Source organism: Rhyacophila brunnea, unplaced genomic scaffold, assembly GCF_057557595.1.
Source record: "Rhyacophila brunnea isolate RB1 unplaced genomic scaffold, BYU_Rbru_1.0 scaffold_4, whole genome shotgun sequence".
NCBI lineage: Eukaryota > Metazoa > Arthropoda > Insecta > Trichoptera > Rhyacophilidae > Rhyacophila > Rhyacophila brunnea.
Genome location: NW_028233068.1, coordinates 23,107,419 through 23,168,366, shown reverse-complemented (window position 1 = coordinate 23,168,366; position 60,948 = coordinate 23,107,419). Strand labels below are relative to the sequence as shown.

The 60,948-nt window shown below is 29.4% G+C and overlaps 2 protein-coding genes across 2 annotated transcripts; one reads left to right on the top strand and one right to left on the bottom strand.

The window, feature by feature from the left end:
* Positions 1-1,619: 1,619 nt before the first annotated feature.
* Positions 1,620-7,208, top strand: LOC147067100 (retinol dehydrogenase 14-like). The gene is made up of 4 exons (XM_085953925.1): positions 1,620-1,883; positions 2,553-2,738; positions 3,715-3,824; positions 5,932-7,208. Exons 1-4 carry the CDS (start codon positions 1,835-1,837, stop codon positions 6,124-6,126), a joined length of 540 nt encoding a protein of 179 aa, XP_085810051.1. The 5' UTR covers positions 1,620-1,834; the 3' UTR covers positions 6,127-7,208.
* On the bottom strand, positions 7,180-19,335 carry LOC147067099 (allantoicase-like). Its single transcript, XM_085953923.1, has 8 exons — positions 19,114-19,335; positions 18,181-18,379; positions 16,929-17,009; positions 16,389-16,549; positions 11,536-11,707; positions 10,901-11,047; positions 9,220-9,407; positions 7,180-8,278 (listed from the first exon to the last, which is right to left on the bottom strand). The coding sequence occupies exons 1-8, from the start codon at positions 19,198-19,200 to the stop codon at positions 8,147-8,149; spliced, it is 1,167 nt and encodes a 388-aa protein (XP_085810049.1). The 5' UTR covers positions 19,201-19,335; the 3' UTR covers positions 7,180-8,146.
* Between the last annotated feature and the right edge of the window lie 41,613 nt (positions 19,336-60,948).

The window sequence follows — 60,948 nt, the reverse complement described above, 5'->3', positions numbered from 1 at the left end:
TTATACTCGTATTTCTGTTCTAAATAAATAGTTTTGGTTTTTTTTTTATGATAAGGCATAACAATATTTGAGAATATTATTTCAACCGATCTGATTTTAATCTTATCAAGCAGGCGTTAGTTGCTTATCAGAAAAATATCAAACACAATTATTACCTATTTGAACTTGGATTTTACTTAATTATAAGTATTTTATATATTTTTTTTAAAAAGATAAGATAATTATATATCATGTTACCAGATGCGGCAAGTGTATGTAGATACAGTTGGAAACTACTGTTCTAGTTCCTGTATCATGTAATGTGCAACGATTATTTTAGTTTATTTTAATCCAATTTATGAAAAATGTCGAAGTGGGCAATAAAAAAGTTTAAAAACCACTGTGTTGGCCAATAATGCATGTTGGAGATATAAATAGAATAGAAATAAATAATTAAATTTTGATAGATTCATTTTTAAAAACTTAGTGCACTACCTTATATTCTATTAAACAGGAAAACGAATTGTTAAGTTAAATGTCATCCACCATGATGAACACAATACTGCTTGGATACACTGGCCCGGCTATTTTGCTAATTATAGCACTGTTGTTGGTTGCTTTCAAGATATACGCTATACTCACAATGGGGATATACAAAGGCACTGAAAGATTAGAAGGGAAGACATTTGTTGTAACTGGAGCTAACTCAGGTAACTTGAAATGCTATATTTGAGGGTATTTTATATAAAATCCTCATTAGAATATCTATATGACCTGTGGTCTTTTCTAAATTACTTGTATTCTGTCACCTTGGATGACCTTCTACAGGTATGTATAGGTAAATCGATTTACATTGGCACTATGGGTACGGCAAATGCGGCTTACAGTTGCAGTGGTATTGTTTGCTAGCATTGATACAGGCATTGTCGCAAGCAATTCAATACACGCGCGAATCGCCTATGGTGCCACTGTAGAATGATTTACCTATAACTGACGCTGAAATTTACTAAAACAACAGGAAAATTCTGTCAAGAGATACTTGGAGACTCCACGTGGTGCATGTAGTCCAGCCAGAGAGTAAATTTGTAAGAAGAATAAAAATATTTGTAGATTATGTTATAATTTGTTAATTTTATAGGAATTGGTCTGGAGTCAGCAAAAGATTTTGCGAAAAGAGGGGCTAGAGTTGTAATGGTTTGTAGAGATATGAAAAAAGCCGAGTTAGTCAAAAAGGATATTGTATATGAGACTGGAAGTACGAATATATCTGTAAGTATTCATTGTTTTCTTTTTATATGGATGTGGACTAAAATGTGGGTACCTAGTAACATGATTTGTATTATAATAACCTTGGATATAGTTGCAAATGGAAAATTTCATTCTTTATGATTGTTGTTGTTATTTCTGTACAACAATTTTCGTTAAATAATTCAGCAATTATGAGTGTTTTAGTAAAAAAATACAAATAAAACATATTTCATAACCCACTCAAATATTATGTAAATTGTAATTTCAAAGGTCGGTCAGAATTTTTAAAGAAAGATAACACAATCATTGGACTTCGTATATTGTAGCAAACGTTTCAATTGCCAAAGTCTCAAAGTCGACTCATGATTTCGCCGCCTGTGTACACGGCGAATATTGCGCATGATAAAGAGTATTACTTCGAAGGATTGTATTAAACTATATTATTTTGGAATTCTAGTTGGTGCATGTGGACTTTTCCGACTTATCCAGTGTGAGAAAGTGCGCCAAAGAGATTTTGGACAGAGAACCCAAGATTGATGTTTTACTGAACAACGCAGGTGCGGCTGGGGTTGGCTTGACGACGACAGCCGATGGATTGGAAATAATAATGCAAACAAATCATTTTGGGCCTTTCCTCTTAACAAATCTCCTTCTTGGTTAGTTGACTTTTCTTTCAGTGTATTTTGTATTGGTAAATTTTGCAAAACTGCTTGTAACATTAATCATACTACCACACATACCAATAAAAAAAAGAAACAAATTAGAATTTAATAACTTATTATGTGATATAAAATTCTTACTAAACTAATTAATTATTCTTTTTTGTTGACTATGACCGATACTAATAGGATCATTATGGGCCTTCACGGACTGGAGGTTTGCATTAATAGATTTTTTGTTTTTACGAGAAATGGATGTTAGCCACTTGCTCAACCTATTAGGTCTATACTCTTAGTTACTCCAAACATACATTGTAAAACAATATGTGCATTTGCCAGAACTAGGATTTTAACATGGGATCCACGACATTATAACCCGACGCGTAATCCGCTTGGCCATATAGTGTGCGTCAGTTATTAGATACATCTCATTTAAAATATGTTTAGTATGTTTGGATAATTTAATACAGAGCTGGGCTTAATTAGAATAGAAGAGTACCATTTATAAGGTTATTATTTTAATACATAAAGTGACTAATATGTATTAGTTTTTCTTTTAAGCTCGTTTGGAAAAAGAAGTGATTCGCTTTAATTGGCTTTAATAATTCATCTATTTCTGATGTTAGCTTGATAATTGAATCATTATTTTTTTTGGTTTTTTCACAGATCAAATCAAAAAGTCAGCACCAAGCCGGATCGTAAATGTGTCATCGATAGCGCACATGTATTCTAATTTAGATTTGAAAAATCTCACCATGAAGGACGTTACATCGGAAATTAGACTTTACTCCAACACGAAGCTGTGCAACATTTTGTTCACAAACGAATTGGCTTCGAGATTAAAAGGGACAGGTAAATATCAACAAATAATTTATGATCATACAAACTATAACGTAGTGGTACTACACTAAAATGTTTCTGGTTAGTCGGATTCAAGCCCCGATGGATATTCTCACCAGTAATTTATTTAATACATTATTATATTAGTATTTTGTAATACATTTATATTATTAGGATTTCAATACATGAGATATATATTTTTTGTACTGAATTTATTATAATAGGAATTTATATTTTCATTTACGATATAAATATGTGCCACGAAATAGGTTCTTCAGCTAGGTATCAGACGCACGTGTGCTACCTCTTGGATATCACTGGGATACCGAACATAATCTTTTGAATATGTATATACATAGGCATACATGCATTTGTATATAAAATATAATGTTAAAAAATAAAAAAAAACTGTATTCGCAAATGATTTGTGTATGTTCTATTATTTTCATACAATTTATTTAGAAAACACATTTTAAATACATATAAAAATAATATGATTTGATATTGAACATTGAAAAGCTGATTTTTTTTCAATCTGTGTACCTACACATACCAGTTTTCAATTGACTAAACGCAAAGTATGTAAGGTTATGTTTAAGACCCACCTAAGATAATCCGACTAATGTCACTATGAAAAATGCAACCTTTTCAGTTTCAGTAACAATACTAATTGTCGTTTGGAATTCCTGCGTTGAATTAGACCACCTACCTAAATAATAAGTTTTTTTTATCTATGTTACCTATCTTATTGTTTATGATAATAAATATTTGTAATAGTTTCACATTATGGAAACCGTATTATACCACTAAAGCTAATAATGTTTAAAATAGCTACCTAAAAATTTATTTATTTATTTATAAAAAAAAAAGAGTATTACGGCATTACAGCTTTTGGCCAATGCGCCATATAAAGTTTGTAATAAAGTTTGTTTCATAAGTTATCCTGTATCAGTAAAATGATCAATTAATCATTTGATTTTTTTTACAGGTGTCACTGTAAACAGCCTTCATCCAGGTGCTGTTGTAACTGATGTGATGAGAGGAACACCCTTTCTATTTAAATATGCCTGGGATACAATCTCTGCTTTATTCTTCAAGGTAATTTACCTTGGTTTGCTTATGGTGATATGAGAATAATTAGCTCCTGGACAAACCCCCGGATGTAAACCACTCGCCTAAATAGACCCCCGAATATTAAGAAATCACAGATAATTAACTCATTCCATTCGAAATATTGGTGGATTAAATTAAATATGGATTACTACGTAATTTACTAAATATTATTACACATTACATTCACATTTTTGTAACGCTGATGAATGCAAACAGTAGTATTTACATCAGTGTGGTCACTGTCAAAAACAGATTAATTGTGTATTATACGAAAAAAAGAACTTATATTACAAAAGAAAATGCGCCTTTCATATAATCTATACGAAACCGAGGTGTGCGCGCGATGCCCTTGAAGTACAAAGTTATGGAGGTGAAGAGTGGGAGCCACGATTACTTGCTGGCTGGCATCATGACTTTTGTGTATACTATCGTCTCAGGTAGACGAATCATAAAAGCCACTGCGCCTCTCATATTATGTTTACTCAGACCCACCGTCTATCTGGACTAGAATTAGATATGTCTAATCTGTTTTATCACACAAACCTTCTCTTTACTCCCCTCACTGGTATTTCACCTTATAGGGTTTCTACAAGAACTTTCTACGATATCTGTATCTCGAGCATTATAAACGGTTTAACCATTTTATTAGTAGCATTTATCTGAATTACTAGTAGAAAAACTTATCACTGCTTAAAAACAAAATGCTGAAGAATCCATGCACCAGACGGAACCTTCGGCGGTTTCCATATAAAAATCATATAAATATGTTCTAGTTTGCCATAAGTGATATTTTCTACAAAAAATACAATGCGTTTCTTCGTCTCTTTTCAGAGTTTGTGTGGAATTGAGTAGTTTTAGGGTTCTTTTTCAGACTCCATTTCTATAGAGGATTCGAAAAGCTTAAATCCAATTTTATACACTTCATCATTATTCATGTTCATTTATTTGGCGTGAGATATTTAGGAAACAACTGAAATGTAGGTGTAGTTTTCTAGTATCTTGATGCAATGCAAGTAGGCGTAGGTCGTAGAGCTTTAGTAGGCCGTAGTGATGCCGTAGAGATTAGACATTTTTAAATCTCTGTCTGCAGCAGAATTGTCAAAAATAGTATTTTCCCATAATATTGCTGTTATATATTTTCACTACGAGATGTCGCATGTAAATAAATAATAATATGATTACTAATATAATTATCTAAGAAACACACCTATACGGGCCGTCAATATATTCTTTCATTTGTGCCCTACATAATATATTTTAATTTTACCAACACCAGCACTAGGTTGTTAAAGAGAGGGATATTTATGTTTTTTTTTTTAAACCTTTTTGTGTATGATTTTTGTATTAATATAAAGCAGTTAAGGCGATGTCTTTACCTACCAGAGGCACCTAGCGGAAAAATATGAAGCTTGCAATTTTGCAACATTTTTTTGATAATTTACAATTTCAACTGTATTAATTGATAAATAAATATCTGAAACATTAACCTTTTTTTACAATTGTAAGTTTATCTTTGACTTAAAATAAAAAATATTTTTCTTTTTAAAGTTTTCAGATACATATTTATTAATTAACACAGTTGACATTATAAATTATCAAAAAAATGTCTCAAATTGCAAAGGATTCATATAAAATTTTAGTAATTATTAAAATATTTGATGGAAATTCCAGCATTATTTAGTGCAAGCATTGTATGTGGAAAAAAAGACAAAATGGTCGTAGGTATGGACAGTTATTTGGGATTGTATGTGATTACTGGCTAAACTTGACTTAATACCTATTAATGTATGATGGTATTACCTAAGTGTGACAATGACAAACAAATTTCAGAGCATAACTCAAGTTAGCATGAATGAATATGGAACGTGAAATGACTTTCAGAGTATTTAATAATAAGTTTTAGTAACCATTTTTAGCTTTATTTTCATATTATAGGATCAGGAAAGGTTTTTTTCAACAATATTGGTAAACCTATATTTTACTAGTTTCCTCGAGTCTTTTTATTTTAGGAAAGAATTGGTGTGAATTTTTAATTGTATATATAATATGTATATATATATATATATATAATGTTGTATTAATCTGTTAATAGACTGCATGGGAAGGAGCACAGACGAGTATCTATTTGTGCGTTTCACCAGACGTACAAATGGTATCTGGAGAATACTTTGCGGACTGCAAGAAGAGCTCCACGTCTGCGAAAGCCAAGGATGTCGGACTACAAAAGAAATTTTGGGATCTTAGCGAAGATGCTGTAAAATTACAATCACACGAAAAACATTGCTGAGTGTCATTTGAAGAAGAAAAAAGTTTGTTTGTAATGTGTATACAAATAAATTCATTAATTTATTTCACATCCAAGAAAGATATTATTAGAAAATAAGTATTTATAATAATATTAAATTGGTTTTACTAATTATGTAGTTTCACGTGCATATAGAATTGTTTTTTTTTTTTTTAATTAAAGCGATTTGAATTAATTGACTCTGTAGCTTAATTTTATTAGCTAATCCCGAATGATATATTCGAATCTAGCTTGGTCCAAGATTTTGTCTATGATTTTTCTAATAAGTTGATTCGACTGTTTCTTTTCTCCTTTGCGCATATACGCATTATGGTTTATTTTGGTATATTCAGCTTATTTCTTAAAATCGTCAAATGTCCCTTTTCCCCTTCCATATAGTGTGTTATTAGATTATTCCCGTTGGCATCCGCGTCAGTGTCGAGTTACGCCAAAAACCCATTAGTTCGAAAATTGCATTTATATTGCTTTGTACGACATTCAACGATAATTATTGAAAATCTGGGAAATCGTGTACATGAGTGCTATAGAAAAGATGCTGTTATGGTTTCATATATTTTAATGGATAATGAATTGAATGGGTAATTCAATCAATTTAAAAACAATGAAATTATGTCAATTATTATTCATAAACTTGAGATAGCCCAGTGGTAGCGCGTCAGCTTATAAAGTCGCAGATCTCTAAATAAATCCCGGAACTGTAAAATTAACATGTTATTTTTTCAATGTACGTTTTAACCCAGAACATGAACCTAATAGGTTGAGCAAGTGGCTAATATTATTTTCTTATCCCGGATCCACATATATAGTGCAAATTAATAAAATATTATTGCATAGTCCGCAGCTGAAATTTCTCAATGACTGAACTTGACTTTGGATATGACTAGATTATGTGGTACCTGGGTTAAAATTCTAATCTTCTTCTTCTCAAGTGGGTAATCTCTGTGATAGTTGTGGATTGTGGATATCGGTCTCTGATGATTCATAATCAGAGACTGATGCAATAATAATCATTAATGAATGAAATACATAGCAGAATATTTTATAACGTTTTTATTTTATTTTTATTAATGATAAAATTATCAGATTGCTACAATTTTTCTGAGATATATTTAATTTAACTCTATATTTTAAACATTAAATACACGTGAATATTGTAGTTTTTACTTATTCTTAAAAATAAAATTATTTCGATTTACTTAATACATAATGTTATTTTAAAATAGTATAATTATTCTTCAGAGAGCAATAAAATAAAAAAAAAACTTAAATATGTATAAAACGACAATAATATCTAATTGGAAATATAATATCTCTAACTGAAGAAAATAAATATATTAATAATTGTCATTAATCTAAAAATATATTAAAGTTTTACATATAAATCCATTAAGTGGACCAACCTATCAAGAATCTTGACAACTTATAATACTTATTTTTATGTCAATTCTATTACGAAAAGTATTTTTTATACATTGGCAAAACATACTATTGGTAATGAAGTTATAAGGATAGTGGTTATAACATTCATTCGACTATAGGCAATGGTAATGAATTAATTAATGAGTTAAAAACTTATATCACTATTGAGTAAATACTAAGTACAGTTATAATACCTGGCAAATTAGAATATTTATATTTTTCAACTTCACACAGTACACTCAATATTATTGACAAATTTACTTTATTTACTAAAATAAATAAAAATAACTATGCTTAATAGCAATGTTAAGGTGAAAATATTCATAATGTAATACAGATGTGGGTACCATTTTTGGTAGGAAAACATATAAACGAGTTAATTAATGTATTTGTGTTTCAATTGTCAAAACAACTATAAAATTTAATGATATTAATATTCAATATTTAAATCCAGATACTGTAATTATTGATGGTTAAACTGGTATATTGTAACGTAACTAATAGAGTTGACAACGAACGTATCTGTCCAGCAGTAATGAGTGTACATGCGGTTAAATACAATAATATAATTTATGAATCATATTTATTCTGTTGAAACTAGATGTGAAAAGAGTCTAACTCTTGAGATTCCACCATCGGGAGCCATTGTAATGCGGACGTGAGTCATATCATTGAATTCTTCGCAGTCATACCAATGCTCCATATGCGCAGAAAGCTAAAAAGGATAACATTAGAATAAATATTCATATAAACATTTCCAATTATATCTTATATTTTGTTAAAATACATCACATGTTTGTGAACTTAGTGTCTAATTGATATCAGAATTGATAGTATGTATAAGATAAATTAAAAAGTATGTACATAAGTGACATCACATTATTGTGACTATTAAAACTAATGAATAAACATCACTCAACGAACTCTGTAATAAACGCAAAATGTTGAAAAAGGAGGAAAAAGATAGTACCTACATACGGGGATAACCCGTTTGCCAGAGAAAACAATTAATTCATGGCCGGGAATAATCATTGTGGAAAATCGCCTAGTAACTGAAAGAACTATATTTTTCGGCTCATTATTTTTTTTGTTATTTTTTACAATGGCGATGAGCCAAAAGAAAATACAAAATAAGACGCATTAGTTTCAATGGATGTGCCAAAACAATATAATGACTTTCGAATTTGCAAACGGCTTTAATAGATAAACATGGCGCTGACGTAGTTTTTTTTAAATGTATTATTTTATTGACGTAATTGTTATCAGTGCGGAAGAAATACATTTTATTATTATATTGTGAAATGCGATTAAATTTTAACAACTTTCTCAACAATTCAAGTCTTCTACATATATTATATTCCTGTGAGTGACTATATTTTTTATTAAGATGTCTTTTACTTGCATACGAAATATTATCGATGTTCCGAAACTAAAAGAAAATTAAATCAGAAACATGCAAATACGTATTTTTTATGAATTCGTATATTAAACGAAAATAATTACCGAGACGAATAATTCAATAATAACAGTAAATAATGGATATTTTGTTGCGACCGTTGCCGCAGAGATGAAAAGAGAAACATAAGAAAATAATATACGAAGCTAACTTTACATATTAAAAAAATATATATAAAAAAGAGGAAATGTACTAATTACCTTAGCAACTGGCAAAAGTGTTGTCCATTCGAGAGACTGGTCGATGGCTTGGTTCCAATCACCACAGTCCATACAGACTCCTTCAATTTTTATGCTGTCAGGAAAGTTTCCTTTGAAATGACAGGTGTCCACGCATATCCTGGATATTGATCCTTTATCACCGAGTTTGAAAATAACCCATTCGCTGCCTGCAATATAAAGGGACATATTACATAAAACAGTGGTAATTGATTTAATATTTTAATCGTAGACCTTGTTCAATTGAAGCTTCTAACTCCAAAGTACGGTTTTCATATTAAATAAATACTCCAAACTTCAAATACTTACGTATAAATAAAATTTAGCGGATAAAATTTTAGTTTTGGGATTATTTATTGTTTTATTATGTAGGTACCAATTTACTTAAGTAATGAGTAGTTTAAAACCGCCTGCCAAGCCATGTGAGACGGGTTTGAATTTTGTGGCTCGATCAAATTCGCATTTTTTTTACATTTTATTTTCAGTACATCATTAACAAGCAGATTTTTTAAGTATGGTTTACTAAATATATCTCGGAAAAATCATATTAGAGTGGTTATGATAATATAATAATAATAATATTCAGATGATTCTAGTTACAATTAGTGGTAGTAATACACAATACCAATTTGCAGACTATGAGATTGTTTATATTATTTATATATATATATATATATATACTCGTACATTGTTTCGAGTAAATACTCGACTTATATGTATTATCACAAAAGAAGTCACCCATAATTTAATTTACTAAGAAAGGGGTGATAAATTAATAATATTATTATCTACTTATATATATTGAATAATATATATTTTTGGCGCCAGTTGCTATTAAGTAGATAGTTACATTTTATAATAGCTTTCATATTATAATATATAAACGATTATTTTGTAGACTTCAAATGTATGTTATTTTTATTATATTAAGATTTAGAAGTAAGATTGTTACGAATAAATCGGAATGATGTTAGCAAATAGTTACATCTGATTGGAGAAATTAAAGGGAAACTAAAAATGTTTGAAGTAGGTTAGGCAATAAATAAAATTATAGATAATTAATATAATTTCTTTTATTTTGTTAACTGTCAATTCATGGTGGAACTGCATTGTATTGTTGTTTTTATTCAATAAAACGCAATTTTTTATAGTACTTATTCCACTTTTAATTAATATATTAGGACCGGTTTTGTCCGCCTCAGTTGAAAATGTGCCACTGAGGCGGACGAAACCGGTCCTAATATATTAATTAAAAGTGGAATAAGTACTATAAAAAACATGCGTTTTATTGAATAAAAACAACAAGATAATTAATATATTTGAAAAGATAACTAAATATTAGCACACCTTTTCACGTTATAAAAAGGATTTTTTTATAACATTTGTTTATAGGGTCATTATAATTGTCAAATTATTTTTTTTGTAATTCTGTAAATCTAATTGCATATACGAGTTTATACGTGTAGTTGTTTTAGCTAGATAATCGTACCAATGGTTGTAGCTAGATTATACTTCGGAATATTTGGTAAACAGCTAAAAAAGATCGTATCTACGTATCAAAAAACTATTAGACAATTATTATCTAGATAGATTTAAAAATAACTAATATCTCGATTAAAACAATAAAATGAAATATGTTATTTTTGCCAGGAATTAACCATACCTGGAACTTTAAGTGTGCCGTCATCGTTTTCATGAATAATTTCTGGTCTGTCCAATCTTCTGGCTGTCTCCCATCCATCAGCCATATTGACACCACGTCCCGGCTTTATTAAATTTCTGGGGTGGCCATAGTGTGCGTTAGAATAACCTATAACAAGAAATAACATTCGATGTTTGAAAATGAAAAAAACAAAATGGCGTGACAAGAATTCAAATGCAATTACAATTATTAAAATTAAGTATGTTGCAATTACATGACACATTGTGATGCTAAGATAATACAACATATTCTTCTACTATTGGATGTTTACGTGTATACTATATTATTTATTTATACCCCACAGAGTGGAGTTTATATTAACATTTTTTTTACGAAAGATGATTAGAACCCATTTGCATAACCCATTCGCATAACCCGTTAACTCCTTGTTTTGAAACACGTATCTATACATTGAAAGAAAAAAAAACATCATGACATTTTTGCAAAAATTTGAAATCAGGACCCTCACTAATAGTTTATTTTATCAATCATTATATTGTAGGCGTCTACTAATATTTTATAGGCGAAGAGATTCATTGTCATATTAGTATTAAATTATGTTGAAAAGCGATTATTTATTATCGTTAGAATCATACCTTGACAAACACCCCCGTTTCTCATGGCAAGTAGATCAACCATGCTTGAATTTCCATGGACGGTGGTAAAACGATATGTAGGACTGGCAACTCCGAAAACCCTCAGTCGAGCGATTCCACCATCAGGATACATGTTGACTCTCAAGTGTGTGAAACCTTCGTCGAAAATAACCTGAAACAATATATTGTAATATTATATTACCTCTGTGAATATAAATTTATAAGATATTTGGACAGAAATTCATAGGTTAGGATCACACTTGTGTGAAATAATTACATTTTATTATATGGCCGTATTTAGGAGTCTGTAATATTATATATTTTCTCTTCTCTCAATAACAAAGGGAAAATTTATTGATTACTTTTTAGGGGATGGATTAAATTAATATCACCAAATAAAATCTACATACTACTGCTCCACGGCATTAATTCGGCATATTAAGAGGTGCAATTTTGTGATATAAGGCTTTTGAAGTTTTTTAGCCCTAGAAATGTCTAGGAAGCAGTCATCCGAGACTGAAATAGCCACGCGGTGAAGCGTGATTTGACTGAGTTTACGAATTTAATTGTTAAATAATATGCCAATCGGTTAGAAGAGCAAAGAGAATGGAGAAAAAAAAGAAAAAATATAAAATAAACTAAAGCGAAACGGTCAAGGTAAGTCAAGGACTAAGAGACGAGATTCACTGCCGTATGACGCCACAAAAAAGCTATAAAATTGTTCTTTGTAGCGAAAAACAAATAAATTTTGAATTTTCTCGATTCAGGGTCGTTAATATTGATACTGAATTACTGAATTTTCCATAACAAAATATCATTGAGGAAAAAAGTCAAGTAATATGATATAATATATAGTAGCAATTCATGTTTATATTTTATTATATTTTTAACAACTATTTAAATAAAATTGATATTACAAATATACATAGCCATTTTGTTTAGTTAAATAATTTTGGGACCATTTAAGAAATAGCACAAAACAACCGACTATGGTGAAAAAGACACACCTACATTTAATAGCGCATATAAAAAATATCTATATTGCAGAAAAGTATAAAATTTTATACTGATAAAACGGTGACTTGTACAATTTTCGAAACAAAATATTATAGTGTTAGTTATCAATAAATAGTTTATATTGTTACTTCATCAAATATTATTTTTACTATCAGCGGTTCAGCGAGGGGTCACGGATTTTTATCAAATTATTCGTGGGAGTCTGTGAGCGCCTACAAGGGGGCAACATCAACTATTAAGGCCATATAATTTTTATTGAACAATGTTTTATGCAATACTTTCGTAATTTACAAATTTTATTCTGAACTTAAGTCTATCCTGTATTGATGTACTTAATTTTTTTGATTATTAAAGATTGATTGCAAAATACAGCCATATTTAACAAAAAATATTACGGTTTACGAAGGGTAATTAATTTTGCAATAATTGTTGTTTATATTTATAGCGCCCTGGTTATTTCCGTGGCATAATATGTCCAAATTGGCTATCCCATCATTAATTATTGTTATGGGAAAATTACTAGCATTTGAAGATCAAGGGTCTCTTAAAAGAAACGCAAAAAACTTCTGTGGGTCTATTCTATATACAATGAGACTATGGACGGCAGTTTATTATATTGATGTATTATAATTGTTACAATAAGTTAGCCATCGTAATTATTAAAACTTTCTATTTCGCTCTAAAAATTAACACAGCCAATTGAGGGGCTGTTAACACATAACACTTTTTTACAGTTTAGACGGTTAATTGATGGTAATCATAACCGCTCCAATACATTTAATAATAAACTACCATCAATAGCAGCCGATAGTCACTTTGTCTATAGAATAGACCCACTGATGCAACTCTCTTGCGCCGATATCTGTTGTGACTATTGTGACTGTTGAGCGCTATATTGAAACAATATGGTGTGAACATAATAATATGTAGGGTTTAAAAATTCTATGCTTAAAATATAACTGAAATACTTATACAACTGAGCTTATTATTTAAATTATAATACTTATTGCGTACTTAATACATTTTTTGTGGTGAACGTACTGCTGCGTGTGCAGTTAAGAGTTTTCACACGTCATACTGAAAAGTACGTCGTCTCACAATATGTTAAGTACTACTTACCTAGTCAAATAGATAAAAGAATTAAGTACATGGATGGAAATATCGACAAAAATAAAATTATGAAATTTTAGTGATATTGTTGGTATGGTGACCAAAATATTATTATTGTGAGAGCTACGTAATTTTACGTACGTTTTGCGTACATAAATGTTTTTTTTAATATCTTTCCTTTTATTATTAGGATGGTAACAAAAACATGTCAAAATTGTTTATTATGTAAACATCGTTTGATTACTCGAGTCATAAAATAAGTTTCCACGATTTATCAGTTTTTTAAGAGTGATTATAATGTTAAAAGTTATATTTAAATAATCATATAAAATTAATTATTTATCACCATGTGAACATAGTATCCAATGGAAAATTATGTGGAATATTATCTAGATTTAAAATATATTGACCCAGTGAAAAATATTATTCATAAATTAAATAAAGTTACAAAATTGTTTTTTGAAAAAATAATAATATTAGGTACAGTGTCATTTACATTAGGAATACAGCTGAGTTTTTACATATGTAATTACAACAATGTATTATTAGCAGAGTGCATTATTGTTTTCCTATGTAAATTATTCGGAGATAATAATTATTAATAAAGTATTCTTCTACACAAAAAATAATCTATATATGTAAATTTAGCTGAATTTGACTAGGTACATTTTAATAATTGTATACAAATGAATTTATTTATTGACATTGTCACACTTGCTGTAGTCAGAGTAGTAAGGGTTTTTAGAAAAAGATCTTTTAAAATATTATAAGCCATTAGCTATTACCAAACACTATTAGATAATATATTATTAATAAATAAAGAAAAAAGAAAAAAGAAAATAAGATAATTTATATCGATCTAGAAAAATTGCGAAACTTGAAAAGCAGGAATTTCAGTGTATTGTGTACCTACCCGTCTGTATAAATGGAAAGTGCACCAACATTATATGACATAATATACTAACGAAAAATATAAAACGGAGGCTCTCAATCTATTTCAAAGCATACTTATTTTTTATTGAAAAAAGGAACTGTCAATTGAAAGCATTCACATATATACAAAGCGAATCAAGTGGCCAACACAATTTAATCATCAGGTAGGTATAGAGCCTATATATTCTAAAAAAAATAACAAGAATAACAATATCGTTCAATGATTATTGCTATTGAGAGCGATTTATTGATGAAAATGAGTTTGCATAATAAGCGTCTTTTTAATTATTATTTAAAAATTGGTAGCGATATTAAACGTTATTATTGTGTTCTGATTTATTTGAATTTAAGTTAGTAAGTATCCTCAATTAATTAATTTTCTAGTTATTATTGTGAAGTATTCTTTATTATTACTTTCGATGATTTTTATAAATTTTGTAAAAACTTTGTTGAGTTAAGGGCCCACATGCTCAGCGTAGGTCAAAATGGAGCTTTTATGGTATTTTCAGAGCATCACCCTGGACATTCTTAAAACGTTGTAACTAATCTATGTATATAACTTTGAAGCCTTTTTTACGCCTACGGTTTTTAATAAAATATTTTTTTCGGTTAGGTACATGTTTAAACACGCGCGTTAACATGATCTTACTCCCTACTTCAGTTATTGTTTGTAAATTTATGGCTACGGCCGTATGTTGTAGCTTAGCCACTGGAAAATGCCAATAGAAATGGCGTATTTCAAAAAAATACTACCTTATTCTTAGGTCAATAATTATTATAAAGCAATCATTATTCGTAGAATATTTATCAAATTTAAATGGTCAAAGACATAGTTTATAATCAATATTTTTAGAATTATCTTCAAATGTGTTAATTATGCCCATTTTTTGAATAATAAAATGCCTAATTTTTGTCAAATTTAGGATCACAAAGATTATAAAATATAAATTTTTGTCGTAAATATGTTACTATAAAAGGTTAAAATTAATTTTACTTATGGTTTTGTTAATGCGTTTAAAAATTAATAAATGTAAAAAATCTTAACACCACTGCACATGGACGTATTGAAATATGACTATATTCTAAAACATTCGATCGAGAGGTTTAAAAGAATACTATTTTACGTAATAAAAATACTTTATGCAGTCATCAAATGTTTAAAATAAACATAAAGGATAATAAGGCTTCAAAATTATATAAATAGATTATCTACAACGTTTAAGGAATGTCCAGGGTTATGCTCTGAAAATATCATAAAAGCTCCATTTTGACCTACGCTGAGCATGTAGGCCATTAGTGAAGGTAATATAAAATGTCTCGTCGACTAAGAGGAGTCGAGATGATAATTTTTTCATGTATGTTATTACCTTATTTTAAATAGGATTCTTCTATAATTTTTAGACTATACCTAAAAGAAATCATGTAATCTTTTTGTACCACACGATTTGATAGCAATTTTAGTATGGTTGAAATGGTAATTATAGAAAAAATAATATTATTCTGCACCCTGATAATGACGGCCTTTAGTTTTTTACGGTTATTTGTGATATTTTTCGCTAAATAATGGTAGATGTTTTAATATAAAAAAAACATGCGGTGCTGGTAAATAATTATCATAGCACAAGTGTGAGCATGCTAGACATTAACTTGAAAAACAAAATAACTAGCAGCTAATTAAGTCATACGCATTTGTGATCTTAACCACCTTTACTTTCATAATAAAATGACTGCATCTCAAATGAAGAAGCTATCAAAATATAATATATATATTTCATGAAAAGAATTTTTATTACCTTCTGATAATTATGACGTGTTGGCTCGTAACCTGCCCTCAAAGAAGTAATTGGAATAATTTCCTGCCAAAGTTCAGATGCCAATTTATTGGCCTGTTGAAGCTCTGATGTGGTGCATGCTGAACCCATTTTACTTCTGCGCTTGGGGATAATACTCTCTTCTATAATAACAAATAAATACACAAATAGATTAGGTACTATACAAGACAACGGTCGGCAGATATGCAACCAACTTGACACAATTAAGTGATCACTGTTTGGTAGTTCATCGAAACGTGTATTAGACGTGCACGACGATCAATCAGCAAACTGGTTACGCATACCTTTAGAACGTCGTTGATGATTTATCCTGTGCGTCCTTTATAACCGCGCCATGTCCCGGTCGACCAGTGTATGTGGACGTTTTTTTACAATGCTTCATCTCTAATTATTATTATATCCGTGCTTACTGTTCCATGAGAGTTTGTAGCTGGTTTACATATCTAGTTGTTTTAGGTAGAAAACTAGCAATCGTGATGAAAAAAGGTATCTTAAATTTACCTTCATCAGTTAAACATGCTGCCTGGATGGAGTAATGAGGAGTATAGTTTCCTGTAAAGAATGCTGTGTCAATATCGACTCCTGAAAGCATAACATAAAACCAGTAAGTACAATGGTAGTATATAACTAATATGAATGTATCTACGTGTATATTACCATGATTATTAATTTTGCACACATGTTTTGACACATTTTTGTATAAATGTAAATAAATACAATGAGAAAATAAAATGCTGGATTCTTTAAATCGTTCAACAAAAATCACGTTTGCGAATGTTATATTTAGGGTTTAGTCTCTGCCAAATAACTTATTACATGAAAATGTCGCGTAATACATTGAAATAGTATTAGAATGTGCCAAATGCTATTCATTCATACTCAAGATGTAAAGAATAAAAGATTATTTTTATTGTAGAAAATTCTGTTAGGTTGAATTTGGAAAGTTTTGGTAAAAGATTTGCTAAAGAGAGTTTATCTAATGGTTGAGGCAGGGGCGCTGCATCCCAAGTGCAAAGTATGCAGCACGTACGGGTGGATAATTAAGAAAGCGGCTACGGTTGCCATTTCAATTGACGATATCCATTTGTAAATATGCGTTTTTAAGAATGAATTAATAAGCACTAAAGTTATTAGTGTTCTGTGTCATTGTTTTCCAGTTCTATAGAAAGAAATTAAAAAAGAAATTTTACTAAAATAAATTATGATTAGGCTGTAATCTCATGTCCTGTAGCAATAATTATAGTAATTTTATGCTTATATCTGTAAAGTGGTATATGCATGGTACATACTCATATAATTTTATTATTATTATTATATGCCTTTTAATTGTTAGAATATATATTTGGTTGAATACGTATTGGCGGCTGTGATACTGACTGTGGTTTAGCTTCGTTGATTATCTTAGTTTTTCACGAATATATTATACCCAATTGCTATGGACGGGTTTGCTATTTTTTTATTATATATATGATACATTTTCATCTCATGCTACTTCATTGTTATTCCCAAAAAAATGACTTATTTTTCTAGTAAAATAAATCATACTATTTGAATAATTTAGCAATACAATACAAGAGTTAGTATTCGGTGGAAAATTATGTTAATTTATATTTTATTAAAGATATGTTAATTGTATTAATAATTAATTAAAAAAATATTCTTCATTTAATCAACACAATTAAGAGTAATTGCATATTGTACTAATATTCATTGTAATTACGTGCAGAAATTCATTTATATTGGAAAATCTCACCATGAATGATGCTTTTTGCAGCAAGTTTAATAATGCACCAGTCGTGACCAGCTTTCCTCTTTCTTCTGGTTTCCCAACCGTCCATCCATTTTCCACAATCGGTATATTTCTCTGGGATGAAGATCGGATCTGTGTCCAGGAGCATGTTTTCCGCAACGGCAAAATAATCATCAGTTGCGAAGAGAATTTTTCCACCAGCCTGAGATGAATTAAACATAATTAAAAATATACTAAGTAGATACCCAGGTAGTTTTATAAATACTTTTTTTTATTTAACACTAAAAAAGTAAGTATTTGTTATTGTTACTAAATAAATACTACTGAAAAACATAAAACTAAGTTTATCTAAGTATGTTTTTGAGACTTTTCAAAGTTATTTATTGTATTAAAAAAGATTTTATTCTTAGACAATGAAAATTTTTACAAAGAAAACAATTGTCTAGACTCTAGATTGTTTACATTGGTATTTTGTGAGAAAATTGATCATAGTAAATAATATGGTGAAAGCTTATTTTAATTAAAATGAAAACAATAATCACTTATCTATTGGATCTAGATTTAAAAGGTAGGTAGTCAATTGGAGATGAAAAGTTAAAAATACTATTACCAAGAACATAAATTTAATATGGTAAGACTTATATCATAAATTTACTTAGCGTATTTTTAATTATGATTGAAAATATATTGAAAGTGTGTTAAACACGTATTATAGTAATGAATTTAAAAAAAATACACATGCGCATAAAGTGCACCATGACAATAAACTATCTCAGGTTTCATAAAAATAATTATTTGATGAAACTATTATTTAAGAACCTGAAATCTACAATTTGTAGGTTAATAACATTATTGAATGGCGGTAAGTATGTTTTTTAATTATTGAAATCCAGGCACGACAGAATAAAAATAAAAACTAAATAAAAAAAAACTTACATTTTTGCTGCATAAATCGTTCAGTTCAGTAAATTTTGGCAAAGGAATAATCACTTCTTGTTTACTAGGCATATTGTTGAAAAACATTTTCACTTTTGTTTTGTTACTATTTTAGAAAAAAATAATAACACTCGCCAGACGATTCTTCAAATATAATGTAGGGTGCTTAATAAAAAGACCAACTGGCACTCGCAAATGTCTTGACACAACTGATTAGAATTTACAACCCGATTCATATTTATACACTCAAAGAAATTTAAAAAAATAACACAGTTTTATATACCTACTGGGATTATTATGGAGTATTAGCACATAATCAAGATGTTCTAACTGCAATTTCTTCAGATAAAATAGATAACATCCAAGCTTTAATAGTTTGCATTCTCTTTTTAAAAACATAGGTAAATATTGTTTTTTCATAATTTCTATCTATATATTATATTTACAGGCAGAAAAAAAAACCTTCCTCGTTTGTTCTTAAAATATTTTTGGTAAAAAATGTAATCTTTTATTATTGAAATGAAAAAGCTTCAGTTTGGTTGAATACTTGCCTTATAATTTATAAATTAAAATTGAATACTTTTAGATAGATACCTATTTAGGTAATTTGAAAATATACCGAAATCCACTTATTAGATGTCACTGTAGAAAAGATAAAAATAATACAATGCTCATATAAATTTCACGTATATTCTCTGCAGGTAAATATTAACCGATTAGTAGCATAAAATATTATAATATTATTTTTACAGTGTTTTATTATTGGTTAGATCTAAAAAAGTACGAGACGTCTGTTGCGGGTTTTAATCCCGCGTCAGATAAATTCACACATTGTTTTTTTAATGCGTATCTACCTTATAATATAGATTCTGGGTATGTTTCTAGTATGATGAGAAAATCACTGATTACGATTTCTAATAAGAAAATTGATTGTGAGCCGGTTAAAATCTTCAATGGAATAAAAAAGGTGGCTTGACACAGGGTAGGTATTTGTTACACCTGCAACATGTTTGTGTTTTACTGTTTTCTTTAATATAATATTCATTCAGGTCAATAACCATAATATTATTCATTTAAAATCTTATACATGCTTAAATTGAATGCAATGTGGGTACATAAAAAGAATACCCGTGTGAGAGGTAGATACCATTATTTTTATGCTATTTCTTTGTTTATATCATAATATATCATATTATTACTACGCGTTTGCTGAATAATTATGCAGTATTTTAATAATCGGTAGGTTAGTGAAAATTTTAAATGCGATTAGGTATGACAATAAAAATAGGTACTTAAAATATTATGTTAATGTTCAACTTTCTGTAATCAATATACTTACTTATATTCATTCAAATGTACTAGCTCTGTGTCAACCTATCTACGAATGTTGTGGAGAAGAATAAATATATTTTTTAAATGAAACGATTAACATGCCTTAATAGATTAAATGTACAGCTATTATAAAAAGCAAGAGAAAGTGAAGACATGTTAAAAGGGGTAAGATGAAAGAAAACATACATAAATCTGCGAGGGAGAGGGAGTTACGGAGATGACATATTGAAAAGAATAGGGTGAGAGAAAACACATGTTGATATGTGTGAGAGGGATAAAGAAAGAATAAGAGTATTAAGAGGAAAGATATCTGTCTGTAACGAATAAGATGTCTCTCTGACGCACGAAAATTTGACAAGAATGTTGAAAGGTGGTACTGCCACTAAGTAATTTTTTTTGGTAACCTATATTTAACTGATATTTTATTGCTCTCTAGAATGTGAAAAAGTGATTTTAGGATATTCCAGAGTATTGGTGATTTTTTTATTAAGTGTAAAAGATATATTTTTTTTTAGAAATACATTTTAGAAATACATAGAAAATGTAAGGTTATTTAAAAATAATAGATCGATTAATATAGAACAATTTAAAATGTAAATTATCATATACACAGATTTCAAAGTAGTGTACTCTAGTAGCATTATTATTCCCACCTACATGCAAATATCGTTTGTAAGTTCTTTAGATATTATGAATTTATATTTATCAGATTCTTTATAGACGGTGGTTGGGCCAATTATAGTCATTTTCATCCCTATATTTTCCTCCTACCTCAAATCCTCAGTTATTGTCACAATTCCAGGTGACCAGCAATTACAGGTCATCAGTCGACCGTGATTGTAGAACATTCAGTTACCTTAAGTTACCCCAAAAAACGGGTGCGTCTAGGCTTGTTACAGACTGATTCAAAAGTTAAGTGCAGACCTCGAGCGTATACCGTGTAATCTTTGTGGAAACCATAATTCTATTCGAGCAAACTCCGTTAATCAAACCACCAATGTCCGTGTTACCAACACAGGGTATCTTCTGATTTATCATATCATTAATCAAAAGTGTACCGTACGAGTGCCAAATAGGACGTGTGGGCATGCACCAGGGATCAGCTTCAGCTAGACCATTAAACATCAATAAGGTTAGTGCTTGGACTAACTTCCGTGTAACCGCCACCCCTCAGCACAATAATTCCATCAAAATTAATTACAGTCCACTATAAAATGCGCAGCCAGATGGTTTTATTATGTAATATATTCTTGTGTGGCAGATAAGTAAATATTATTATTAAAAGTATTTCCAGTCGCAATTATAAATCCTTGCTGTAAGGCCGGTTTAATTATTTCGTAATAAACATTATTTTGTAATATAACTAAATATAAATGTAACGAAGTAGTCTCTAGGTCAAAATGAATATGAGGTAACTATTTTAATTTGTTTTGTAAACTTAAAAAAATAATAAATAAACTAATACTTAAAAAATAATTAATATATTAATATAACAATTCTGCGATAAGTCACATTATCCACCGAGATGCCCGTGTTAAGCCTGCTATAATAACTGGATATACACTTTTTGTTTATTTAATATATTGTCTGTGATCGCACATTTGATCGGTAATAAATGAATATAAATATAAAATACCTCCTTGTCAGAATTTAAATTAAGTAAATTGTAAGGCTATATATATTATAATTAGTATACTATTGGACTTGAGTATAATTAACTTTAATTATAATATATTTGTCTTGAATTATTTGAAACGCATGAGAGAAAATATATCAAAATATGATAACGGGACCGAGGCAGGGATAAAACGTTTTAAAAATACACGTATAAACAAAAATTGTAAATTTAATATATAAGAGGAATCGTTTGTTTTAATTGGGTTGTGAAAGAAAACAAATGTTTACAGTACCGTGATAGCATAATAGTGATTAGAGTATTTAGAAATTAGTGTGTTATCTAAGACATTTAGGCGTCATTTTAGTAAGACTAGGGTGCTGTAACCTACTGTAACCTTAAACAACATTGACAATCAATAAAAAAAATAGAAACATTATGGATTAGGAAGAACCATCAGCTAACGTTACACCTGAAAAAATATTTTTTTCAGCGATGGCGTGCTCGACAAAGTCAAGAGACTACAAAAATTTTGATAGGCTGATACAGCAGCTGTCATAAAAATAAGTGAATCTGAAACACCACAACGAAGACAGTAAGACAGAACACACACGTAAAACGTATGAGTCAAAGGAAGGCAGAGAGAAGACGTACGAGAATGTTGATATGTGCTACTACCACCTGGTAATATTTACTAGTAATTAAAAAAACATGTTTTAGATAAACTAACATACATTACAGACATTTATGTCTATATTAAAGTTATGTATTTTTTTAAATTAATTTATTATGAGCCGTACCCTTGCTTTTCCGTATAAGGGGGTTTTGTAATTGCATGGAGATGATTACATATGGTTAATTATGTGTTTGCATTTGTGAGAGGTTACACTAATTATAAACATACTAGATTAGAGGGTGAAATAATGTAATGTTAATTTTGTTCAATGGTCAGAATTAGATATAATAGTTGTGTTATTTTATTGTATTCCTGGGGTTTTTGCAGGTCAATTTCGTTATTATGTTAAGAGCCCGTCGCACTTTTCTAATATTGGGTAGTTGTTGATGATATCCCACGCTGTTTATGACGTATTGCCGTCACATAGATAACGGTAATCATCTCTCAATTTAAATTTATTTATATAGGCTCTTAGTGGTTTGTGGACTGTTTTGTGTGAGTTAGTGTGATGTTTTTATGTTCCAGGCAAGTACCTAGTAGCGGAGTTTATGAAGGCAATAAGTTTTCGTGTTAGTGATCCTGTGCTGTCTGCTATATATGCTGTTCCATAGTTCTACTGCGTATTCGTTTATTTTTTTTGCTGTAACGTAGATTGACGTATGTGTACGTTAAAGGGTTTTTGTAAGCTGCAGCTTATTAGTCAGTTTCTTCGTTTCCGGCTTTTCTTTAATTCAGAAAAGTCTAGAGTTTGTTCATATCATTTTGAATAGCATTAATATTGTTAGGATGCCTCTTACTAGTGGGTGAAGTAAATGAAGAGTTTTGATAATGTATCAGACTGGATAGGCTATCTGATATTATGTGAAAGTAATTGTAAGATTTTAGTCTGCTTTACTCTAGAAATTCTCTGACAGCAAAAATTTGCTCGGAAAACAGTGCAATACCTAACAATCGAGCTTGAATTTTCGTGGGGTTAGCTTTCGCGTAAAGAATGTGATTATTCGTTATGACCTTCAGCAAGAGAAGACAAATGGAGTTCTTTGAGAATTTAATGATAGGAAATATAAACAACTATATTGCAGAAGAAGAAATACATATGGGGGTGGTCCCATGATACTGAAAAATCTATTGAATTTGTCTGTGAAGAATAACTTGAACACGAAGAAATAATTAAGAATACATTTGATTTTTTAAAAATGTGCTTCAATAAAACAATGTCAGTCGTATGATTAAGTTTATTTTAAAAACCTTAGAGAGATAAATTATTTAAAAAAAGGTATTACAAACGAGATATGAACAATAATACGTTGAACCAATGAAAAAGACTTTTTTAGTTTTGTAAAACATAAATCATTTGTGATTTGAACATTAGTGATTTGAATTTTTAATAAAAAAATGTTGGTGACCATCAATCAGAGCTATATTTGGTCTCTTGATCATCTGTTATTCAGAAAAATTTAGTGGAGTTGCACTTATCCCAATCACGGAGGTTCTTAAGCTACGAAATGCGACGTTATCGTTTGCTGTTTGCTAGGTTTAGCATTGATATTTCCTTAGATTACAAGTTTGGAGATTGATGTACGTACTTTCGTCCTCTCATCATGCAAGTGATGTATAGAGGTTTTTGGTTTTGATATAGTGCATAACTTATCGGTCTTTTCCGATTCGTTTGAGAACGTCAAAAATTGTGATCCGGTCAGCCCAAGGAATTTTGAGTATGTGTAAGAAAAGATTTAAAAATAACGAAATTCTATAAAACCAATGTTACATAGCGACTATTGGACAAAATACTTTTTACGGCATCCGAATTTTTATAGGTAGGATAACACATATTCTGTAGTTATTTCAAATACATTTGAAACAAAAAAAATTTAAACTCTATTTAAAAATATTTTTCGAAAACTATGAAAAAAATCGTGGATCATTTTATGCCATTTTTCAATATTTTTGAACCATAATTTGATAACCAAAATGTTTCATTTTATCTCCTAAAACATTTATAATATACTGTAACGTGTATTTAAACGATATGAAGTTAACAACTTTCACCGAATTTATAGGGCTTAAAGTTTGTTTTATTTATTTCATTTATATCACTCAAAATATATTATTATTTACTCACAGGAAAAATAATAATCGAAAAGTAATTTCTATAAATTCTCTAAAATTTAAAGTGACCCATAAGTATCAGTTTATTGTAATTATAGTGTGTAATAATATTAGTTAAAACAGTGAACAATCGAGAGCAACCCCATTAATTCTAAAATGGTCAAAATGCTGTTTGAATTATAATATAAATTACAAAATATGTGTAGGGTTTACTAGTGAAGATATCTGCTAGTAATTATTATTGAACAACAGAAGAGACTTCATAGTTCATATACCTGTTTGTTATTACAAATTTATAAATCTACAAGATAAAAATGATTGTGAACTTTTGTCATAATGACGTATTACGATAAAAAACAAAAAAAATATTATTGTTTTGGGGCATTCTATTATCTATAACATAGTTTCCTTCGGTTATTGCGAAGTAAGTTATAGGCTATGTACGTAATGATATGTAAGTATATGCGATATTATCTTTTTATCAACTAGGGAGTAAAATCCTGTAGGAATATTCCAATGAACTAAATTATCCAAAATTTATTGGCACAACACTCATTACTAGGGTCTTTCAGAGAAAATGTGAGGCTCGGGGTTACTATTGTTGTTATCCACTCTCTTCCCTTTCTACAAATGAAGGAACCACTGTAAGACCGGTGAATGTACAAGTGACGCGATTTTGAGATATCTGCATTTAAAGGTTTAAAACGGTTGTAAAAAAATACAGGCGTCGAGAAATAAATCAATGTATTTTTAATTTTGAAGTAAATAATGTATAAGAGTATTTTTGTTAGTACGAGTAGTTGACATTCTTGTGATCAGAAAAAAAATAATAAAACAAAAACTGTCATTCAAGTTCGAAATTACCACTGCAAAAATGATGATTGTCTATGCTTTTCTTTCTATCAGGCCGGCAAAATTTCGGATTATGGTGGACCGGGTAGTTTGAATTCACCTGCATTTAACCTAATCTAACCATAAAGGTGTCGACAGTTTGATAAATTGATAATACTGATAGCTGAAATGACAGGTAAACCCTTTATATGGGAAATTCAATGTTATTACTATGTAGACACGTGACTGGCAGAAAGTCGCTCTATGAACTAGGGCCTAGGCTATTGAATGGCATAGATAACAAAAAATATATATTTTGTGACATTCAACGGTTTTGCAGTGGACCCTTCAAATATTAACATCATGGAAAATAAACTATATAATTTATGTGGTTAATCTTCGTAGTTATTTAATGAAAAAAGCTTTTCTTGCTTTATCAATAGTGCTTATTTTTCTGTTGTATCTATGCGAGAGATAATATTATGCTCAAGTTTTTCCCAACTACACTCCAGATACCGTGATAGTCTCAATATTTGCTTTAAATATTATATTATCAAAGACACAGCTTTCTTATTAAAGAATCATTAAAGTATGGCCATTTATTCACATTATTTTTAGTTATGGTTACTTCTATTTGTATTTAATTGATCGTCCTCCAATTGCGACGTCCTGCGTACCTCCACGCGATATTTTGTCATCGGGCACCACCGTGAAAACTGTGTATACAGACGTGATTACGCTATTATTACGCATGGAAACCTCAGTCTTGGGTAACTGCTTCTGAGACAATTCCACTCATAAAAAATGATTCTTTAACATAGGGTTCTGTAATACGTCTGATTAAGACCAGGTTTGGTTTGGTGAGGCCATTAACTTCCACGCATCGCCTAGTCACGGTCTTTTTAGACCATGCCTCAGCTGAAGTATAGCCTTAAATATTGCGTAATTCACCATTTACATATTATGACATTTACATAGCCATAATAATTGACCTCTATCCTACTATAGAATGTGTATTAATTAACTAACGAAAATATATGGAAGTAATATGCCGGAATATTTTGGAGATAAGTAATTTGTACATACAAAATATTTGGAAAATAATAATATATAAGTAAGTACATATAATTAAAAAAAAATCAATAATACACCGAGCATTGAAAATTATACTTTGATATATTGACATAATTTAATTTGGAGTCATAAATAAGATTTAATCTTGGTGGTGTTGACCAAAAATATATATTAAGTTAATATTACATTTTTATTAAAGTGCCGAACATTGAATGAATACAGTTCACCGATGACAATATGGAGTAGATCGACTTCAAAGATGCATATTATGTGATTATCAATTCTACACAACCGTTTTGTTATATTTTTTTAATTATATTATTAACATCTGTATACCAACTGAATTTACACACGTACGTGACATCTTATGGAATAAATGGAAGCATTTTTCGAAGAAAATAATTATATTTTAAGAAAAAAGAATGTAAGAAATTCTTTCGGGTCCTATCGATATGCAATAAATAATTACAAGATAAAAAGAACTTTTTATAAACAACGTTTTTAAATTTTCTGTCAAATCATATAAACTTGACTTGACTAGCTTAAACGATCAAAAAAAAAATGTACTTGATAGAAATACTGAATAATGAAATGTCATTTCATATTGAGTTCCATAGTAACGCACGTATATATTATTTAATAATTTTGTTACTAGGACCCCAGACCCGTAGCAACCAATAATGGTATCGAAATATTTTTTTATTTTAACTGAAAATGAATTCAATTCTACTTAAAGATGGCTAAAAGTATTAAAAAATGCATTGGCATCGTGTTCTGATATATTCTAAAAGTTTCAAATATTTAGCTAGTCGGGAAGTTAGTTAAAAATCGATTGCAAGATTTGTACCGGACAAACAACCACCGTACAAATAAGAATACGACCTAAGAAAAACGTTGTAAAATCAAATAATTTAATCCGCAAGTTTCAATATACTCAAAATATAAAGATAATTAGCAACGTAATAAGTTTAGCTGTCCAATTGCCCGCAATATGCTATTTTGTTTCTATGACATAGCCTTAGTTAAAAAGAAACATTCAATCACGCGAAGACAAGTCAAATAAAACTGTAGCAAATGATAAACTGTACGAAAAATATGAGAAAAAAATCTATATTTCCTTTAGACTAAAGAAATCATTCGCCAAGCATTACAGTATAATGTACAGTAATATCTGTATATATTTAGAAACAAATCAACCGTTTACATATTTACATATTTTCAGTTGTAACCGGTTCCAACTAAATAATCAGCGAGCTAGTGATAATAAATTGGCTGGATAAGGGGAAAATTAACGGGTCATCGTAATAAGAGGTTATTTAATCATATCGTGAAAATGAATAAAAGTCACAATAATATATAAATCGGAGTCTACTAGTGATTTCATGGCTTATTGGTATTTAAAAAAATACTATTTGATAACAATTTTACATAACATGTTACATAAAAGTGATAAAAATATTCTTATTGTTTGACGTGTTGCAAAATTCGTAACTAATACTTTTGTCTAATATTAATATTTACATTGGAAAATTTATCAGATAATTTGAGAAAACCTTTTGTACCGAAAAGTACAACCAAACGTGTATTATTGTTTTTTTCATGAAACAAATTTTATTTGTATAGAGAAATAATAACACAATTTTGAAAACACTTATAAATACTCAAAACTATATTATAATCAATAGAAAAAATCTTTTTTGAAAAAAGTAAGAAACGAGCCTGCACCTTTCCAGGTATCGCGCCCGCCGCGCATATACCACTATGCTAAATCTGTCATACTAATTACGACAAGTTTTAACTATTCACGCTTATAATACTCTCTGAAGCGCTTACCTTACCGAAAAAAAAATCGTTTTTTTTTTAAAACGGCACATGTTCAAACACGCGAGTTAACATGATCTTACTCCCTACTTAATTTATCGTTTGTCAATTTATGGCTACGGCCGTATGTTGTAGCTTAACCACTGGGAAATGCCAATAGAAATGGCGTATTTCAGAAAAATACTACCTTATTCTTAGGTTCTTAGGTCAATAATTATTATAAAACAATCATTATTCGTAGAATGTTTATCACATTTGAATGGTCAAAGACATAGATTATAATTAGTATCTTTATAATTTTCTTCAAATGTGTCTAATATATAAGTGTTAATCGTGCCCATTTTTTGAATAATAAAATGCCTAATTCTGTCAAATTTGTGATCACAGATATTATAAAATATAATTTTTTATCGTAAATATTTCACTATTTAATGTTAACATCAATTTTACTAATGGTTTTATAAATGTGTTTAAAAATTAATAAACCTAAAAAATCTTGACACCACTGCACAAGGCGGCTCTCGTGGTGCAGTGGGTAAGGCGCTGGCCTTCCGCCCGAGAGTTCTGGGTTCGATCCTCGGTGGGGACACAATAATTATGTGTTTTTCTCAAAGCCTAGGTATTTGTGATTGTCCAAAATTACTAGCAACCACCTTGTACGAAAAAGCAAGGACATGTTTATTAATAATTCAAAAAAAAAACACCACTGCACATATGACTATATTCTAAGACATTAGATCGAGAGGTTTAAAGAATACTATTTTATGTAATAAAAATACTTTATGCAGTCATAAAATGTTTAAAATAAATATAAATGATAATAAGGCTTCAAAATTATATAAATAGATTATCTACAACGTTTAAGGAATGTTCAGGATATGAATTTCAATGCTTTGAAAATACCATAAAATCTCCATTTTTACTTACTTTGGGCATGTGGGCCCTTAAGTATTTAAATTACAAAAGAGACGTTTATTGGAAGCGATATTTTTCTTTAAAAGTTAATATTTATTATTTACTAACGTTCTGTCTTACTGTCATTGTTCTGGTGTTTTAGACTCAATTATTAGTCTATGAGCTGCTGCACCAGCCTCGCGGAGTCTTTGTGGTCTCCTGACTTTGCCGAGGACGCCATCGCTGAATTCGTTCATATGATAAGCGGCGACGTTTAGCTGATGGCTCTTCTTTATCTATAATGTTTTTTTTTTTTTTTTAATATTTTTTTTCACGAATCATTTAAAATAAACGATTCCTCCGATTTTTTAAATTTAGAATTTGCGTTTCCACGTGTATTTTGGTTGTCTTTAGTATTGTAGTTTTCTTTGTCTTGCTCTAGTTTACATATTTTATATGTTTTTTGTCATGCGTTACAGATAATTAAAAACATATAATATGCAAGGTAATAACCATCATCAGCCGGGGTCGATCCACTGCTGAATGAAAACCTTCCCTAGCTCCCTCTACTCTTCTCGGTCCCTAGCTATTTGCTGCCACGTACATTAATTAATATAGGTACCAACCACAATAACAATACGGTTTGATGTTTCTGTCGGGTAATACAAAAAAACGGGAAGATGATCGAATGAGACAGGTCAATACGACAAGAGCGATCTAAATACCATGGATAATGGCGACAAACTATGTTTATTTCATTGTGCTAGCACTAGTAGTCAGCAAATAAATGGCGCATTTAAAAACTCGCACCCTCGAGCTTATGGTTGGGGATCACTACGTGATGATCACACTACTTTCAGCCAGTTGTCAGTCTTGTAAGTGTGACCAAGTTATTTTAAAGTGTGCTTGACATTTGAACCGTTTCAGTACAAATCACTTCGCAACGCACTTATTTGCAGTATTATAAATAAATATTCAAAATAAAACATTTCAATGACTGTGCTTTTGATTTATTTATGTAATGATTATGTAAGTGAAAAATCACCACAATATGATACATACTTCACTATTTACTTTTGTTTACAAAATTATTATATTAAATTTGAATTAAATATACCTTCATATTATCATAAAAGACTTAATCCATTGGGTTCACTTCTGGATATAAACACATGTTAATAAATCGATACAAGCGGCATTTGACTTTCGTACAATTTACTATTTCGTACATTTCTTAAAATTGAGATTTTTTGTTGATAATATAAAAACTGTGCCCTTCCATACAGTCTTTCCTCTCTCCACACAGAAAAAGTGGTATTCAACTATCTCTTGGCAAGTTTATAAAGAAAACACCTGTTTGCTATAATACGTCTCATTGACAAATAAATGTTTTAAAGTGCACTTTTTGATGTTTTTTTACATTACTCTTCTTTCGTACATTCAAAATTCGTATTACGTATTTGCAGGAACCAATTACGTAAGGAAGTCGAGGGCCACCTGCATATGAACTTCATATACAACAAGTTTAATATGCACTATATTATATTCTTAATCCTTTCTATGCCGCAATTAGTTAATTGATAGTAATTAACATAAGAATTGGTGTAATTAGGGCGTCCAAAGACGCTTTGGGCACTTAACCGGTTATTATATTATTTAATAGTATGTTTTTCATTTTGAAAGGGCAATTACTAGACTGAGCTATAATACATAATATAACAAGGTACTGCAAGTGCGTAAACAATACATACTTTTTATTGCAATCGATTCAATTGGGTTAAAATATTATATGGTGCTCGTTTTTATACACATACAACTTGAAGCAAATATTGTATAATACATAATAATATATTGTATTTTATTTTATCTGATATTAAATAAGTTGAATCTTAAAATTCAAACTGCTTTTTATTATGAAACTAACATTAAATTTGTACCAAAATTCGCTTGGGGGTTTTCCTTGGTGTTTGTGTATTTTTACTATTCTATATTTCTGAAAAACAAAATATTGAATGAGTTGTTGGTTCTCTTGTCCAAAGTTTCAAGACATATGTTCTGATTGTTGTGTTTGCTGGTTAGATTACATTATTTTCCCCAAAAGATAATCATTCAACTTTTAATACAGAAAATCTTGTGATAATCCGCTCATTGCGCATTGTGAAGAAGCATTCATTATGTAAGTTATTTCTTGTCACACTGAAAAATTGACCTTATTATTTATTCTTATCGCGAAAGTAATGTGAATCGAGAATTGAAGTAGCTTGAAGCTGTAGTCTAATTGCTTTGGAAAAATACATTATTGATAAATACCACCAGGTAAGTTACCGTTAATCAATATGCCCTAAATTCATGCTGGTCTTTCGTTTCAAATTTTGGAGAAATCAGGCTGTGTATGATCATAATCACGTCAAAAACCTTTGATGGTACAGAAGTAACAGCTACCAGCCTGTAGTTCTCCACTGATGAATTCATTACGAAGATGGTATTAACTATAGACATGTTGAGTTATTGTTGTTGACCATGTTGTTGAAGCCATTTTCAAAATGGTCCAACTATGACTATTCGTCGGACAATTCCCTCATCAACACCAATAAATTATCAATATTAGAGTTAACAAAAATCATATTTCCATGTTAAGACGGCCCTCCAAAAGTTGTATATTCAAGAGTAATAATGTAGATGTTATCTTATTTTGCAAATATAATTTTTGGATGTAAACCACTGACGTATGAGGATTTTTTTCTCTTACCCCTTTTTAATGAACAATAACTTTAGAGTATGAGTATAGAGTATTTTATGAAGAAAATTTCTTTCTAAAAAAAATCATGTAATACAGAGCAGTAAATTTACTTCGAGTTATACCTTCATGTCCGCAGGAACAAATTGGTGGCAAAATTAGGATATTTTGAATCAGCCGAAAATAATTTATGATATTATAACACATTAACATGATAAGTGATGAAAGCGTCAGAAATTATTGCGTAAAGTCTCCCAAAACAATATCTCTTTCTGCCACGTCGTCATAGGCAAAATTTTAACTTTACGAAAATAAATTACACAACAGATGTTTTTTCACAAAAAGAATTTAATTATGTACCTACATATTTTAATTTGATATTGAGAAAGAGATAAAATAAATATGTAAAACATTACATGTACAAATAATATAAAAATATTGATACCAACAAAAAACAGTAAATATTTTTTATTAAATAACTTTGCAGGTTAAATATATTTTAATACATGTTTCGATGGGATTTTCTAGTCTTATCAATTGTTTTCTTGATTTACTGAAACACAATAGTTAATTATAATCAGTGGGCTATCACATAAATAAATAGATTATAAAAATATCACATAACCATACGACATTTTGAGATAATATGGAGAGACTTCTCTAAAATTTAGTTTCGAGATGAATGAATTTAAAGTGATCGTTAAAACATTACATGTAATTGAATATCAACGAAAATATTATTCCGATTGTTTCCTTGATTGATTCCTTATATAAGGTTTTAAGGACATTTTTAGGTTAGGTCACAGTAAAGACAGTCTTAATTTAATTTTTTTCTTCATAAATATATATGATTATTTTATAGCATTAAAATTACGGCGAATAGAAGTCATTAAACTGATAATGGAATATAGAACATTGTAACACTATATCTACTCAATAGAACAATTTACTGCAATATAAATAAGTACCTACTGAAACCTTACAATCTCCGTATTAAAATTAGAGGGACAGTTTAATCAAACGACTTGATTAATTCAAGTATAATAGCGCCTATACACTGTATGTATTTTAGTGAGTATTTTAAACTATCGTAACAATAACTGTTTACACATAAAAGTGCCAATTGTCTCTCCAATATCATTTTTCAAGAGTAAGTGAGACGCGATGTTGTCATTTTATGGTATTATTTGACAGATCATAAAAATCGATTAACCTCATAATGAGCCTATACGAGGTGTAGTTCGTTTTTTTTTACCGGCTGGCTCATCACTACCGCTCTACTACGCAAGCGAAGAACGAAAAATCCCAACTGTCGCATGAAAATTCAGATGCTTCCGAATTTATTTGATTCATGCATGCAATGTTGCAAATTCCAAATGCATACAATGCATTTTTACATGTACATTTGTTATGGCCGCGATAATATACTGTCATCAGTAAATCCATGCACAGTAAACGGGGTATAATATTATAATGCCTTTTGTGCACCATTAACGCAGCAGTAGTATAGAAATATTACATGCATTGAGGGTATTTTTTTGAAGACAAAAATGTTAACTATCTGATAGATACCTAATAAACGTGTATATAAATGCGATGTAAATAATTAATCATTATTATGTGTTTTTTGTTGCTTAATGCATATTATTTCTGTAAATACACCATACATCATTTGTCGCCAGCATCAATTTAAAAATCTACTTTTGTATAATATCTGATTTTAAATGAATTGCTCCGTTATATCGAATGAAATTATATACTATGTCAGATTTAGACGAATATTTCAATTTACTATTTTTTGAAACCTTTTATCTTGGAGTTACATAGCAGAATAGCCGATATATATCGGTTATTTATGACAATAGTGAATTAAATATTTAATTATAGTAAAAATATCATAAATAATCAAAACAATGAATAGATATATTTTTTTCAAGCGTTGTTAGATATATGTAGTTACTGTGTATACAACAAATACAATATTATTTATTCAACGGTGGATTCTGGAACGTCTGATTGAATATGAATCATATTTTTAAAATCAGGTGTCTGAACAGACACCACAATCAAAGCTAACATAGTTTTTAACCCATATTTTGATATTATGGATGGTAACAGACTTGAAATATCTAATAATATTATTTAATAATAAATTTTATCATTATAAACTAACTAGCTTATTCCACAACGTAATTAACCTCATTATTTAAGAATCTGCAAAATTTACGCATAATTTCATACAGAATTGCAGTAATCTGCTATCATTCGGAGTACAAGAAAATTATTGTTTTTGTTTACAAGAAACCCGAATGAAAATATTTTTCCACATTAATAATGTACTTTTTAGTGTAATAAAACGACATTAGAATTACCTACTCATTTATCAAGTAAAAATATAGTCTGTATATATTTAATTATTTCTATTATTGTGCCATCCCTTAGAGGAGGTCTGCCACCATCAGGGCGATCTCAGCATTGTCAGTTTTGTAGAGTTGCATTCGTAGTAATGACAGGGGGTTACTATGGGGTGAACTAATTTTTCTAAGCTCACTGCATTCTTTTGCATTCACCTTTTAGATAGAGAGTTGAACATTGATTTTAACCAATAATCGGGAATTATGCCTGTTTCATAAATTTTATTGAACAGATCAACTAGAATTTCTAATTTGTATTCTTCTAATAATTTTATCATTTCATTGCAGATTACTAGGGCTGCCAGCTTTAGCATTTGTAGAGATTCGTATTGCGTATATTCTGCACTATATATGACTAGGGTTCGTTTATGCCAGTAAAAAGTATTGCCAATAGGTCCCCTATCATCATCAAATGGTTTTTCAATACATTCTTTCCAACGAATCAGTTTATTTTTTACGTCTAGTATGATTTGCCCATCTTCGAATTTCAAGATAGTTGATGAGGTTCGTCTCGTAATTCCTAATGTTTCCTTTATCGTTTTGTACATATTAAAGGAATTATATTTTCGTTGGATTTTTCTTTTGATAGTATTATGGATTCATCTGTATTGAGTTTCATTTTTATTTTTCCATTTTCTTCTTTTAGCTTTTATTCTATCCCACTTTATGTTATGTCAAAGGATGTAATGAATGTAGTTAATTTTTTTTTATTCTGTGTTCAGTGCATTTTTTACTTGTTGTTTGACATCGGGATCTTCATAAGGTACATATTGCCTATATATTGCCACATTTGAACGAAAGTGTAGGTAGTAATATTCGATTGATGCATTAGTCAAATATAATATTATCAACTGTTCATATATAGTTTTTACATTTAAACATGTTATTCAAAACTATTAGGCAATGACATTGTTAATGGACGACGCACTCAATACAGTAGCTAGCAAGTAAATTCGCGCATTCGCATGTATAGGTAGATGCCACGCAATTTTCATTATGCGATATCACGCATCGGGAATTTATAGCAATATCACCTTTATTGTAATGGCGTTAGAGCAGTGTTTCTAATGTCAATGTTCATTTGAGCGAACCCGTACGAACCGAACCATTTGGCAGACTCAACAAAAAGCATCAGGAATTTATAGCAATATCACATTTATTGTAATGGCGTTAGAACAGATTATGCCATTCGGCAGACCCGACAATAAAGTGAGTGTCATTTTTTTTCCAGATGATTCGTCCATATTAATGTCATTGCTATTAGGTACCAATAATTTTTAGGTTAGATTACGTATGTAGATAATATCCCTACAGGACCTTCCTTCAATACACGTGAAAATATATATACACTCTGATATTACCAGTATTAATAACTCAGCTACTCTTCATTATCACGTTTTTATTGGCTCGTATTCTTATTTGTCCGGTACAGATTTTTTCTTGTGCAGTACAATTTTTTTCTTGTTTGTCCAAGATTTTTAACCAACTTACCGACTAGCTAGACATTTGAAACTTTTAGAATATATCAGAACACGACAGGAATGCATTCTTTTAATACTTTTGGCCATCTTTAAGGAGAATTGAATTCAGTTCTTTCTGTTGTGTATGTTTCGGAAAAAAATCATTAAAAGTAATATTTAGTACTCACTATTATTGGTTGCTAGGTGGGTCCCAGCAACTAAATTATTAATATATACGTGCGTTACTATGGAAATCAATATGAAATGTCAAAATGATATTTCTGTGTTCTATAATATTTATTCAGTATTTCTATCAAGTACAATAAAAAGTTTTTATAAATACATAGAATTGTCAAGTTTATATGATTCAACAGAAAATTTAAAAACGTGGTATATAAAAAGTTCTTTATATCTTGTAATTATTTTTATTTGCAAAAAGATTGTGTATCAATTATTATTACGATTTAAGTATGCAACGTTCAAATATTTTAATGAATATTTGAGTGGAAAGTAAAAGTATATTTTTTTTGTGCAATACATTTAGTTATGTAGGTACTGTATGAAAAAACTGGATACTGTATAACATGTAATTTTGGTCAAATTTAATGTATACCTATTTACTTACCACCTAGTTAAACGGCATAATAAAATACAAAATAGGATTCATTGGTTAAAGTAATTAAACTCAATTAATATTCTACCTGTTTCTTTGGTTTATTCCCACATCATTTAAATTTGACTGCACTTCATATATTTGAGGGTCTATTACTTTATTTGAAGCAGTAAGTTTACAAAATATCGGTTCCTGTAACATAAAATTAACGAATATAAATAAATAAAGCAGTTACTTGCTTCAAAGTTTGGTGCTAATAAAATAAATATAAATATTAAATCATAATTGCGTATGCTGAATATTTTATAAGGAATATATTATTATAAATCAATTAACTACTAGATAAAGGCTAAGTTTGGATTAATCCACTCCTCTTGATCTTAACCTATATGCGATAATGTTTCTTCGACGATATTTATGGCACCGAGTAGATACTCTTGTATGCTTATTTGTGTTATATATCTACATTATATGCAATACCTTTACACTAAGAATAAACTAGATAATACTCAAAATTGTGTGTATAATATTTTTATTGTAATTTTTACTTGTAAGTGTTTATAGGTTAAGGTCTAAGAAAATAAATCGAGATTTCATAATAATCAATTTAAAACTGCCATTCATGATTTTATAATGTGGCGCCTAATGCGCTAATGTTTATCGCAGTGACAGTGGCGAACAAATAGGATTTTTTTGTATAAATTTACCACTATTTTACGTATTTGAGAAGGTGACGGGGAGCGGATGAGAGAGAAGCGACCGCATGGAAGTGCACAGTTTTGGCATTAACACCAGAAATATAAATTTAAATGTATGAAACTAAATTGTATTGTGCTAAAGTAGAACGTTCAAAAGTCGAGGGCCACTTGTACACGCACACACATAATTGCATATTATTTAGTTTAGAAGATGCAAGTAAATAATAAGTTTATTAGAAAAGAGTTAAAAAAACATAACCATTTTAAAATTATGAAACAAACCGTATTTTGACCTATACAATACCTGATTGTAAACACATGGTTCAATCGCAAGAAAAGAAATGATAACATCCTGTTTTCCATTTTTCTTGATTTCTCCGACAGACGGTGAGAAAGTGACCATATTAAAAGCTATCCATTCAAATTTGTACGACGTGTTGGTGGAATGATTCCTCAATGTAACGGATTTACTGAAAATCTTATTCGTTGTGATGGTTCCTAAAAATAAAATAGGTTTATAAAGTTCTATCAAAGAGGTTGAATGAATTTTTATTGCATGATTTTGGTACTTATTAATAATTTTAACACTTACCTATATTTAAGGAAAACGTTAAGTAACTATCATGGTTTTCAATTTCAGGAGTGGCCTTTGGAGTGTTGAATTTGAAACTAGTTGGTGAAGTAATTCTTGAACGTGTTCTACGTTTGGAACTAAACATATCAATACAACAATTTACAAAATATAAACATAATTTCGAAAAACCTTATGAGAAAAAAAACATAAAAAATACATATTTCATTTCACGGGCGAGTCCATTTAAGTTACTGATCCACGTAATATTCTTGCAAATAATTGCAGTATTTGAGATTTGTTGAGGAAATTTTACATCATATATTGTATTCAGTATTAAAGAAAACACCTAATAATCATAAGCATGTTTTAAAAAAATCGGAATACTCATGATGAAAGTTGGAAATATTGTTAACTATATTACTGCTTTGATTGAAATTACAAAGTTGGTAGCGATTTCTTGCCAAAACTTGAAAAACTTAAGATATATTATTAATTTTATCATTTGGAATAATTAAAAATGAATAGGTAGCATAATGGATAAGAGCACTCACATAGATATTGAAAGATGTGAGTTAAAATCCCTCTCGGCTAAAATTTCGTGACTAGGATTTGTTCTAATAAGTATTTTTTGAGGTTTTTCAAAAGTGTGTATATTTAATAAAAAGAATCTTCCATTCATAAGTCTTGTGTATATTCAGTATTTAAAAAAAATTAATTGGTAAAAATATATAACACCAAGTTTTAAAATTACAAATTTTATAACAATTCGTTGAATACTGGTACTACAAAGAATTACCTACGCTCACTTCATTGAATGAGGTCAGTTTTCTTACCGATAAGAAGTTTTAGAACTCGTTTCAGAAAAATTATCATTTTTCGTAAAAACTGCATCGTTTTCGTTTATCGGTTCGAACGAGATTCCTTCTAATCCAGATAGTGTCACCGTTTTATAGAAACAAATTCCCTCCATGTTAATCTTAAACAAAACAAATAAGAGCTATACATTTGCTTGATTGCTGATTTCTTGATGGAAAGATTTGTGTTAAAAGAAATGACAACACGATTATTATAGATTATTTTGTTACTTACATTATAATATTTTTTATTTATATTACTTACTTTTGCATGCTTATAATAAACTAAAATTGGATACATTTTATGATATTATATTTAAATTAAATAAATAAGTAAGTAAGTACCTATTAAGCTACATCTAAAAAATATTTTATAAAAGCTAAAAAAAAGAATTAATTTAATTCATTGATAATCCAGAATAAAAATAATTAAATTATGAAAAATATTTTGTTAGTCAATGTAAACAATCTCATTCAGACTTATGATATAATATTATATAAAAAAATATACTATATTTAAATAAATGGGAAATGATGTTGGATCAGTAGCAATTCATAATATTCCAGTTTGCACTGAATTTAATCGATAATTTCTCCTTTGTTAACAGCACATACAGCATTTTAATGGTCAATGTACTATTTAAAATAATTTTAATAGCAATTTTTATGAAAAAAATATTGTATTCTAGTTATGTTTATAATATAATAGAAATATTAATAAAATAACCAGACTAAAGTAATACATATCTGTATTATAATGAAATTACGTCGTAGAATAAACAGATATAGCACCTACTAACTATCTAACGAGCACGTGACATATTTTTGTGTAATGTTATTTTCATATATTGTCACCGTTCAGGAAAAACCCAAATCCAAAAAAGGCAGTTTTGAGTTGAGTATGTCACCCAAAGCGTAAAATTATGTTTTTTTTAAAATGCAAAGATCACTACGGTATATCAGTTAGTAAAATTATCTGTTATCCACTGAATGACCTTTGTCGTTATAGGCGGATAGACATTATTGACAATATACAAAATAAATCCCTCGTTATAAATGTAGAAGCAAAAGTTACTAAGCTATGTATGGTGACTTACTGATTTGTAATTTGAAAACTTATAATACTTGTATGAAACAGGTAAAAATAATTAAACATGAATAGTTAGCTGAGCTTGTCATAATAAAATTGTTTTAGCCCAGATTATTAGCAAGCAAAAGTCACCAAATCATATTTTAGTCACCTTGCCTCCTTCAAACTTTCTAGATGTATTAATTAGCATCAAAAACTAAAAGTAACCTAAAGAATTTAATAAAAAGACACGAGAAAAATTTGATTTTTCATTCACCTCAAAACTTTCAAATTGCGATTTATCTAAATGATGTTTTCTGGGTTGGTAGCTATTGCCTAAACGGTGACGAAATAATACGAATATCGTTCGTTATTTTTAAGTGAAACTTTTTTACGCGCGGTACAAACAATTTCGTTGGTAGAGTGAATCCGGTTGACGTGTCACGAAAAATTGTAATAGTTGATTTTAAAATCAATAAATAAATTATTATCCTTTCACCACTTATTAGACGCGTACCACTGAGACTGGGCATGACGTAATGTCAGTCAACTAAGCCTTCATTTTGATATTGTGTGAAAAGGTAAGGACGCGGACAGCAGTTTGGTAACGCCTGTTCTATAAGCACACTGAAGCGAAAAATTTTGAAAACCATCGATCTGTATCATAACTTTGTAATGATGCCATAATATGAAATAATTTTAAGGGTAAACGTTTTTTTTTTATGTTGGTACTTTTACTGAGTTATCTTATCATTTACTCATAAAATGTATATTGTCGTTATTTAGATTTACTGTAAATACTGAAATTGTTCACAAAAAACGATTTAAAAATAAAATAGAACATGGATTTATTTTATGGACGCTTCGTTACCTACTGAAATGTTAAACAAATATAAATGAGGTAGTTAAATAATTAATGCCGATACTTTAAGCTTCATTATATTTAATGGAATAGAGGTTGAAATTTGTTACATACAATTTTAATTAGCCTAATGCATTGTATTGTCTCCTATATTCTGATTTCGCTGGAAGGTCTGCATAAAAAGCTTACGGTTATTTTTTTTTTTAATTACGTCAAATTGAATTGTGTTAAACGTCGAATAGATTATGGGCAATCTTAACCTGACACTGAGATGATACCTAATCTATATATCTCTAAGACGGTATTTTAGCCACCTTGCCTCCTTCAAACTTTCTATATAAGTATATTAATTAGCATCAAAAACTAAAAGTACCTAAAGAATTTATTTACAAAAAATGAAAAAATGATGCAATGTAGATAAAACCGTAAAAAAATCTGATTTTTCTTTCATCTTCAAACTTTCAAATTGCTATATCTTTAAATGATGTTTTTGGGTTGGTGACTTTTGCCTGGACGGTGACGATATATTTTAGTAATAATAGTTCGATAAAATTATTAAATACCTTATAGTTATCCATATAATTGTAAGAAATATCTAATTGAACTCGGCATCTGTGATTTCCAATCGTTTTTGGATTAAATCTAACACGCACTTGACTGGTTTCATCTTTCATAAGAGAGACTGTGATTTTATTTAAAAATGACTCTGAGAAAAAAATGATAACGTTGTTAGTAAATGAACAGTGGCAAGTTTTATTTAACATTTTATAAATAATACTGGTATAATAAATACTGAACCATTATACTCACTGTCTTTAGGATTTACAGAAACGATAGAAAACGTTGCATTCTCAGAATAATCTTGTATAATTTTTATATCAACGCGGCAATCGCCAACATTCGAGACATTTTTGAAGCAAACGTTACAGAAAGTTGTGTCGTTTATAAATGTTGGTTGTAGTTCAATATGTCTTCGAAATATGTCGTGTATGGGTTCAGGATAAAGAATATTTATCTTCGGGGTTATGCCTTCACCTTTCAATTTAATTGAGTATATTTTTGAATCCAATGGACTCGGCAATGGAATCATTATTTTAAGACATGCTTTAAAAATCTGGAAAAATATATTGATAAATTTCAAAAATATTTTTCATTGACAAAATAGATAATATTTTATAATGGTGTCCAACATTTAAATGTAAGTAACACAATTTATAAAATGTTTTACCACATATCACCACTCAAAGTCAATATTTTGGCATACTATTTAATTAATTCTTTGATAGGAAATTAGCTAAATTAAAGACATACACAAATAGTTTCTTTTAAGAAAATTATAAGTAGGTAATTAAAATATCTCAGTTAAAGGTTTATTAATTTGGATATTAAAAGATTTCCACATATAAATAAATAACGCTTTTTATTAATTACAGAAATAAAATTATTGTAGGTAGGTGGTACCATCTAATTTTTAAAGCAATCAAATTAAGTCTCATTAAGGCATATCATAATGACGTAATTTGAAACATCGTTGACGATTTATAAATGTCTCAGGAGCAATTACATAAGACTGAAGTCACCACGTACTCGAGCGAGTTTTAATTTAGTTTAATGATTTTACACAGAGGAAAAGAGTATAGAGAAACAAAAAATACAATATTATTAAAAAAAAATTAAAAAAATGTAGGTAATGTCGATTAACTTACATTGGCTGACATTGGTTTAAATTTAATTGCGAATATATCTGATTGACCTGCACCGATATATTCTTCTTTCGGGCTAACTTCAAATGGATTTTTATTTTGGACATAGTCTTTATCAATATGCAATTGGACTTTGCATTGAATCCGTCCAGTGTTTGTCAAATTCATATACATAATATGCTCGCATGTTACACAGACTCGTTGAAAGTGTAAGGTTAATTCAGCCGTTTCGAAGACACAGAATTGCGTCATCTGCCAAAACATAAAACGTATTGATTAGTCTCAATAAACGAGGATACAGCTGGAAATGTGCCTACTGGATACTATCTGCCGTAAGTTTGTTGTCTAACCACCTCAGTTTATGTGTCACAACTCTTCTTTTACCTTTATATTTACTGACTTATCATCAAATATAAATAAATAGTAAAATAGTAGTTTAATCATTCTGTGTTATACTTAAACTTTTCAATGTTCGCCAATTATGTTATTACTCTTAAGTACCAATTATATTTAATTGTGATTAATTTCGGGAACGTTTAAATACCCATCGAACGGTATGTGTGTACTCGATTCGTTTTGGGCATGTTTACATAATATGCAAACACAATATGTACAACGCAGTGTACGGTTTAACTATAGATATAGATGCTCACGGTGGCTGAGCGGGTAACGTGTTGGTCTAAAATGCCATGGGTCCCGGGTTCGAATCTCGCATCTGGCCAAACATTCAAATGTTATTTTTAAATTTGTGTTTAGACCCAGAGTATGCATCTATTAGGATGAGCAAGTGGCTAACATCCATTTTTCAGAAAAACATTTTTTTTATACAACCTCTATTCTGTGGAGGCCCATATTATGATTTTGGGATAAACAATATAACTAAATATTTACATTTTTTTTAAAATATTGCACCGTTAAAGTCAACAAAATTATTGAGATATTATTATGTACCAATGGCAAAATGTGCATATTGGATGAAAGTAAGACGTTTAATCGAAATAAATGTGCACTTTGTCAGTATAACTTATTGGATTTCTAGTAGAATTTGTTTTATCTTCAGTATCATACTGGTTTAAAAATATTACTACTTTGAATAAAATCTTATATTGTGTTCGTTTGAACGAAATAATGAAGTTTCTTTAATTGGCTAGACATAGGTAATACGTGTATTTTGATGTGTTACTTAAATGGATTTAAACATTGATTTTAATTAGACACATTCTCTTAGATTGCTTTAGTTTTTATAATTTCTCTGCTGTAAATACATATTTCTGTGGAAATTCATTTTTTTTAAATAATACCTATACCTACGTCGATAATTACAAATAGGTACTTATTTGTAATTATTTTTTTATTTAAACAAATGTGTCATACTTTTGTTAAATTAGAGCTTTTAAACTATTTCAATTTTCAAATATATAATATGTAGAAAATATAATAATATGAATAAAGCATATTTTAATCAACTCAATGTCAAACACATAATTAGTTGTAACATTTGAAAATAAAAACGATACAAGTTAATTAATTGTTCGCTATTGAGTCAAAGCTACTGGTTTCTACTAAAATAAAGGTAAGCATCTAATGCAGTAAACAATCTTCTAGTCCTGACTACTATTATGTAGATCAGTTATTATTAACCTTTTTTCATGGTTCATTTTCTTGAAACTCGACCCGACAAATATGAAGGTCTGTAAGCTGTAGATACAGTGATATACCAAGGAAAAGTGCCGCTTAAGAGCCCTTCAAGTAGGCAAACAATTATTTATTATTCATTAAAAAATAGTTCTTTGTTTAAAAGTAGGTTACGTTTTTTTAATTCTTATTACCAAATTGATATCAAGTTGTAGCTTTTGCGAATTCTCGCGGAACCTCTAACACGTCCTGAGGAGCCTCAAGGTTCCGCGGAACCCTGGTTGAGAATCACTGGTACGTACAAATGTAGGTATATCATAAGTTATTACCGTAAATAGTTTATTAATTTTTTTAAAATATTTAAACGATAAAAAATCATAAAAATAAAAAAAAAATGTAAAATTATTAGAAACGTCCTCCTCTAATTAAAAAAAAAATAAACAATAACTTACATCATTACTTGGTTCAAAATCTTCAAAACATTTCACAATATAACACTCATTGAAAATTGCCTCAAAATCTGTAAAACTAAGATCAGGAATACAACATTCAACATTTAAAAACACAATTGAATTTTCATCAGTTTCTGTTCTATTGCAATACAACACGTTTACAATAACTTGTTCTTGTTTGATACCAATCTCTCGTGGATTGCAATAGATTTGTATTTCTATATCTTCATTTGGTTCTAAAATTCCGTTATATCTTGATATTTCAAACACCCCAATCGTAAAGTTTTTAGGACTTCTGAAATAAAAAAAACAGGATTTAATGAGTCAAATATGTAAACAGTAATTGATGGCAATAATTTAAATCAAAATCGAATCTATGAGATACACTAATACTACCACGTCGCAAACATTCAAGATTATTAGCGGATGCGCCAATATGTGACGGACGGGCCTGTGATATATTCTCCAGATGAGGCCTTTTGGTTCACCAATCTATACACTGTAGGTTAGACATTGCGAAAGGCATTTAACATAATCCTAGACCGAGAAAAATGGCGCGATTTTGTATTACTTAATATTATGATTCTGAAACATGACAAGAAGTAAGTCATATTATAATTGATTAAAAAGAGTTTCAACATTTTAAAGTAAATTAATATGTTTTAATAGTTTTCGCCATGTATCGAGTTTCCAATCCGGATTTAACTAACATCGGTCAACTAGGTTAAACTCAGTTAAACGATCAAATTTTTGGTCGACATATTATATTGAATGGAGGCTTCTGAGATTTCTCTATAGTAGAGAAAAAAAATAGTTTGCTATACATAAGTGCGTATGCAAAAAAGTTACTAATGTTGTATAGTATCGGCGTTTATATAATAAATAGTTTTTTAGTGGTCATTTTTTACCAAAAAATTTTATACGTTCATGCTCTATCTCTATGTGAAAAGGTTTTCTTCAACATCTTTATTTATGGACCAAAGATACCAAAAAAGAGAATTATGTAAAAATAAATAAGTGTCAAGTGCGCAGTGTGGCATGACGTTCGACAAAAACCAAAGTAGTTACTCACATAATTTAATTTATTGTAAAAAGAGTAAATAATCATGTTTGATCCTTTTTTACCCTTTAATGCCCTTTACATAATTTATTTATCCCCCATATTATGTTTATTTTTAAGAACTGACCTTGTATAGTGACAATAAAAGATATTTTTCTAGAATGAAAAAGCACTTTTAGAAGTCTTTTTTGAAATGCAGTTAGGCATGTCCCAAAATCCCACCTTGCTTATAGGTTGGTGCATAAAATGTGCACTTAGTTACGCAATAAATTCTTTAGCATTTTCTGATACTACTATATACTAAATTAATTCGTAAAAAAATCCGCAAATCAAATAGTGCTTTAATGAAACTAGCCACATAATGTTATCAGAGAATATTTAGTAGAGTATAAACTAAAATTATAAAAAATACTTATGCACACATGTCATCGTTTTTTTATAAACACGATATTGTCATAAGTGTATTTATAGTAAAAGAGATAGGAATGAAAAGTAGTATTATATATCTAAATAACTGAACTTAAGTTGCGGGCTGCAAATAAAAATACTTGGTGTAATTATTCTCTTCAAAAATAATCATATACTATTTAGTATAATTAATATAATTGCTACTATAATTGCATACTCGATGTGTTTTTTATTTTTTCCAGGTTTTTTTTTCTTATTTCCAACATTTTGTTTTAGTTTTTTTGTGTCGTCTTGTTCCACACTCACGTCTTCACCTGGGCGCATTATTTTGTATGCAAATGAAAATTTTCCAGTATTTTTCATAGTAAACGTTTTAGTGTTAACATCCCCAACTAGTATGGATCCAAAGTCAATCGTATTGTCTGGAGAAATCGTAAAGCTGAAATACGCAATTTGGTTGTAATCACAAAACATTTATATTTTATTATATTGATTGAATTAGGTTAAAATAAAATAAATATGTAACAACTTTAACTACCTACTCTAAAAAACTGTCTCACTACTAAAAACTCTACTAAAATCTACAACATTTTCGGTCACGCTGATTTTTTGCCTACTTAATGTATACACCGAGAATTGGTATATAGGTGATTCTGCGGTTTTAATATATTTTACGTAAATTTGGTCCAGTACTCCTAATATGGGTCTTCACATATCGTTTTGCAAAATAAATTAACTTTTTGTTATTATCGCTTTGTAACCTTCAATTATTATACATGGACATCCTAATGAGCGGATTCGGATAAACATGTAAAAAAAATCAAAACGGGTGGGCAAAAGGTCAAAAACGCCCCAATATTATAATTATGTCATTTAGTATTCTAGTAATCGCGGAATAGTGAACCACTTTAGAATAATGGCAGAGCGTTCGCCTCTAAAGCCGTGTATGCAGGTTCAAAGGTTCAAGTGTGCAGGTTGTTTTTTAATGCGTTTCACCGAGAGCAAGGATCCAATATAACGAACAAGAGACTACACAATGATTCTTTTAATAAATTTGTATTATTACCGCCAATCCGTAGAAACCCATACACTCCGCTTAGGAATGAAAATGATTATTAATTTATTACTCATAAACGACCTGCACGAATACTTATTTACACAACTATGTTGTAATTTGTAAGTAAACTGTATTAAAGAAATATATCTGATAGAGGCATTATTGGACAAAAATGATCAAATTACCACAAATTCAGAAATATTAAATACATAATTTAAATATCATATTATGAATGTCTTAAATTAATAAATTATAGTGTACATAATATGTTTTAAATAAATATATAAAAAATCGTGACCTTGAGGAGATTTAAACCATTATGTACAGCTATAGGGTGAGCCAGATGATTTCCATGATATATGTATATTAAAATTCTAATGGATTTAAGTTTTGTACTATTCCATTTGAGTCGTTTTTTGCGACCCGGGTTTTGCCTTTCGGCATCTTCAGGCACTGTGTACACTCACGAAAAAGCAAATACACACTGACAGTATCTTTGGTTCACACTATATTAATAATTTTCTCAACTATAAGTAAAAAGATATTGTATAAAATTGCTATTGTAATATATTTCGTACCTATTAAAACTGGTAAACACAGTAATGTTTATGGGAAAACTGGCAACAATTTTTTGAAAGTCGTCGGATGCATCGATAACTTCACAGTTCATAAAATGTTTATTTGTTACTGATATTTTCTCATTTACATTCAAAGTGAAGTTAATGGTTTGCCTTTCATTTGGATTCAGCAATCCATTCATCGGAAAAGATTTTATATTTTCATGTAACCGACGCATTTTTGGATTCTTCTTGGAACCATCTGTTAATCTGTGATAATTAAAAAATATTTTTTTATAGTTTTTGTTTATTATTTGATAAATATACAAATGAATATTCACATGCTACCAAAAAAACAAATGTTGAATTGTATGAAATATTCACTTTTTCAAAATATTTTATTTTACTTTTAATTCATGTTTATAAATACCTATTTATATGTAGGTTATTTGTGAATGGTAATTATTATTCATTAACAAACCTGAATAAAATAACGTATTTCCCTCTATTATGAATTGACAAAGACTTGCTACTATCCATTCCAGCTAAAACATGACCGAAATTGAGATTTTCTTCATTTTCCGGCTCAAAATTATATGCAATGTCGACATCGTAGCATTCTCCTGATATGTTGACAATTTCAGTAAGCAGAAATCTTTTTCCATGAAAATCATATACCTTTATTGACCAAAAAATATTATTATTACGTTTCAGAGTGATTTAAGGAGGACCATACATGAAATAGAATGATATGTAGGTACTACCTAGGTACCCACTACTACCCGTCTTATATGTAAATACAGCCGTAGATATGCACGGCTGCCTTCTATGACGCTATAAACGTGTCTGAAAGAAGTGATTTTAAGTGTGCATTCCGTTGCGAGATGGAGCCGCACGGGACCGATGCTGCAACCATGCACCGTAGTCCTTAAAACATTGGACGCTAAAGACGCGCCTAGCGCGTAACGATTAGGTGGCCATTATATATATTTAGCATGCTATTTAAATGTGGTAATTTATTAGTAATTATCAAGTCAGCAGTGAATGTGAAAGAAGTTAAGAAGAAAAAATTAAATTGGATCTGCTGTCCACGTTGCTGTGACGTTAAGCGCCCTGTGTATCCGCATACCGAGTGTCACCAGTTGAAATGGATGAGTCTATAGAACAGTCGGGACTAGGGAATCCAATCCCGAGTCGGTATTCAGATCCTGGGATTTCGGGATTACAATTTGACAATCCTGGGATTGGCATTTTTTTCCATTGTTATTATAAAATTTTTATATTTATCATTGATAAAATCGGTCAAAAATAAATCTAGTATATTTTATACTATTTAAGACATTTATTGTTAATATTGTATATCTACGTTAAATCTTGGAAATACATAAGTTTAATGGAGTAAATAATATTGTAATATAAATAATAATGTGAATTTAATATGAGATTGCTGTTTCTGATAGTAAAGACTTAATGAATGGATTAGCGAGATTTAAAATAGGAAAAGCAAATAATCATGGTTTAATTATGGCCTTTCCGCTTCAAAAATCTAATTAGTCAGCCAAATATGAAACTGCCGTAAAACGTATGAGATCATCGTGGAATTACTTTGTTAAAAGTGCGAATTTTTTTTCCAATCTTTCTCACTTTTATTAATTCATGTGAAAAAATAAAATGAATCGGCAACTTACATGGGTATAAATCAAACTTCATTCAAACTCACGTTTATTTCTAATGTAGTAATTTGTTATTAAAAGTATTTTTCTGTTATATTTTCGTTTTTATTTTATTTTCCATAAAAATTGATAAAAAAATCAATCCCGAAAGCTTCGGGATTATGTTTATCAATCCCGGCATTCATAGGTATCGAATAGCTCGGGATCCCGGAATTAGAATCCCTAATCAGGACTATCCCGCTCCCCATACGATGCTGCAAATTACTCGAATGCCACAAAGTTGACACGTAGGTACTGTTTACTAAGATAAATATGTATTTTCCCTTATTATGAATGCAATCATTTGGACATGTGCCAATTATTTTGTTAATTATTAAGGCGAAAAGTATCATTTGTAACAAAACCTGTAATTTAATACATTTTACCAAAATACAAATAATTCAGAGGCTAGTAAAATACAAATAATCCATGGCTAGCGAAAACTTATATATTATGATTTAAGTACACATTAGTTGTACACTTCAAAATAATAGTAAACATATTTTGTATTACATCGATGTGTAAAGGTTTTAATTCCATCTCGAATGTTTTGTGTCCAAACAATTTCACAACTAATTCTACTGATGCCATCGCTGCGAGAATACCGTCAGTATTTGAAAATGATAGTTTATCATTAAAGTCTTCCATTGTGCGTATACTCCATTTGATTGGCAAAACACATTGGTTTTTAATGTTTAAAACTTTACTATTTTGACGATACAGGAGCAACCTTCCGAAATCTGAAAGTAGATGTAATGAATCATTACCATCTGCACAATAAGGATCGCACATACACCCCACATAATATAATATATTATATGGTACAATGAGATTATTATTTTTATCATTATAATAAACGTACCTATAAGAATCAATGACATTATTATACATGACTCAATACAGTAGCTAGCAAGAAAATTCGCGCATAGCGACATGCACACAATTTCCACTAGGCGATATCGCGCATCGGGAATTTAAAGCGATATGATCTTTATTGTAATGGCGTTAGAACAGTGTTTCTAGTGTCAATGTTCATTAAAGCGAACCCGTTCGAACCGAACCATTCGGCAGACCCAACAAAAAGCATCGGGAATTTATAGCAATATCACCTTTATTGTAATGGCGTTAGAACAGATTATGCCATTCGGCAGACCCGACAAAAAAGTGAGTGTCATTTTTATTTCCAGATGCATCGTCCATATTAATGTCATTGATAAGAATAGTATTAATTAAATAATTAAGATTTTTTTCAGTTGACAGCTATTTCGACTGTCACCCCAGTTTTATAGTATTGATAATGAATGGTGAGACAACTAACATTACTGTTGAGTAAAAAAAACAACTTATCTACCTAATTAAATTAAATTTATGATTTATTGTTTTTATTGTATTTATTTAGTTATAAATTTAGAGTACACGAGCGCCTAAACGGACGTATTGAACATGCTAATAGATTAACTATGCCGAAGAGAATGAATTATAAGTGTTAAAGATAATAAATAATTGTTAGTGTTGTCTTATTATAGTAGTGCATAATGAATTTATTTACCAATAGTGTTTTGTGTAATTTCAACTCTAGGATCGACTCCGATGCAGGTAAAATTAATATTGTATTCTTCTGGACTATTTTTTATGGAAAAAAATAAAGTCTTCTTAATGAGATCAGCCATTTTTGGATTTACTGATACATGTATGTATTTAGTGTCGTTAGGCTAAAAATAATAATTAATTAATATATGTGAAACTATGTACGAGTAGGTATGAATAATAGAAATACTTACAAAATAAAAAGAACGTTTTATATACCACGTTTTTAAATTTTCAGTTGAAACATATAAACTTGACAATTACATGTATTTATAAAAACTTTTTATTGTACTTGATAGAAATACTGAATAAATATAGAATACGTACTGAAATGTCATTTTGACAATTCATATTGATTTCCATAGTAACGCACGTATATATTAATAATTTAGTTACTAGGAACCCCTTAGCAACCAACAATAATAACTTTCCATACAAAACAGAATTAACTGAAAATGAATTCAATTCTGTTTGAAAATGGCTAAAAGTATCAAAAGAATGCATTGTCGTCGTGTTCTGATATATTCTAAAAGTTTCAAATGTCTAGCTAGTCGGGAAGTTAGTTAAAAATCTTCATTCGTAAAATACAAATCTTGGACAAACAAGAAAAAAATTATACTGGACAAACAAGAAAAAATCTGTACCGGACAAATAAGAATACGAGCTAATAAAAAAATAAAAACATGGTAAAATAAACATCACATCAATGTCATTAATTTAAACTCATGGGAACAACATAAATAATTTAATGCAATTTCTTATGATGAGAAATGCATATTAAATAAAGTCAAGAAAATAAGACGAGTACCAAATATACACCTACTAACTTGAAATTTATTGAAGTATTAATAAACAAACAACATGTGTTCACATTTATAATAAAAGAAGGAATGGTGAGTACCTACATTTTTTTGCAGTGAGACTTCCATATCTTTTGAAAGTGGTAACAATATACGAGGAGCTACATATAAATTTTCATATGGGACATTTGGACGTAGCACACTACGCTGTCCGGGTGGATTTGCGCGTGGTTTTGAGTTTGAGTTTTCCTTCTCGTAGCCAAATGTCTCTTGTTCTGAGGCGCTAGAGTTACGCCTTTCAACCTTCTCGATTAGCTACAGGTGGACTATACTGTCTTAAGACACACACCATCTGCATAGTCCGGAGACACCACGCAGAGGCTGAGATATAATTTGTTGGCTCTCTATTATATTATCATGGTAAGGAGGCAAACAAGAGTACGCGATGTGATAGAGATCGCTAAGCAGATAAAATGGAAATGGACATGTCGCTCGGTGAGAGAACAACCACTGGACAAAATGCCGTCATAGAGTGATACCCAAGGAGTATTAAATGATCACAAGGATACCGCAAAACCAGCTGGATTAGATGAACGAATAACGATTATTGAATGTACATGGTAGCAAAAAACTAGGGACCAAGAAGTGTGGAAGATCTAAGAGAGGCTTTTATCTAGTTGTAGATCGACCCCGGCTGATGATAATGATGACTAATATTTTAACGACTATTCATTTATTTCTTGAATGAGCAAATATATATTTTTTAAGACCAATAAGAAGCAAGCAAAATTGTGGCGAAGGCCATGTTTCTCTTTGTATGAACTTATAACGTAAAAAATATTATTAAGTTTTATGAGAATTTACAAGATTCAGGAGGTAAACATAATTGTATTGTAGGGAGGTTCTTTTTTTGCAACATGGGCATTTGAGCATGAAATTAAAAAAAAATCACCTTTGCACCAACTTATACTAATTCAAACACTTTTGTACCCAGGCTACTTAATAAATTATCAAAATGTTTATACAAAATAACATATTATCAAAATTTATAGGCGCATATAAATAGGGTCGGAGTGCACCTGCTCCCACAGGCACGTCGTTGGAAAACCCTGAGTTATCATAATTAATAAAATGATTATATTCACCTTTAAAAGTACACTTGTCGGATAAACTTCATATACGTTATTATTTTCTTCAAACGACAGTGCGATTTCAGTTTTCAAAGGAGATGTATTACTTAATTTCAGTTTGACAGTTGGTTTTTCAGACCTTAAGGTTAGAATTTTACAAAATAAATACATTATGATATTAGAAATAGTTTTTGATAATAATAATTCCATCTCAATTTTACAATTATTTAAAGAATCTTCTTTACTGTTAAATTTAAATACCACGACACGGTACCACAAATTCATTGAAACTACAGCACCGCAACGCTGGTTTTACACAATTCCAATGAGATCATTGTAATGCGTCGTGGCGTTGCAGTTTCCTTGAATTTGCAACGCCATGTATCTTGACCATTGGTAGAAGACCAAGGGCAGCGTATTACAACACATTACGTCACCTTACTATTAAAACCTCGTAAGTCTGTTTGAGAAGAATGTAGAGGGGAAGGAAAAAACGTAATAAAAAGAATATTTTAAACACCTCTCTAATCGATGAATCTGCTAACACTGATTGTGAAATACGAGGTTTTAATTCCATATTTGAAACAATGAGACTTAGAAATTTTAAAAAAAATTGACAGATGGACAGCATAGTATTAATCTAGAGAATCAAGGTTTTGATATAATTTAAAATGTTTTTTTTTTTAATTTTGTCGAACAAACTTCATTTTTCCCTAATATCGGACTTACGAGGTCTTAATAGTAAGGTGACGATTTGTTGTAGTTTTTTCACTTTTCACAAATTTTTTTATTAAGGAATTTTCAGCTAGGTTCATGAATGACAAACAGTGTAATGCCACGCTATTATTTGCTCTCGTTGAAGAATAGATGCAATTTAAAGACTAGTACCAAAAAGAGTAGAATTGGTTAAAAATAAAATGTAAAGGAAAAAATGTATAAACTTAGAAATAATACTTACTCATTAGAGTCAGATGCACAAAAAACGGGACCAAAATAAAATTCATTTGATTCGGTTATAAATGCACGAGTTCTTATATTTTTATTTTTTTTATTTGCCAAAACTTTTGGAAATATATTTATTGGATTTATATCGAACCTAGAAATATTATAATATAATAAAATGAAAGAAATTTAGAACAATATTTTTTATAATACATTAGGTACCAATTATTGGATTCTTATTTTTTATATATAATAATAAGTATAAATGTTCATGTTTACCGAGGTATATCACAAATTCCTTGTAATTTAATTTTCACATAGTTATTTGGACATCCCAGTGAAGAAATTTTAGCAATCTCTCCAAATTTTCCTGTTAAGGTTGGCTTGTATGTGATCTTATATCGCATTATGTGAAGTGGTTTTAGATGAATAAACTTATGAAAGACTGTCAGAAAACAAAAATAAATATAATAACCCGATAAGAATAAAAAAACCCATTCGGTAGACTTTATAAATTTGTATGATAATTACATATTATACAACATACATAATCATATCAATAAGTAAAAGTTGTAAATAATAAAACCATAAATTATTTAAGTAGCAATCTAATAAATATATATTTTCGTACAAGTATATTTACCTAAAATTTCATTCGGGTCAAAATCATCTGATACATAGCTCGTGTTATGGTTTCCAGTATCACACTTGCATATTACTGACTCCAAGAAATATTGTATTTTGTTGTTATCAAAATTATCTTGCGGAAAATATTTATTGCATCGACAGAGTGGAACCTAAAAGCCATTTAAGAAAAAAACATATTTATAAAAAAACTATTGACAACCAAAGACGAAAGAAAGTATGTCCCTTATTTCTAAAGTATTTAAGATAATAATTGTCTTAGATATTTATTACAGTTTGTATGTATTATTTTCTTCTTATTGGTCGTACCTATACCTTGAATCATACCATAATGGCTGATGATCGCAACTACCTTAAAATACAGTCATTTTCTGAGCTACCATAACAGATTTCTGCTTATCTCTTTTATCTTACTGTTATTAAATTAGAAGTGATGAAAAAATGATGATAGTAGATATTATATTCAAATCAAAATTTGTTTATTTTAAATGTTATGTTGAAGATCACAATTTACAAAATGTCATAAAAAGCAATAAAAAAATGAATTTTAACCAAAATCGGAATAATAAAAGTGAAATATGTGAAACAAAAAATCGTAAAAAAACGTACATAGAAGCACACCGAGTGATTTAAGAAGACCATATCTTAAGAATCTATAAAATACCTTCTACCAAAACTCATTCTCACGTAGGTAGACTGAGAAAATATATCAATATTCGAACGATTTGGTTGATGAAAGGTTACTTATAGACCTTAGAAAAGCTAGCAACCGATGCTCCCGATTTCTAAAACCAGGGACACAAAGATCAATACTACTAAAAATGGCAGAGTTTCAACCTATATGCTGTTTGTTTATATTGAAAACACCAGTAATTATTAAGTATGGAATACCTATATCGTCTTAAGAAGTATATTATACTTCCTTATTATAATATTAAATAGTTATAATCATTATTGAATACTGTCAGAACTTTTACAATAAGAAAAATACTGAAATACGTATTATAAGAAGTATTTAAAGTTGCTTGACTTACAGGAATCTTATCGACAGGTTCGATATCGAAAAGTGACATGGCATTTCTTTCAACAATAGTATTTTCATCGTATACTGGTCTCAGCGTACAATATGTCAGTGGAGTTTCTAAGGTATGGTTATTACTAGAAGCGTTATTGGAAAATAGTTCCGAAGAAAGATTAAAAATTATCGTTTTAATAAAATCAGAATTTTCTGTATTGATTATCCATGAAGAGAGTTCTATTGAGTCTAATTCAAGTAAGCCATCTCCCTGAAAATGAAAAATAAATAAGTACTTTATATTGTATTAAATTTTGATAATTATTATGCCACCCATTGGACAAAAATATGATTTAAAATTGTTTAAAAAATAGTTGTTTTGACGCAAGAAAATATTTTGGAAATGTATTTATGCGTACAATAATATCATGTTTAAATTATTATTTTATTATAATCTTCATTTTGATAGCATTATCTCTAATTTACGTAGTTAAAATTCTGCAATATTAATTGTCATTAAAAAGTTAAATCAGTTCAGGAAAATTTGTTTAGGTATTTCAGAACAAATCCACGCAAATGAATATTGTATTGTAACTATTATTATTACATTCAAGTTATATTGAGTTTTGACGAGAAAATAACAGGTTGACTAAAACGATTTTCTTGATGACCAGTTAAGCGAAAGCTCACAAATAGTGATATGGATGAGCTACCGCTGTCACTATACTGCGTGCTGTTGGCTCTACTGGAAGGTAAGTGATAAATTACATCGAGCTGGTTTTATCAAATATTCACACATAGGGTTGTTCGAAAGTTTATGTTCTGAAAGGCAATGTAGCATGAATAGTAGCACCATCGTCATTATTAAAAAAAGACCTGACTATCTACCTGACCTACCTCCAGTAGAAAAATTAGGCGATGAAAGGAAAAATATAAATGTTTTATACTAACTGTTTCTTTAGTACCATTAATTTTTTTGGTAACTTCTGTTAAATTCCAGTTTTCAGATATGTTTAAAATTTCTGACATGTTCGACTCATATCTATGAAAGTTTTTCTTTACATCTATATTATCACTAAAACAAATAATTTAACATTGTGTATTATAACATTTTCGGATTATACATTACTTAAAGTAATCAATTGAACATATTTATAAAGAATCATTATGTATATCGAATAACTGTAAAGACATTTCTGCGAAGAAATATTATTTAGTATGCCTACACACTAGTGGCGAAGGGTGGATGTAGGCTGTGGAGATCCGACGTAAATAATGCGCACTAAAATTTGTCATTTGTACTTTCATTGAGTTGATGAGTTTTCATTGAACTAAGAATACAAATTGCAGTTGGTATTGGTTAGTTTTTAAAATTCAATTAAGCCCTGACTAAATCAAACCATCACAGAGCACCGAAAATAATAGTGGACACTTTGTTAGTCATACTTATTTATTTTCATTCATTAAGAGCAAAAAATGCGAATGGTGTAGGTTATTTTTTTTAAATTCATGTTACCCCCTGCCTAAACAAACCATAATAGATTAAAAATATTCTTCTATCCATAACATATCTAAAATTATGTATGATGTAATGGCATAAATTTCGATTTCTATTATCTATGGTGGCTTGGATTAAATTAAAAAAATAACTAATGAAAATTGTATTATTCGTTCAATGAAAACAAATACGTATGATTGACAAAGTTTAAAGTGCAGTATTTATGTCAGATCTCAACAGCCCACCTCCACCCTTCGCCATTGCTACACACAAATGAATAGTTAGTTTATGCACAAATTAATTTAAATTATGGGTATTAAAAGTACTTATTGGATTATTTATACTTTTCACGAATTCACTGCTGACCAGATAATTAATAATTAATTACCACATTTAAATATCATGCTAATTATATCTAATGGCTAACTAATGGTTACGCGCCTAGCACGTCTTTAGTACTGAAAGACTTAACGAAGCGTGAGATTCTTGGAAAACAGCGTAAAAATACGTAAAATTTAAAATATAAAGTAATACTGTTAATAACGTATAGTCCTTTACAAAAATATCAAGTCAGATTTAAAAAGCATGAGTCACGAGCGTTTAAATTTTCCGGGTTTCAGTTTAGAAACTGGAGAAAAAGAATATCGACAGATTTTAAAGGAGGCAAATGTTGGAGATGGTCGAGTATAATAAAGGATTGTAGAGTCCGAAAGAATTGTACCTACCAATAATAAAACCGTAAACAGGGGCATACAGATAATAGGGTTTCTAAGTATAAATTTTTTTAAATATTCAAATAATTAATAATAATAACAATGTAAATTTACGGGACCATTCAATATAGACGCGATAAATATTGGAAAACGCTTTTACACAAAAAAAAAACGCTTGAATTCAAGCAGGCTCGGTTTGCCGGCGTGGAAAACATTTGTTACTATTCGAATTAGATTATATTTTCTAGTAAACAAAGAAAAGGTATGTTTCAATAGGTTTCAAAACAGATTTTTTTATTTTACTTTATAGGGTGCAGGAATTAAAGGCTACGATTTTCGGTGATTCCGACTAACATTTTTATCATGGTAGTATATTATATTTTTAATATTTTAAAATATTATACAAGCATTACTTCATTGTGCGTGGTCTGTACAACATTACCAATTTAATGGATTTTGCACTCCCGATTGCTTCTAAAATTGACTTGAAAGCAGCAGTTGGCGTCTCAAAAAATATACTCTCCAAGTTTTCCAGAATAAATCTTTCATGATAGAATTTGAAGCTCTCTTGCAGGACATTGCAAAATATGTCCTAAATGATAAAAAAATGTATTAGTATAAGTATATCAATGAAAATAGTGATAGAGAGGAATATATTATTGCAAATAATCAAAATATGTAGGTATCTGAAAAAATATTAACCAATAATTATTACTTATTTAATTAAGAAAATGTACAAAAAGATATAGCTTAGTACAATTCTTTAAAAAATATATATGACAGATTGCTATTGGTTATGATTAAAATTATTATTTGTTACCTTATTTTTGTTAAATAATAATTCAAAAGGGTGTGAAACAGTTTCAGTTTTTATTTTAGCACTTTTTGTTCTAGTTTTTTTCGTTTTCGTAGAATGCGTTGCCGCGTTATCTTTAACATGTCCTAAAAGCACGCTGATTTTGTACTCAAGTATATCGTACCCATCCCAGCATTTATCATCTGAAAATCAAGTAAGTAACACAATTTCATGTAATTATTAATAATTTACTACTGGTTATGGGTTACTGGTAAGTAAATGTAAATATTTTTTGTTTGTAGTTTAATTTCAATAGTATGTATGTGGTGTAGGTACAAAGTTAATTCTTTTCTGATGATTCTGATGATGATCTGAGCGGCATATAATCGTAGGATATTATAAAAAATCATAATACAATTATATGTATAAATAACTTAAAAAAGACATACATTCTGTTATTATTGTGGATCTTTTTTTATTAAACTTTTCCACATATTGAGAGAAAGCGTCATTTAATAGTTTCTTGAAAGCCAAGGAGTTATCTGTTCCGGTTGAACATACATAATTCATTATAAGCTTATCGATCGTTAACACTTTCATATTACATTGCAATGCAGTTTTTTTAATAAGCGCAAAGCTATCTGGAAAAAAGTAATTTAGATTAGAAAATATATCGATGTTTAAGTTTTATAAAAAATGTATATTTTTTCAAAATCTACAACAATTACCAACCAGAATATGGCGCATTATAAAATATCGTTAACATGTTTGTTTTTTCTAGTGGTTCCGTTGTTGTAGAGTTCATTTTAATTTCACAGTTTTTCCATATTGATTCATTATCCATAAGATTTTGATTTTCTCTGTCTCCTAAAAATGATCATTTATTTTTATAGTTACAAAATGGAAAAGTAAGTAGTTTAATTCTAGTCATATACGAGTATTACAGGTATTTATAATTTATACTACTGCAATTATGAAACTGCGTCATTTCTGTTAGCATATAAGCGCCAGGTCAATTTCCTAGAGCGTAGATTATTTTTCAGTTTTCCTTTCACTTCGACCATTATTACGCCACAATTTAATATATTATAGTCTAACTACTCGTACATACTATTTAATGTACCCATATTTCGATAGGAAGTTTATGTCATAGATTTAAGATTTAATCATTGAAATATTGTCATATTATACTCATTTACCGTATTCTATGTCCCTCGTGTCACATCGAATATATTTTAAACCTAATTCAGTTTTCGAAAATGTCCTGAAATGACAAGATTAATCTTTAATCAACTTAATTTCATTAAATTAAAAATAAATATTATGTTATTGTCCGTATTTTTTATATAAAATAACTGAAACTGAAAGAGAATGTAAACAAATCAAAATATATAAATATATTAAGTTAACTATAATATAACATTATCAACAAATGAAAATGAGTAGTCAATCGTTTTAGAAATTACAAAAAGGCAAAACAGAATGAGCTTATCTCGCGATAAATTGGTACATTTTAAACCGCTAAAAATGCACAAATCAAGTAAGTATTTCAGAATCAATGACACTATGTAAGTTGGAGATACTCAATATTAAAAAACTCAAGAGCAATAAATAATATAGTCACATATCCTACAAAAAATCCAAAATCCTTAATATCGGATAACATAAAAATGCCTTATCCATAAAATAATTACATTTTTAAACTGTTGTGATTATACGATTAAGATATTGAAAGAAAAGTGATAAAACCAATCATTATAAACGAGGAAGAATACTATATAACAATAATTATTCTTACGTGGTAATGTCATCAAACTGAGTTGTGATAGGAAATAAATTTGGATTGTAAACTCCAAACAATCTATATTTTGAACAACCTTTCGGAAAAGTTGCATCAAAATTGATATTTGAACCAATAATTTTAAAACGAGGCATCACACTATAACCATTTATTTGTAAATCAATTGTTATTGGATTTCCGTTGACTGATATGGTTAGATTGCCATAAAATTCTCCCTGTGAAAAGAAATTTTAGAAGTATGTATTTTATTATTAAAATGATAAAAATAATTACCTAATCTATGTTGTATGATAAACGACAATTTATTATATTTCGATTCAAGAAGAATAGCAAATAGTTTAACGTTTATGAATATTTTACTATGAATTTATAAAAAAAATGTTCTTGTACAACTTTAAAAAAAGGTATATATAAGAGCTTCTCAAATTAAATGTCAATATTACGTACTTTACAAGTCGGTGCAAACATCATTCTAATCCAGTGGTCCATTCCAGGTTCCAGAAGGCCTTCATGACTGCTGATAATTTCAAATGGACTGTGCAGCTTACGTAAACCATTGCTAAAATCAGCTTGGTATTTGAAAGATGATGACCAGTAACAGTCAATAATTCCTCTAAAAATATAATTTGATTGACAAGAGCTCTTATTTTCAGATAAGTGTATCGAATTTTTATGAATATGTTTATCATTA

Bases quoted from the DNA above. Each gene is read 5' to 3' on its own strand.
- LOC147067100 (XM_085953925.1), top strand. From the start codon at position 1,835: ATGCAAACAAATCATTTTGGGCCTTTCCTCTTAACAAATCTCCTTCTT. The intron at 1,884-2,552 runs GTTAGTTGACTT...GTTTTTTCACAG, and splicing joins CTTAACAAATCTCCTTCTTG to ATCAAATCAAAAAGTCAGCA. The intron at 2,739-3,714 runs GTAAATATCAAC...TTTTTTTTACAG, and splicing joins TTCGAGATTAAAAGGGACAG to GTGTCACTGTAAACAGCCTT.
- LOC147067099 (XM_085953923.1), bottom strand. From the start codon at position 19,200: ATGTTTTTCAACAATATGCCTAGTAAACAAGAAGTGATTATTCCTTTG. The intron at 18,380-19,113 runs GTAAGTTTTTTT...AATTCATCTCAG, and splicing joins ACGATTTATGCAGCAAAAAT to GCTGGTGGAAAAATTCTCTT. The intron at 8,279-9,219 runs GTAATTAGTACA...TATCCTTTTTAG, and splicing joins CACTTTTGCCAGTTGCTAAG to CTTTCTGCGCATATGGAGCA.